Consider the following 70314-nt stretch of genomic DNA (forward strand, 5'->3'; position numbering starts at 1 on the left):
CTGGTGGTGAGTCTGATTTCGCTGAGGTAGAGTGGGTCTGGATATCAGAGTCCATTTACTTTTCATTTTATTTTTTGTTTTTATTTTGTTTTTAAGATTTTATTTATTTGGCAGAGATCACAAGTAGGCAGAGGCAGGCAGAGAGAAAGGGTGGGGGGGAAGCAGGCTCCCCACCGAGCAGAGAGCCCGATGCAGGGCTTGATCCCAGGACCCTGGGATCATGACATGAGCTGAAGGCAGAGGCTTAACCCACTGAGCCACCCAGGCACCCGTTTTTGTTTTTAAAGATTTTACTTATTTATTTATTTGAGAGAGAGAGAAAGTGTAAGCAAACCAGGGGAGGGACAAGCAGACTCTGTGCTGAATGTAGAGCCTGATGTGGGGCTCCATCTCGTGATCACAACCTGAGCAGAAACCAAGAGGCAGACGCTCAGCCGACTGAGCTACCCAGGCGCCCCTTGGCATCCATTTAAAACTCACTAGGTGGTTGTAGACGGCAGCCAGGGTCGCACTCAGACCTGTAGACACACTATCTATACCTCACATTTTAACAGTTTCTCTGAAAATTCATGGCAAAACCAGGATTGGTCCTAGGCGGCTAACCCCCAGCCCAGAGCTCCTGGCAAAAAGAAGGAAAAGTTACAAATAAGGGGTCACTTCTTCTGAGGTCTCAGTGTTTGCAGAAGTGACTGGGGGCAGCCCACAGTACTTGGGGTCAGGTTAGGGGTGGGGGGGCAACAAAGGTGCCCAGGAGCCCAGGGAATGGTGTACTCGTCCCAAAGAAATCCAGGCTCCCCGCATGGCTGTCCCAGCCTCTTCCCTTGGGGCACTACTTACAGGGGCTCAGGGAGAGCCCAGAGGGGCTGCTCCAGTTGGGCTTGTCACCAGGGAAAACTTGAAATAGAGGAGGAAGTGCAGCTAGCTAGATGCCAAAACAAAGGCCAAGGGCAACTGGAAAGAAAACCTCCTTGGCTAGGCTGTCTGCCAGGGAGAGGGAGATGGACGGCCCCCGGGGGAGTAGAGGGATGAGACCAGTACCTCAAAGAGAGGGTGTAAGGTGAGCTCTGCAGGGCTAGGAGAGGGAAGCTAGTCCCCCAAAGAAGGGTAAAGACTTGGTGTCCTCCTCTTCAAAGGACAACTTTTAACACATTAGTAGGATGTCTTTGTGGTCCTTGGCTACCCTTTTCAGTGTGCAGCGGTCCCTGGCTCTGCGTCCCTGCCCCACAAAAACACCTGTGCAGGATGCGCTCCATTTGTACCAGGAGACTGAATTCCGTTTACTTCTCTGGGCAAGGCATTGCCTTCCAGCGGCAGGGGCCAAGGGCAGGCTGCCCCAAGATGGGCCACTTTGGCACAAAGGTTATTTTGAACTGAGAACCATCAAAGCCCAGCAGATTCAGGAAAAGCTCTTTACCTCCCCTCTCAACCGCCTGAAAAAAATTTAGATGGAGAATCTGCTCCAGGAAGACACAGATAATCACATTATGATACAAAGTAGGCAAGGTAGCGGCGCCTGGGTGGCTCAGTCAGTTGAGACCCCGGCTCTTGACTTCAGCTTGGGTCATGATCTCAGGGTTGTGAGATCGAGTCCCCCATCAGGCTCCACGCTGGGCATGAAACCTGCTTAAGATTTACTCTTCTCTTCTCCCTCTGTCTCTTCCCCTCTCTCTAAATAATAATAATAATAATAATAATAGTAGTAATAATGATAAAATTAGGTCTGGTAAAAAGGGAGGAACCTAGCAAGACCTGTTTGAGCCAAGTCCTCTATGTTGCATCGTTCCCGCGGTGGGGACCCAGCAAATATCTGTTTATCAAACATTTACTCTTTCTCATCTTCTTGTGAATTGCATTTCTTCTTTGACGTCCCAGACCCCTAACCTTTTCTCCTTAGTTCAGAATGACACATGTACCTCATTTTGCCTGTCTTTGGAATTTTCACATCTATCTGGAGTCCTCATATGTCCTCATATGATTTCCTCCTGTAAATCTGTCTCATGTCACTTTGATTCTTAGTCTGGCTAGAAGGACCTTGAAGGGGACAGGACATTCTTGCTCTCCAACACTCCATATCCCAACTTTACTTTCTTCTAAGGCAGAGCCCTGGGGGCTGGAGTGGGCCTGGTCTGTCTGGAGATGTGTCTCACTCTGGGGGTGTGTGTATATATATGGGAGGCTCGGCAGTTCAGGGCAGGGGACTTTGACCGGGGTGCCATTCCTGCAGTCACCACCAGGGACCCCAATGCCTCCAGCATTGCCTTGATCTCGACCTCTGGGCCACACATTTATTTATTTATTTACTTTTAAAAAGATTTCATTTATTTATTTGACACAGAGAGTGAGATCACAAGTAGGCAGAGAGAGAGGAGGAAGCAGGCTCCCCGCTGAGCAGAGAGCCCGATGCGGGGCTCGATCCCCAGACCCTGAGATCATGACCTGAGCCCAAGGCAGAGGCTTTAATCCACTGAAGCACCTAGGCGCCCCATGGGCCACACATTTAATAACTGAATGCCACAAACGATTGCCGGACTCCCAAGCCCCAGGCTGAGCTCGGCCTGAAACAGCAGCTGAGTCAAGTTGGGCCAATGGAAGACAGACTCTGACCCTAGGCAGAGGAAACGCTCGGAGAGGAGAGGCTGGGTCAGACCTAGGCTGAGAGTGTGCAGCAAGGGCCAGGGCCACTGACCTGGCCTGAGGATGCGTGGCGGGAGGGCTTCCCAGAGGAGGAAGCCCTGTGGGGTGGGGGGTGGACAGGGTTGGGATCTCCACCGGCCTCAGAGAAGGGGGTTCCCGGAGACTTGGAAAAAGGTTAGTTGGGGGATCTGTGACAAAAGAAACTCGCGGCCCCAGCTCCAAGGAGACCCCTTAGCCCCATCCTGGTTTGTCACACCTTCCTAAAGAAAGTGGGTCCTCCACCCCCTCAGGCTGAGCAGCTCCACCTTTATTCCGTTCCGGGCTTGCACATTCATTTGCACACTTTTTAGCCCCTTAGCGGTTGTTAATTCCAGCCCCCTTCCCACAGTCTTCCCTCTTGCCAACAGTGGAAAGCACGCGTTTTTACGTACCCCCATTAGGTGAGCCGGCTTTCTCCCCGACGCGCCTTTGTGCACACTATCCCACGCCCCGCTCCGCTGCCGAAGCACAGGCGTCTCCAGAGCCGCTAAGGACTTCTTTTGCATAACCCTCGCCCCCTCCCCTCCCTACGCCTACAGCAGGTCCCGGACCACGGCTCCGCCCCCTGCCCGCCCTCTTCCAGAGGCTGGGCCGCGGCCTCGCGTTCATTGGCCGCTGGGCGGACTGGTCCCGGCCGGGGCTGTGATTGCCGCCAGCCCATGTCAGTCCCGGAGCGCGCGCGGGTGGTGGGGCGCGCGGCCCGGCTGGCAGCCGCAGGTGGGGCTGCTGTAGGCGAGGGACCTAGCCCGGGAGCCCCGGAGCCCCGGAGCCCCGCGGAGAGTGCCCAGGATGCCCCGCGGGGACTCCGAGCAGGTGCGCTACTGCGCGCGCCTCTCCTACCTCTGGCTCAAGTTCTCGCTGGTCGTCTACTCCACGGTGTTCTGGGTGAGTGACCGAGGGAGACCCTGAGATGGGGGGGTGTGGTGCTGACACTCCCTGGACCGCCCCCACGCCGTACCCGGGTAGGGTCTAGACTTGGCTGCTCCAAAGAGGGCGCGGGGAGTGCACGCCTGTTTCCTCGTCTCACTCTCCCTGGGAAGCAGGAAATTCTGGCGCCCAGGCTCAGCCGGAATTTCAGCAGCAGATGGGTCCGGAGCGTGGACTACGCGTTGACAACCACAAAGGAGGGCTCCGTGGCTCACCTGTGTGCACCTGCCCAGAGCGTTGGTTTTCCGCGTCTGTTGCGTATTGGCTGGTGCGCTAGGCCGTGGTTACCGTGGGGAGCGCGCCCGCCTGCCCACCCGCCCGCCGGGTGTTACAGAGTTTGCCTCCGCATCAGCTTGTGGGGAAGAAGTCGTCTGGCTTTGTGGTGCGGATTGGGCGGGGAAACCTGGACTCCCACTAGCTACTTGCGGACGTCTCGGAGGAGATGTTTCCCTACCATGCCTCGGTTTCCTCCACGGTGGAAGGAGGATGGGCGTACCTTGTCCGCGGAGTAGCTGGGAGGGGTCCACCAGGTCACGTCTGGGGAGATCTCCAGCAGCTCCTGGATGTCGGGTAGCTTCCGCAGCCGCTGAGCCTTACCTCTTCTTGTGTATTGCTGGGCGGCAGGGTGTTGGTGGTTGGTCATGAACTAGGCTTCGAATCCTGCCGCTACCACTTTCTAGCTGAGTGATCTTGAGGAAGTTATTTAAACTCTCTAGACCATAGTTTCTTCATTTGCAAATAGAAACAGTAATTATATTCAACTTTAAGGATGGGTGTGGAGATTGAATGAAGTAGGCCAAGTACAGTGCTCAGCACCGGGCGCGACCAGTGAGGACCTTAAGAAATGTGAGCCATTGTTGTTGTTGTTGTTATTATTATTACTGACTGGGAAGCTGAGCCCTCCTGGTAAGCTGTCACGAGACGTTGATTCCTTTATGAAGATTTCAGACGAGGCTGGACCCGCACCTAGAAATGAGAACATATTTCTATGGGTCAGCTCCAGACTTGCCACTCTAGAATCGTCTCCTGCCCCCACTAGCCACAGGCCAGGCTTGTCCGGGGACTGGAGGGGAGATCTCTGGCTCTCATCCCTCCTGAAACATATGCACACTGTATTCTCTTCAGACCATCGCTGGATCTATTCTGTTAGCAGGAATAGCTAGATCTGTCTGATAACAGCTTTCATTTTCCATTTGACCCCTCTATGGATACAACCTTGCCTGGTGGGTAAGGGATCCAGATTCTAGTCTTGTTCTGTTTTTGACTCACTGGGAGAATTTAGGCAAGTCACTTCCTTGTTTGGGACCTCAGGGCTGTTAAGTGACTTGCCAGTCTAGAGAAGTATGGTAAGCTCCCCAGGTGATTCTATTTTGTAGTCAGGATTATAAACTGCTGGGCCTAATGATCTCCCAGGCCCCTTGGTTCTGATTCTGGGATTCTTTGCCTGCCCCTTGAAGATAAGGGAAGGTCGAGAGTCAGAAGGCAGGGGCTGTGTTTCTGGCTTCACCCCTTCTCTCCATGTGTAATCCATGACCCATCTCTTAACCCCCTTGCACCTCCATTTTCCCATCTATAAAGTGGGTAACTGGTACCCTGCCGCACACCTCACTGGACTGTTTTTAGTGTTAGTGATATGGGAAGATAGTGACATGTGGATGAGACTAGTGCTGTACAAAAGGGAGTCCTACAGTTACAATTGAACTTGAGTGTCAGGGTCTTGTTCTGACACTGTCCCCTGTGGCCTGGAGGGGACAACTCACTAGCCCTTGCTTTGCTTCTCTTGGGGCTGGGTGGGACTCAGAACTTGGAATCTTTCCTCTCCAGCCAACTGAGCTTGCCTTACCAAATCCTGGACTTCCCATCCCTGGAAGTATTTCTGCTTAAAACCTCCCTACCCATGCCAAGAACTCAGCCACCTGCCAACCCTGCGAGGGCAGCTCTAGGGGCCAGATTTTCACTGCAGGGTAGAGGCCCAGCGTGAGGAAGTAATGGTTCCCTAGACTGGCCTGGCTCCTGATTGGAAACCCCTTATTGGAAGGCCCATTTTCTCTGGTACCATCCGTTGGGGGTGAGGAATGGGGCTGAGGGTTACTTGCTTTATAAACCCAAAGTACTAACACCTTCATCTCAGACTCCGGTTTGGACGGTGTCCTAAGTTTTACCATACCCTCATACCTTCTGTAAGACTTCCTGCTTTCAGTCTTATCAAATAGGAAATGCAAGGATTTTAAAGTCCCAAAGAGTCATCATCAGTGACAAACCTCCTGCCTGCTCCTCTCCCTTGGCCAGCCCTGCCCAGAGGGAACATCTATGATCAGTTTCTTATCATTTATTTCGAAGATAGCATCCAAGCAGTAGGGTGCCCTAGGTACAGACATGTGCCAGCATTATATAACCTCCCCCTCCCCTTAGAGAGGAGAACAAGATAACACAGCTCTGCCCTTACCTTTTGACTTACGTTTAAGTCCTTGTGAATTTCAGAGCTCTGGCAGTGGCCACCTCCTTCTGTCCAATGGCTACACAGAGCTCACTGTTGGTGCCTGAAGTCATTCAATCAGCCCCCCGCTGGGGAACTCAGGTTGTTTCCAATCTCTGGTGACTTCAAACAGCAGTGCAGCAAGGAGCTTTGAATGTGTTATTTTGCACATGTGTGTGTATATCTGCAGGGTACTTTCTTGAAGGAGAACCAGTGGGTTTAAAGGATACACGAATGTACAATATACACACAGAAATGCACCTGTCATAAGCGTATGCAGCCTGACGGATTTTTACGAAGTGAACACACATGTATAATCAGCCCCCAGGTCAACTACTAGAATGGAGCAGAAGCCAGAAGCCCCGCCCTTGTGCCCACTTCCGGTCACCTCCCCCTCCTTCCGGCGGTGATCACAGTCAGAATGTCTACTAGCATAGTACTAGCATAGTACTGCTTTGCCTGGTTTTGTATGCGTGTTGAAAATTTTGATTTTTTAAAAAATTGCCCTACATAGAGTTTATACAAATTATAGTTTTATTTGCTCCATTACTTTAAACTGACTCACTTTTTAATCTTAAATTATTTTTTAAAAGGATTTCTATCACCCCTGCCAACAGGAAACTGACATGCAGCACTGACACGAGCGTGTAACTATAACGGTAAATCGTGCAGGGAAAACAAAACGTTCTCAAATCCTGGCTGGATCCTGTGGGTGATGCAGGCTGTGGACCTGAGTTCTGTGTTCAAAAGGCAGGCTGGCAAATGTTTGCGAGGCTGGGAGACAGACTCACACCAAACAGATTTGCTCCTGGCTGCAATGGGGAGGATGGGAAGGGACGTGAGCAATGGAAACTTCTTCTCAGTCTGTGAGCCAGTATAACCATGACCTTGAGCCCCTCACATGATCTCCTGTCCCACACCTGGGGTTCCTCTCGTTTTCAGAGTATCTCCTCAGGCCTTCCTCAGGCCCTCCTCAGCCCCATTTCCGAGCTCCTTCTGGTAAGTCCACAAGGAATGAGCTCACCCAGTGGCACCGCAGCCTCCTCTTCCCCACATGGAGCGTGAATCATTCTGACACATGTGCCCTCAGCCCACTGGGGACACACCTCTAATTTTAGCACTGACCACAGGGTATCCTAGAGATCCATTTACATGACTGTTTTTCCTTGCTGGACTTTGGGCTCCTGGAGGTCAGGGGCGTAGCTCGTTCATATCCTCTTCCAAGTGCTGCTCTTGGGGCCGGCCACAGGGTGAAGTCTTGGGGAAGGCTTGCTGCGCTGGGGTGGTCAAGTTCCAACCTGTATCTTGTGAGCAAGGATCTGAGGTGGGGGCCCCGGGATGAGGGCACGAGCTGGGTGTGTGGCCAACCGTGGTTGGATTTGCTGAGGCCTTGAATTTACAGAGCAGCCTGGGCTGATCACGGAGGCACTGGCCCTCTAGAAAGCATCAGCCTGTTGCCTTGACAATGGGGTAGGATTTCTAGTCGGGTACAAAAGAGTGTCAGGGCTGGGGGATGTTGACTAATCAGGAAGAAAAGGACTTGGGGCGGGGGAGGTGAGTGGGAAGGAAGTAGGCACGGGTAGGTGGGGGAGGTCATAAGTACCAGAGGCGGTGTTAACTCTTCCTTGCCTTCTCCGAGTATGGACCCCGTGATCAGCGTGCCCTGTGCTTTATGTTTTCCTGTAGTTTAATGTTTAAGAGTGTGGGCCCTGTGCTAGGCTGCCTGGGTTCAAATCCCAGCTCTGGTATTTTGTCAGCTGAGTGACTTAGCCACTAGCTTCCATGAGCCTCCATTGCCTCATCTGTAAAGTGGGTGATCTGGAGAGTCACTGAGACCCGGAAATGGAGGAATATGCGGAAAGAACTCACAGCAGCGCCTGGCCCAGTAGCATAAACACTACATCAGCTACTTAAGGATTAGCCAATCTTTTCCTACCCTCCTCTCTGTTTTTTTAAGAACTCAAGACCCATAGACTGAGAATTCGAAGGGTCCTTAAAGTTCCCTCTAGAGTGACCTTTTCATTTTCCCCCGAGGAAAACAGGCCTGGAAAGAGGAAGGGAGTTGCTCTAGACCCCATAGCAAGTTTGGGACAGACGAAGAGCAGGACCCACACAGCCTGACCGCATTGGGTCTCAGTAGCCTTCAGCAGCCCTCCCCCTGCCCCCGTGGCCTTCCCCCTGCTGTGAGGGCCCAAGGTGTGGGTGGAGGATAACATTTCTGGAAGGAGCCCTGCCCCTGGCCTCTCAGTTAAGCACTGGAAGAAGCCAGACCAAAAAAAAAAAAAAAAAAAGTAGATTCAGTTTCTAGCAGGAATTTCTAACTTTCAAAAAGAGCCTTATTGTCTTTGTGAAAATAATATGTGTGCTTAGTTAAAAAGCCCCCGGGGTAATTCAGGTGAGTACATCGAAGACAGTGGATGTCACCTTTGTTCTGGCCCTGGGCGAGCTTCCCTGTTACACGCTGATAAACACACACCTGGGACATATCCTCATACCTATAGGTACACACTTTATTTCCCACATTTAAAAAATTATTATTGTGCTTGAATCCTCAGGTAGGTCCATTTTCCTCTTGTTCTAGGCAAGCATTGCAAAGAGAAAACCAGGAAATTCAAGCAAAAAGTGACTTCCTCCTGGAGAAGCAGCCACCAGGCCTAACGGGCTGTCAGAAAGGATCTGGAAGCACTGGGACTAGGGTCCCTTCTCCCAGCCTGCCTGAGGGGCCTTCCAAATCCAGAGAATCGAGAAGGCAGACTTGAAAGGCGCTTGGAGAACCTTCCAGTGCATTCATTTCACAGATGAGCAGACTAAGGTCTCAAGCACGTTTCTTTGCCCTTAGATCAGGGTTCTGAGCCTGGGCCCTTCTCTTCCTGCAAGAGAGGCATTGTTTGAAATTGTAGGAAGGGATTGGGACCTCCCTGTCTTTGACTGTTTGTTCCCAGGACGCAGGAGTAACAACCTGTCCTTCTTACCCAGGCTGGTGCCTCACCTCTCTGGTGACTCACAGTGCCAGCCTGGGCTGGGGCTCAGAGTAAACCAGATAAGAGACGGATAATGACATTTCTGTACCGGCTGGCTCCACGTACAGGGGGAAGGAGGTCTTCTGGGTCAGTCCAGAACACACGAGATTGAGATTAATCTCTTGCCCAGAGAGAACCTGTGGTTGTGAGAGGGTTTGAATTGCATCTTAATGGTAGTCGGGGAGTCCAGCCCTGACCTGCCGTGCCCTCTGGGGTGGAGGTGGTTCTTTGCTCATTCAGTCCACAAATAGTTATTTGATGCCTAGTGTGTAGGCCAGGAGCTGTGATGTTTCCTGGGAAAGAGCTATGAACAAGACAGACTTAGTCTGGACCTTAGAAGACAGACACACCAGTAAGGAAACGTAACTTGTCATCGGTGCTAAAGGTGAAATTCAGGAACAAGGGGAGGAGATGAATCTTCCTTCTTCCATGTTGTGGTCAAGGAAGGATTTTATGAGGAGCTGATATTTCAGCGGAGATCCACAGAATGAGAGGGAGCCAGCCATAAAAAAGGCCTGTAGAGAGCATCTCAGATAGAGGGAGTAGTCAGTACAAAGGCCCAGGGGTAGGCCAGCATGGTTGAAGCAGATGTGGAAGCCTAAGAAGGGCCAGGTTGTGGGTGGAGAGGGTGGCAGGGGCCTGGCCATATGAGGAGTCTGGGTCCGGGTTACTGAAACTGGAAGTTTCCTTGTCAGGACCTTAGAGACATAGACCAAGGGCTGCTTCTGCTCTGTGACCCTGGGTGAAGGACCACCTCTCTGAGCCTTCCACACTTCTCATCTCTGGACACACTAGAGGCCTTGGGGAGGCTTCTGCAAGAGGAGAGATGCAAAGGCACCCTGTAGGGCCTTGCAACCCTGTGGGGGGGTCTTGCAGAGCTCACGGGGGTGGGGGGTTGCTGGGGCTTAAGATGGGAGACCTTCTGGAGTCTGTCTTATTAGAGGAGGCTACTTTCTACTGGGAATGCTCTGTCTGCCTAGAACAGATGTCTGTGACTTAGCCTTGGGCTGAGAAGTCTGACCCAGTGGGCGCACATCTGGCCTTTCTCGGGGGTGGGTCCTTCCCACCCCTCAGTTCCCGGGCTTTAGCAGTGCACCAGCAGAAACTATCATGTCATGGGCATGCACGACCAGGCAGAAGCTGTCCCAGAAGTGTCCCACAAGGCTGAGCGCTGGTCCCAGCACCTGGGGCAGTGGGGCCAGGAGAGGTACTTCCAGGAGCCCCGGGGCAGTGTGTCCCCAGGGCAGGGAGTGGCAGACAGGTGGCAGACAGAACTCAGGGTCAAGGCCTACATCACCCACAGTACCTAGCTAGGATTTAATAAAGTTGTCCCTCCACAACTCCTGTCCTCCTCTTGTTTCTGCTCTGATCATGGGTCCCCCCCTTCTTGGGGATGGAAAGAGTCAAGTGGCCACTGCCATCCCTACGGGGAGCCCAGACCTAACTGTCTGGCCACTGTTGCCTCAGTATCCCCGCTAGAGCCTCCTGGGAGCTGCTGACCTGCCCCGCCCCCATCACAGAATGTCTGCAGCTTCCCTGAGCTCTCTGCCAGCAGTCAGTGAGTGACAGCCTCTCAGGGGACAGGGCTGGCTCCTCTCTCTAAGCCCCAGCCCAGCCCAGCCCAAGGCCAGGTAACCAGATCTTAGGGGCAAAGGTTGGGCAGAACCAAGCCGGAGGCTGAGTTCCAAGCTGCTGCCTGAGTTCTCTGTGGCCCTACAGGGGCCATCCCTCCCCGCTGCACAGACAGCTACACAGCAGGCCTCTGTTCCCGGGGAACGGTGGCAGTCCCATTTACAGGGTGGACCCCCATCCCCCAGATGGAAAGGCTAATGGGTGGGGGCGGGAATCCCTGAGTGGTGCTCATCGTCCTCTCTGAACGATAGGCATTGTTTGACTGGCCACCAAGTTTGAGAACCAGAGGCAGCTGCTGCGCGTGGGGTCTGGTGGCTTTCCTCCCTGCTGAAAGGAAGGGATTGCGCCAGGTGCCCTCCACCACCCTTGGGAGTCAACATGGGGCATTTGTCCAGCTCCAGTCTAGGCCTGGGCCGGGAGGGGGAAATGGAGACGACGAAGTTGTCATCTTCCCCACCTAGAGGGTCAGTCCATGAGGAGGATGGAGCTGAAGTGGGCAGCAGCAGCCAGAAGGCACGTACCATTGGTTTCCTGTCCCCCTGGGCAGCCTGGGTTATAGAGGAGCTTCGGGACGACTTGGAGGAGGAAGAAAGGGGGCTTGGAGGACAATGAGGAGCACAGAGAGGAGCACAGATGAGCCTCAGGAGAGGGAAGGCAGTCACAGCAGGGGGAGATGGCTGGGCCTGGACACGGAGGTCAGACCTACCCCGGGGGAGGCTGGGCCTGGAGGCCACAGAGACCCAGCTCCTCTGGTAGCAGATTAGGGTCTGGTGCCTGTCACCCACACTAGGGTGATGGGTGAGGAGCGAGAGTGATGGGCTGCCTGACCGTGGACAGGTCAGCCACCACTCTCTGGGCCTCAGTTCCCTCATCAGCGGGAAGGGGAGAACTTTGTACATCCCATGGGGGCCAGGCAGAAGGGGCCATGCCTGTGGGGCCCTTCGTGGAGTGTCTTTGCAGTAAGCATTCAGTGTGGGCGCTGGGTGCTGGCCTCAGTGGGCAGGAGCCCTGTGCTCCAGGGGTGCTGGTCAGGGGGTGCTGGAGGGCATGGAAGGGATGCCGTCTGCTGCCTGCCTCACCAACACTTCGTTTTCACCTTCTTGGATCCTCAGAACAACCATGGGAGCCAGACAGACAGGAGGACTAGTTGTGTTTTACTGCTGAGGAGACTGAGGCCCTCACCAGGGAAGGGACAGGCAGGAACCCCCATTTGCATCCATCCTCCAGACCAGAACTATTCACTGCGGCAAGTGCCTGCAATGTTCTATTTAATTTTTTCCCAAGGCGGCTTTCTCACCCAGGGAGGCATTTGCATTTTGGCCTGCAGGGAAGTAAACATTTACATGGAGGGGAAGAAGGGAAAGAGCTTTGGGCTGGTCAAGACTCAGGGGCTCAGAGCCCCCCTCCTTCCTGCTGGGAGAGCCTCCCAGGATACTGTGTGTGGCCTTGGACCAGTCACATAGGCTTTCTCTGCTGTTTCCGGTCCCTTACCAGAGGATGGGCTGTGCTGGGGGCAGCGTGGTGGGACCGTGGTGGAGCTTGGGGCCAGACACTCCATTCCTGTGTACCCCTAGCATGCTGGGTGCTGTGCTGGACTCTGCGTGCTTGGCTGAAGGCAGAGGCCAACCCCCAGGGTCACCCCATTACAGTCTGGGGCCAAGTCCTCCAGCTGGAGTGGAGTGGGATGCTGGCTTCCTGGGCTGCTGCCAAATTGTGAGTCTGGGTCACTTCCTGAGGTCGAAAGGACCTTCTAGATCAGTGGGCCTCGACTTGGCTTGAGGCTTCTGGCCCTGGAGGATTTTGCACATACCTACCAGGCCCCATCTTCGGTGTTGATACAGTGAGTATGGGGTGGGACCTAGGCACCTCTACCTTTTTTTTTTTTTTTTTTTAATAAAGATTCTATTTATTTGACACAGAGAGAGAAATCACAAGTAGGCAGAGAGGCAGGCAGAGAGGGGGGAAGCAGGCTCCCTGCTGAGCAGAGGAGATCATGACCTGAGCCTAAGGGAGAGGCTTAACCCACTGAACCACCCAGGCGCCCTGGCACCTCTACTTTTTAAACGTCTCCAGATGATTCTAATGTGCAGCTTGGAATGGAAGCCACAGCTCTGGTGGGGTGCCTGTGAGGGGACCCTGACCAGACTGGCTGGTTTCCAAGCCAGCTTTCTCTCCGTGTGAATCCTGAGTGATGTGCTGAAACTTCCCCAGCCTCCTGGACAATCTGGACAGCGTCTGTGCACTTGGAGTTAGTGCACTGTTTGGAAGAGGCTTGCTGCTGGTGCTGGTCCCAGGACGGGAGAGAAGGACTAGCTGGGGTCGGGGGAGGGGTATAGGGGAGTCCCCAGGCACAGCCTGGGTGAGAAGGGCCAGGGACACTGCCAGCTTGGGGAATCTGGAAGATCGCTCAAGAGGCTGGGCTTTTCCAGGGGACTGGCTTGTATCTGGGGAGTGGGGGTGGTCCCTGAGTTCTAGAATTTTGTTTTCCTTTTGGTTATCTTTACAACATTCTGTCACCTGTTCTAAAGGTAACACTTCTCTGTATTAATCTTGTAACTTAAGAAGTTTATATTCAACCAGAAGGGTATTTTTGTGAGTCGGGGATTCACACTTGGGAGTTGAGCTATGATGATTTCCAACCCCCTAAATTATGTCTTCAGTTTGAGAACTGCTGATGCATGGGCATGGTGTTTGAAATGCTGGTTGTGATCTGCTTGTTGATCTGCAGTTCTGACCCCTATAGGAGAGACATGGCCGGTAGTTGCCTATCCCCATTTCCCAGTTGGGAAAACAGTTCCAGATAGGTGAGATGTGTTTGTGTGGGGTCGTGGTGATGAACAAGTGACAAGTTAGTGGAAGGATGGGAATTCGATTTCTGACTCTGGCCACTAGGCTCTGCAGCGGACTGATGGTCCCTCACCCCCCCCCCCCCCCCCCTCCCCCCAAAAAAAAAAAAAAAAAAAGGTATGTTCATGTTTGTGAGTGTGAGCTTATTTGGAAAAGGGGTCTTGGCAGATATAATTAGGTTCTTAACTTTGAGATGAAATCATCCTGATCACCCAGGTGTGGCTTAAATCGAAGGCGAAGTGTCCTTGTAAGAAAAGGCAGGGGAAGCTTTGGGATAGACACAGAGGGAAGGACCACACGGAGGCGGAGGCAAGTGAGGCACCAGAAGGCGGCAGAGGCAGGGAAGGATTTCCCCCAGAACCCCTGGAGGTCGAGGAGCCTCAGACCTCCAGACTGGCTGTTGCTGGAAGGCACCCAGCTGTTCCGGGGTAGCCCCAGCAAACTCGGGGGCTCTAAAGGCAGCTTCAAGGAACACACACAAGCCCCCTGTGCTCCACGAGGCTGTCTCCGGGAGGCGGGGCCCCACTGAGCAGGGCTGCGCTGAAGGCTGCGGAGACCCGGATGGGGCTTGGGGGAGGAGCAGGGCAGGCGTGGGGCGAGGCCTACCGTCCTTCCCCGCCCCTTCTGCGCCCCCGGCCCCGCCCCTGCCGGCTGAGCCGGCGGGTGGTTGTGCTCTCCAAGGTTTCCTGCGAGGAAAGCCCAATGGAAGAAGTGTTAACACGGGAGGGGAATGTGAGCTAGCTCTCAGGAAGGACCTCCTGGTTCTACAAGCAGTTTCATCGAAAGTGCTTGCCAAGCGGGGCATAAAACCTTTGGGGGGGTTCTCCCCCCACTTCTGGCCTTTCAGAACCAGAGTGTCACCTATTACCTGGCACGGGGAGATTGTGACTTGGACTTCCAGCTGGGCCAAACTTCAAGGGCCACGGAGGGCACCTGGCACAACCCCTTCCTTTCAAGGGGGAGGAAATCGGCCAGACCCCGCGGGCAGCTGCCTCTGGTTCTCAAACTCGGTGGTCCGTGGAACAACGCCCATTGTTCGGAGGGGATGATGAGTACTGCTGGGTGATTTCCCCCTGGGTTAGCCTTTCCATCTGGGGGATGGGGGTCCACCCTGTAAATGGGACTGCCGCTGTTCCTGGGGACAGAGGCCTGCTGTGTGGCTATCTGTGCAGCGGGGAGGGATGGCCCGTGTAGGGCCACAGGGAACTCAGGCAGCAGCTTGGAACTCAGCCTCCAGCTTGGTTCTGCCCAACCTTTGCCCGAGGATCAGTGTTTGCCTGGCCTTGGGCTGGGCTGTGGGGAGAGAGGAGCCAGCCCTGTCCTCCGAGAGGCTGTCACTCACTGGGTGCTGGCAGAGAGCTCAGGGAAGCTGCAGACATTCTGTGATGGGGGCGGGGTGGGCCAGCGGCTCTCAGGAGGCTCTGGCGCGGACATTGAGGGAGCAGGGGACAGACAGTTGGGTTCTGGGCTCCCCATAGAGATGACAGTGGCCACTTGACTCTTTCCATCCCCAAGAAGGAGGGACCCATGATTAGAGTAGAAACGAGGAGGACAGGAGTTGTTCAGGGACCCACAAACAGGTAGGGCCTGTTTGTCCCTGTCTTCTTTCTCCCCTGTGGACTCCTCTGGGGCTGGCCTCTCTTAGAACAGAACTTTCTGCATTTGGGAAGCCTGCCATGCTGCCCTCTGTCCAGTCTGCTCGTGCCTTCTGGATCCTCCTGTTTTGTCCTTTTAAAGCTAACAATCAATGAGCCCTCCCTCTGTATGCTAGACATTCTCTCATTTACTTGGCCAGCCACAGAAAGAGGCCTCATTATTATTGTCCCATACTACACTGAAGTAAAGAGAGGCCCAGAGAGGTTAGGGAACTTGAAAGGAAAAGCCCAACGTCACTCTTCCTTGGTTCCTTTCTGTCTCAGGGGTCAGTTTCCCTTTTGGAGACTTGGGCTGTTTGGGGGGGTTGTTGGTTCATTGGCTTGGTTACTTAGGCAGCCATCTAATGTTTCTGAGGCACTTGGGGGCCCTCCGTTCTCCCTGAAGCTCTGCTAGAGGAGCAAGGCTCTGGGTGTGGGGATCAGCTTCCCAGGGCAGGGCCCCAGGCTCCTGCATGGAGGTGGGCTGACTGCCGCCCGGTGTGGGCAGGAGGGAGTAGGCTGGGAGTGGCACAAGGTGCCAGGACCCAGATCGACATCCGGCTTTCTGGAACTGCAGGAAGACAGATATGGAGCTGGCATCCTTGTCCTTCAGTGTCCATCAGTGTCCTTTTAAATTTTTCCATCAGGAGAGGGCATGCCAGGACGTGAGAACTCTCGTTCCTGATGAGGGAGGACAGCTTGTGGTGCAAGGAGCACTGGCCTGGGAGTCTGGAGACCCGGGTCACAGCTTCTATCCAATGGCTAGGATGCTGTGTGATCTCATGAGTGACAGCCTCAATCTGGGTCTCACATTCCCATCTGCCAAGCAAGGGGGTTGGGCCAGAGACCCATCCATCTGCTTATTCCTGGCGGTTCGCAAGAGGCTTTGAGGTGGTCCCTGGGGGGACATTTTATAATTTAACTGATATGCATGAAGTGTGATATGTGTGGAAGAAAATTATTACTCTCTCAAATCTATGATTTCATAGATATTGATGGTCAGGATTATGTTTATTTTACTAAGAAAAAGCCAATTTAAGAAATTTTAAAATTCTATTTTAAATAACTTTTATTTTATTTTATTATATATAATATATAATATGAAATATTATATATAATATATAATATGAAATATTATATATAATACATAAATATAAAATACTAACAAAATATTTTATTTTAAAATAAATTATTTCACTTAAGAAATAGCACCTCCTGGTCACATGTAGGCATTTAACTTGGTCTTTGTTGACTTTGAAAGAAAAAAGTGGGGATTCTCACTCCATGTTACAGTACCTTACAGATTACAAAGGAGTTTCCCCATCTCCCGGGGCCCTCTGAGGGACCATGGGGCAGGTGTTAGCGTTCCTGGTTAATGGCAGTGCAACCAACGCTCAGAGAGGGAAGTGGCCTATCTAAGGTCACACAGCTCCTCAGTGGTGCAGGGTCTCCAGCCAGCGTGAGCTCATGGCCACGTCACACCAGCCCAGCTTCGGTGAGTGGCAGTCAGGTGGCCTTCACCTCCTCCCACAGCTGACACTTGGCACCAAGGTGGCATCGTGTTGGTTTGGTGTGTGTGTGTGTGCTTTCGTGCTAATTTTCTGAAAGCAGAGGAGGATGGAATTCATCCCCTTTTGCCATCCCCAGGCCTCTCTCCCGTGCACGGGAAGGAGCGTGTCCGGAAGCCACAGGGTCCTGTTTCTAGTAGGCTTTCTTGGATGTATAATTGGTAGGTTCCTGTTATAACCTATATTTAGCCCCGGTTAGCAGTGAGTGAGACATCTGGTGAGGGCATTAATCCCAGGCCGCAGGAAACTCCCCGCCCCCCGGGCCTCTGGTGAGCAGGCCCCTGGCTGTGGCCACAGAGACTTCCCAGGCCAAAGGGAAACTCGGACCTGTAAACAGGCTTCTTCTTGGGAAAAATGGAACTTGGATCTTGCTGGTTTTCTCAACTTTTTATTGTATAAAATTAGAACAGAGAGAGAAGGTGAAGGAAAGACACAAGGACATCTCAGATGGCCATCGAGCAGAATCAAAACATTCGGCGTGCCAAAGGTGCAGACGTTAGGACAGTTCACTCCAAATATCCCAGGATGCATCTTCTGAAAGAGAACAAAAAGAACATCCTTGACTATAACTACCATTTTCATGCTTAGGGAAATACAAAGTCCATATTAAAATTTCTCCAATTGTCCCCCAAATATTTTTCACAGTGCATTTAAAAAAAAAAAAAATCAGAATCCAATCCACTGTTCCTGAATCTCATTTTGACAAAAAAGGTCCCAGTGCATCTGAAACGTGAGTGGAAATACCTCAGAGTCCCTGAATGTTATCTGTCCTGAAGGCCTGGGAGGACAGTTGTGTATCACCTGCCTTCCTTTGCCTGATCCACCAATCCCCCTGTTGGGACCTAGCCTTCTCCTTGCTTATTAGGGAAATTCACCAAGTGGATAGGGGAAGGCTGGCTGGGACTGGATATTGATGTGATCCAGGGGTGGTGGGGGCCCGCAGGAGCCTTCGTCCCATTGGAAGCCAGACTGGGGACTCCCCAAGTGTCCACCCCGGATCACCATCCATACATGGCTGGGCCACCTGCCAGGCCGTGGGGGAGGCGCTGGAGGTCGCTGCACAAGCCAGGGCTGGCTGCCCACATGCCCAGGCATTGCTAGGTCATGGACGCTCCACAAACAGCCCTGTGTACGAGCAGGTTTTGGGGAAGTGAGTGTGCCCACGGGTATGTGGGAAGCGGTCTTCAGATCCCTGGTTCTGATGCTCCCAGGGGGGTTGGCGTGGGGCGGGAGAGGCCCTTCTTTCTTGCAAGGCAGAGAACCCTGGTTGCCAAGAATCCTCAAATCAGTAGTTCCGAAATCAAGTTGCGAGAGGGGAAATGAGCTTGGAAAAAAAAAATTTTTTTTTTAACCCACAGAAAAGTTGGAAGAAGAGCTTAAAGAACACCTTGCATGCCTTGGTTACCAACTGTTAGCATCTCATTTTAACATCTCTCTCATTCCTCTCTCTCTCTCAATACAACACTTTTCTGCCAGCTGAGCCGAAGGAAAGCTGCAGGCACTATGACCTCACCCTTAGATACTCCAGCGCTCAGCTTTCCAAAAAAGGCGTTCTCCCACGCGCTGGCATTGTCTCTCTGAGGAAAAAAAAAAAAAATCTCCGTGAACTAAAACCTCATCTCCTATGTGGTTCCTATGCAGTTGTTTCCCAGATGTCCTTGGGGGTGGTTCTTTTACTCAACAGGATGCCCTTGAGGGTCACACACTGGCTTTGGCCGTGATGCGTCTCGGGAATCCCCCAGTCTAGTCCATCCGCACTGCCCGTGATTCCTTTGACAGCTCCGGGCTGGTGACCGGCAGAGGCCAGCACTCTGGACCTGCTTCTTGGTTTCCTCATCCCTGGGCTCCAGCCACACGATTCTGGTACAAGCGCCACCTGGGGCTGTGGCGGGAGGTCCAGGATGCCATGTTCGTTCAGAGGCAGATGATGTCCGGCCACCCCGCTGCTGGCTGGGGTGTCATCATGCATTTCCCCTGGATGACAAGTGTGGGATGACCCTGGATGACAAGTGTGGGAATATTCTCTTTGATGAAAGGACTTTTTTTTTTTTTTTAAGATTTTATTTATTTATTTGAAAGAGAGTGACAGAGAGAGGATGAGCGGGGGAAGGGGCCGTGGGAGAGGGAGAGGGACACTCCCCATGGAGCAGGCAGCCTGATGGGGGGCTTGATCCCAGGATCCCAAGATTATAACCTGAGCCAAGGCAGACACTTAACCCACTGAGCCACCCAGGTGCCCCACAAAAGATCTTTTGAAAGCAAATCTGAACGTGTGACTCCCTCCTTAAATTATTTCAGGTAGTTCCTTATTGCTACTTCAAAATATAGCTCGGGTCTTCCCTCCTCTCTCCCCCTCCCCATGCCCACCCTGGGTCAAGCCACTGCCACCTGGCATTGGGGTGACTGCAGATTCCTGACTGCTTTCCCTCTGCGCCTCCAACACCCGCCCCCAGTCTGTTCTCAGCACAACAGTCAGTCCCAGTAACTCTTTTAAATATCAGAGTCGGTCAGAGGTTCCTTTGTAAACCTGCCCGCCTTCCGTGCACTCAGAGCAAAAGTCCCAGTACTCTCAGTGGCTTCCCAGGCTCCACCTGACCTATTCTGCCCTGCCTCTGCTCTCTGACCTCATCTCCTACACGGTCCCCCTCTGCCGCCCCACAGATGCTCTTCTGTGAGCACAGGAGCACATTCCAAGGTCCTGGAAGCTGCTTGAACATTCGTCCATACATCACGTGGATGTTAGGGAGCCCTCCCCTACTTCAAGTTTTTGCTCAAATGTCACTTTCCCTGACTAAGCCATTTAAAATGACAGTCTCCTCCCCCCAGCCTTCCCAGCCTCCTTTCCTGTTTATTTCTTTCATAATACTTATAACCGTGACATACTGTGTCCTCCTTATTTGTCTCTCCCCAGCTAGAATTTGAACTCCCCCAAAGCTGGGACTTGTGTATTTGGTTCGCTGCTATAGCTGTGTCCCCCCCCTCAGCCCCCCCTGCCGCCTCTTGTTCCCCAAATAGCTGCTCTCAGAGTGTGCTCCAGCCATCCCTGGGGGGGATCCTTCCAAGGGGTTCCTGAAGTCAAAACCATTTGGAGGCCTCTTTTTATAGGGATACCAAGATGTTGCTTGCCTTCCCCACTGTCGTCCTGGCATGCTCAGTGGGGGTATTCCGGGGCATGGGGCGGTGATGATGGCCGCAGACCCAGCAAGGAGCAGCTAGGAGGGCGCAGACGTCTTCCTATCAGTCACACGCTGTTGCAAAACTGTAAAGTTCAGGGGCATCTGGGTGGCTCAGTTATTAAGCGTCTGCCTTTGGCTCAGGTCATGATCCCAGGGTCCTGGGATTGAGTCCTGCATTGAGCTCTGTGCTCAGCGGGAGGTCTGCTTTTCCCTCCCCCTCTCCCCACAACCCCTGCTCGTGTGCTCTCTCTGTCTCAAATAAGTAAAAAAAAAATCTTAAAAAAAAATGTAAACCTCCTGTCTGTCAAATAAATAAATAAAATCTTTAAAAAAAAAAGTAAACCTCATGCCACTGTTTTCACTCCATTTTTTTTTTTTTTTGTGAGGGGGAAGATATTTTATCAAAAGTATGCTATTTGTGTTAACATATAAGTCTATTGTTATTTCTAATGCGTTAATATTTAGAGTATGTTTGTTTTAATTTCTTATGTAGTTAATAATTAATAGATATCCATAAAAACAAAAACTCTAGGGTTCTCCAAATGTTTTAAGAGTTAAAAGGAGTCCTGAGATCAAAAACTTTGAGGACCACTGGCTTAAAAGTCCACTTAGTAAATCTCACTAAACATCTCAGTAAAGAGATGTTGAATGAATGAACATTTTGGTTTAACCTGAGAGCCTGGTCTTGGTGGTGTGGCCTCCTCCCCTCCTCCAGCCACCTGTGCTTGGCTCCAGCTGTGCGGACCTGCTGTCCCCCTGGCACCTTCATGGGCATCCGAAATTCAGAAATCTTTGCTTGTCTATCCCATGCATTAAACAAACTCTGTTAAGCATCACCTCCTCCAGGAAGCCTTCTCAGATTTCACCAGTCTGTCCTGTGAGTTAGCGTCTCCTCCTCTCCCGCCCTTCTGCACACTCTGCCCCAGGGTTTCCCTAACTCTGTTTCATTTCCTGGTGTGCAGGTGTGTCTTTACCAGATCGAGTTCCTTAGGGCGGGAACTAGGTCTTATCTCATTAGGCCCAGTGGTTGGTATATAATAGTTTTTAATAAATGTATGTTGAATTGGTGAAATCTACCTTGGAATTCAGAAGAGACACTCCCCTTTCCCTGAATTATACTTGGAGCAGAGTACTTTTAAAAGGGAACGTGGTTCCTGGCCTTGATTTGAAGATGTCAGTGTTAGAACAGTACTATATCTTTACTGGGTAAGGAGGAATAACATTTCTCGGACACCAGAAACTTCTGCATGGCATCCTGCTTCAGGGACACTGTGGTTCAACAGGTTACTGTGGTCCAGCCTGGGTCCCGAGCACTTTTCATATGGCTTCTGTGGGAAGAGTGTGGTCTGGGAATTAAGCCACCAAATGTCCCGTGAACTTGTGGAACTAAGACATTTGTAGACTTTGAAGTTGTCGAGGGCAAAGATGGGGTGTGTGTTGCTGGGTCCTGCCACCATGCCCTGCAGGCAGTTGGTAATAAACACTTGGCATTATTTGTTCAATGGGCATAATTAATACGATGAATAACGGTACCGGTGAGGGCTTCCCATTGTTGATTTCATAGGTGATCAGAAGTGGAGAGAGATCCCTGAAACTGGGGTGATCTAGAAAGCCTTCCCAGGGGAGGAGGGCTTTGAGCTGAGTTTTGGCAGATGGGTATCAGCCCCTTACACCTTTACTATTTCCAGAAAAACAGTTGGTGTCCTGCCCACTGTTGCTGTAGGAGACGGTACTGGGGGGGGGTGCGCCTTGGTGGAGGCTGGGTGGGAAGGGCACCTCTGTCCCCTGTAGGGCTTTTTATCATGCTGAAGTGTGACATTCTGCACCAGGTAGGAAAGTAAGGGGATCCCAGGAAAGGGGTGTTCGGGCCACCCTCCTTCTGCTGGTGGCCTGGATTCTAGGTGGGGCTGTCCTCCTAGGAATGTCCATGTACTTCCGGAACAGTGAAGGGATTTTAGGGCTTGTAGCCAACCCCCTCCCTTTTGGAGTGGGGAAACTGAGGGCTGAGAGTGAAAGGGGCTTGCCCAAGGTCACATGGGAGCTAGTGATAGACTAGGATTGCCCCCAGGGCTCCTTCCAATGTATGGTACTGCTCCTTTTCCCCTTTGTCCTTTGAGCTCTTTTGAGTCCTGAGCTCTAGGAGTGGAGGCAGTTTGCCTTCTGTAAGGCTCCGCACATGCCAGGCACTAACGCTGGCGGTCTGACTGCACCCTCTCGCTTCCAACTCCAGGTCAGGAGCAAAGGGGGAAAAGATGAAGCAAGGGCCACATATATATAAAAAGCAATTTGATTCATTTTTTTCTTAGATAAAAAACTACGTCTAACATTAAAAATAAGAACATTGAAACACTTGAGTGTAGAGACAGCCCTTGATTTACATATGGCCAACTCAGTGGGGTGACCCTTGGCAAGAGGGGACCATGGGGCCTCAGCGCCCTCTGCACCCATGCAGGACTGTCCTTCATCTTTCCTTCCCCTTCCCACTGCCCTTCCCTGCCCCACCCACTCCTGTTCAGGCAGCTGCCTCCCTTTTTCTTTTCTTTTCTTTTTTCTTTTCTTTTCTTTTCCTTTTCTTTTCTTTCTTTCTTTCATTTTTTTTTTTAAGATTTTATTTATTTGAGGGGCACCTGGGTGGCTCAGTGGGTTAAAGCCTCTGCCTTCAGCTCAGGTCATGGTCTGAGGGTCCTGGGATCGAGCCCCGCATCGTGCTCTCTGCTCAGCAGGGAGCCTGCTCCCCCCGCCCCCCGCCTGCCTCTCTGCCTACTTGTGATCTCTGTCTGTCAAATACATAAATAAAAGATCTTTTAAAAAAAAGATTTTATTTATTTGAGAGAGAGAGAGAGAGAACACAAGCAAGGGGAGCAGCAGGGGCAGGAGAGAAACGGGCTCCCCACTGAGCAGAGAGCCCGATGAAAGGCTCCATCCCAGGACCCCAGGATCATGACTGAACCGAAGGCAGATGCGTAACTGACTGAGCTACCCAGGTGCCTCGGCAGTGGCCTCCTTTACAGGTGCTCCTTTCAGCAGACCAGAGGGTCAGGGAGAAGTGAGACCACAGGAGGCCTCCACCTACCCGCAGCCCTGTCCCTGAAGTTCCTCTTGGCTTCACTTTGGGTTGTTTCTGGGAAGAACCCCAGACCAGTGGAAGAATCGGGGATGCCTGGCCCAGTACCTCATGAGCATATATATGTTCTGAAAGACTCCTGGGACCTGAACTGGAGGCCGATGTCTAGGACAAAGCCCCCTTGTCACCCCTGTGAGCCTGTGTCTCCTTTTAAAAGGTCTGAGAGGTGGGGATGCCCGGCCACCTTCCCCACTCCTGCCAGCAGCCCACAGCCCCGAGCGGGAGAGTGACAGCAGTCCCTGGACACTGTGTGCTGCAGGGAGAGGCACTCTTGAGCCAGAGGCAGAGGGTAACCAGTGGTGGTTTGACCCAGGGTATGCTCCCGAGTGGGCACCCGAGGAGGAAGCAACCGCAGACCCAGAGCTCTTCCTCCTGAGGAGCCCCAAGCCCAGATCCCAGTCTCCATTCCCCATTCCTCGCCTCTCAGCGGGAGCTCCATCCATAGGCCGGGGACACTGCCTGCTGTGACCAGAGCTGGGGGACTTCCTGTCCCCAGTGCCAGGCCCACCCACCCAGGATGCATTCCAGGCTTCTTGTGCTGATGAGCCTCTGTTAATGAGCCCACCCCTGGAGGAGATCTGGGAAGATAATCACTCAGATGTCATGGGAACACAGCCCTGGGGGGCGGCTTCTGGCTCTCTTGGTTCTGACATAGTGAAGGGGTCGGGGAGTGAGAGGTCTGGAGAAGGAGGCGAAAGAAAACCAGGGAGAGGGGTGTGCTGTGGGGAGGTGGCTGCTCTTGACTCTCCTCTTCCCCTTGGCTCTTTCCCTGTTTTCAGACGAACCACAAGTCACTGATCTGTAGGTCTTGGAACGCTCAGTTCTAGAAGGCCATCACCAGAGTTTCTTCTTTGGGCTTATGGACCTCTGAAGCAAGAGCCTGTCTCAGATTCACTCCTCCAGCAGGTTCTCTGGGCCAGTGGTCCCTACACTTGTGGAGGGCCCAGTGGTGGGAATTCAAACTCCCTTGCAGCCTTCTAGGCTTGGCTCTAGTGGGGGCATGCTCTGCTGTCCCAGGAGGAAGTAATTCTGCCTCTTGTCTCAGAATATCCTTATCGGTTATCTGTTTTACCACTTCCCACCTGTCTGCCCCCCAAGTTCATCAGGAGAGTCCCAGCTGGGTCAGCTCTTACCCACAGTGCTTGGTATGTGTGGGGAGTTCTTGATTAGAAATTCCACTCTCTGCCCTGCCTGGGGCTGCTGAACCTCCCAGCTCAGCTCTTGCATAGCCTGGAAAGTGCTGTGTGCGTTTAGAAGTCTTTGAAATCAAGCTTCTCTAACTGTTAGCAACAGAAGGGGAAGCAAAACAGACTGGTGTACCCACCTTGTTTCCTAGAGGTTTGTTTTCCAAAGGCCACATTTGCCACCCCTGGACCTAGCTGGGAGGCCCTTCGGCCTTCCTGAGGCCTTTCCCAATTTCTACCCAAAAAGCTTGAAGGGGACGGAGAGCACCGTTCATAAAGAAGTCATAATAAAGAAGACGCAAAGAAGGAATAAGGCTTGCTCACGGGCAGGAAGCCCTGATAGGGATGCCGGTCCGCCCCAAAGGGAGCTGCAGATTCAGTGTGACCCAGTCGAACTCAGCAGGTTTTTTTCTTGGAATTTGATTAGGTGACTCTAAAATGTATCCGTGAGACTCAAGGTCCAAGGATATGTAGCCACTTCAAAAGAAGACAGGAAGGGACGTGGCCTTCAGATGCCCAGACATGTTTTGAAGCTGTACTTCAGGGTGGGGAGGTTTGTTTGGGGATTGCGGGACTGATCGAGGGAGGGGTAAGGAGCCACAAACAGACCTAAGCATATGTGGGACCTTAGCGTGTGACAGTGGGGTCACGCCAGATCAGCGGGGACAGAACTGGGTAGTCAACGGTGCTTATGACATTATAAGCGAAAGCGGGCTGTGTCACAGAGCGTCATGGACAAAGGACTGCAATTAACCAGGTTCTTTGCACCTGATGTCCATATTTTGTTAAAAGAAGGAAGTCCTGTCCAGGGTCAGGGCAGAGTTGACAGCAAATTACCGGTGACAAAGGCCAGAGACTGGCTCCTTTGCTGGCAGCAGGTGACAGCAGCTCTGCTTTCCCAAGGGGCTGGCTTTGACTTGGAGTTGGGAGGAGCCCATTCTGCAAGCATGGGCTGCCCGTGGCAGTGGCTGGGGCCAGGGAGGGGGTGCTGGGTTCCAGGACCAGAGATCTTGGAACTGCCCTGTGGCCCTGGAGGTGGGTCTGGAGGAGACAGAGCAGACCCTCTATCAGTCTGGGTTGAGGGCACTGCCAGGGCCTTCTGCATCAGGCCGGACCTGTTTTCTTTGGGCACAAGAGGAGTGGGACAACATGAAATGAGCTTTCTTGGGCCAACTGGGAGAAGAGTCTTTTCTGCCAAATGAGGTCAGTGAAGATGAATTGAACCCTCTCCAGCTAGTGACCGGATGATTAGGGGCCATGGTTTCTAAATAAGGGTGGTCACTGTGACTTCAGAAAGGAGCATTGTGGAGAGTGGCGAGGGACAGCATCCAATGGGGGACATCTAGCACTGTGCTGTCCCACACAGTGGCCCACTAGCTACCTGTGGCCATGTTTAAATTAATCACAGTGAAATGAAATTAAAAATGTCATTCTTGGGGTGCCTGGGTGGCTCAGTCATCAAGTGTCCACCTTGGGCTCAGATCACGATCCCAGGGCCCTAGGTTCCAGCCCTGCATTGGGCTCCCTGCTCAGTGGGAAGCCTGCTTCTCCCTCTCCCACTCCCCCTGCTTGTGTGCCCTCTCTCGCTGTGTCAAATAAATAAACAAAAAACCTTTTAAAAAAACGTAGCTCCTTGGGCACACAAGTCACATTTCAAGAGCTGGCTTGCCGCACATGGCAGGTGGTTGCGGACGGGAGTCAGCGTCATTGCAGCACCTGCCCGAGCAGCACTGCTCTGCTCGTGATTACTTTGTATTTTGCCAGGACATTTTGGACCCCTTCTCTCCAGGTCTTCTCTGGAAGACCTCCTGTCTGGAGGCCTTAGCGGCGGGTCAGGCAGACAGGCTTTTGGTGGGGTATCCTGACTCTGCCTCTCCTACACTCTGGGTCCCTTGGTTTAGATGAGCGCCTGGCCTGGAACATGAGACCAGTCCTTTCTTGGGTGTGGGAGGGGTGCGAAGGGGGGTGATGCGGGTCTAGCATTCGCTGGCTCCTGTGCGACATCATCACTCGGTAAATGGCAGCGGCTTTATTATTTCACAGATGACAAATGAGCCCCAAAGGGGACATGGCCAGGAGCACTGAGCTGATAATGGAGGCCCAGAATGCCAGCTCCCATCTCTTGTCTCATCTCTGCTTCTCCTTCTTGCAGGAGACAAGCTGGTATGGGCATGCCAAGGAGGGGGTGGCCATCTGCCCAGGCACAGGCAGGATGGATCTGGGGCAGAAGGGCTGATGGATATGAGGTCCAGATGTAGGAGCCCTGTCAACCCCATCTGATTTAGAGTCTCTCTGGGGCCCTGGAGTTTAGCGAGTTCCTACATCTTTTAAAAGCTAGAAACTCAGGAAGGTGTTTTTTTGGGGCCCGACAGAGAACTCTGGAGCCTCAAGTGCCTCATGAACTCGTTCCAGAATGAAGCAGTTCCTGGGACCTTCCAGGAAACACTGACTCCTCCAGGAAGCCCACCCTGATTTCCTTCCATTCCCTGTCTCCCCCTTACCTTTTTTTGACTCCCCAGCTCCCTCTGCCCCTCTCTGTGGTAGGAACTGCAGCTTGCTTCCCCACACAGACTAGGGAATCTTCACATTTTTGGTGTCAGAAACATTTCAGCTGGAGGCTAGCAAAAGTAAAGATATGACTTTTTTCTCCATCCCCAGTTTAAAGACCTGCTGAATTCCATCCATCGGACTGTAGAGGTCATTTCCAGCCTCTCTGACCCTATCTTATGCCAGTCTTACCCCTATCTAGTCTTGTGACTCCTGTGACCTCCAGGCCTGGAACATAATCGGTGACTAGTGTGTGCCTTTTAGGGTGAAAATGTTGTGAGATTTGCCCCAGCTGGGGATGAGCCAGTGGACCGGTGGCCAGATGCTTCCGGGAGGAGGAGACACAGGTGCTGGAATGCCTCCCAGGGCCTCCTGCTTCCAGCATCCCTATGAAGCTGGGCCTTTCCCTGTAGGGGAAGAAAGGCTGCTTCCTAGCTGGAGGGCTCCACAGGATCCTTCAGGCTGGTTTATGCTGGGCCACAGGGCTCCTGAGCAGCTTGTTGAAGATGCCACAGGGTTTGCAAACCCTGGAGCTTTGGGCCTGGGCTGGGGGCTGCCAGGGGCATCCCCTGCTTGGCCCCAGATGGGCATGGCCATGTGCCCTCCCATCCCTCCCTCCCAGCCCTGTCTAGCTGAAGTTGCAAGACAAATGGGCCATTTGCTATTGGCTGGGGCTGGAGTGGTCTCCCGCAGCTTTGGGGAAAGGCTATAATTAGCAGAGAGTTCTGGATGGGATTGCATGCTTACCCTGACAGTTAATTTTATGCTCAAATACAAACATAAACTGAGGTCATCGGAGATGTAAATGTCATTGGAAATGTTGAAGTTCCTGGGAGGGGTACAGCTGCCTCTCCCCATGCTCATGGCCCCCTGAGCTCTTGAGGGAGGAGCCCAGAGCAGTGTGTGCTGTGTCCCTCCGGGCTTGTTGGGCTGGACCAGGAGAAACACGTGTGTGACGGTTCAGTTTTCACAGTGCGGGGGGAGTCGGGATGCTTTTGCCACAGGAGTATTTCCTATGGCTTTAGTGGTCTGGGAATGTTGCAAGGCTGACGAGCAAGGAAAATGCAATGCTTTGCACCAGGAAGGAGAGCACACCAAAGGAAGTATCGTTTCCTGTGGGCAAGGCCATCCTGGAGTGGGTCCCGGGGCTCTAGGGAGCTTGTAAAAATAGAAGAAGCCACTTTATGCCTTTATGGAGAGGGCTGGGGTCAATTCTGCTCTGGTGTTTTGGAGGTGATTTCCAAAGCAGGCTATCTTAGCCCAGAAGCATAGCCTTAGGCAGGCATGAGCAAGGGACACAGGCTAAGGGCTCTCCTGCCCAGAAGACTTTTTTTTTTTCTTTAAAACGGGAAACACAGAATTCTCAGAAGTATATGGAATCAGTTTTGAAAATTTATGATGTAATCTCGTTGGGTTAGTGACAGCGTAAGAATGACACTTCACCCAGAGGATCAGCCCCTCCTCTGTCGCCCGCATGTACGCTGTGTCCTTACATATTTAATTCAGTCCCTGCCTGCGCTCTCAAGACTTCCATCTGTCCGTCTGTGTGGGGTCCTTTTTAACCATGATCTTCAGCTTTGGGGTGGAGGGATTCTGGGCTCCGCGTCTGGTTCAGGGTTAGGGTTGAGCGAGCGATTCCTTAGAAGTCCGGTAATTCAGAAAGGCCAGAAGGGACTGTTTTTCAGCTGCTTAGTCTTGTTCTAGGGTACGCACAGGGCTTAGGCCGGCCTTGAAAATGATCTCACCTTGTTCTGGGTTTTGGAGCTTGAACTGACCAGATAGCCTCTGATCAATCTAGCTCAGTCAAAGGTAGACTTTACTTTCTGGGGTCACCATTTTCCTGTAGAAAGTTTCATGTGAGAGAGAGAGAGAGAGAGAGAGAGAGAGTGTGTGTGTGTGTGTGTGTGTGTGTTTCTTCTGGCTTATAAATTTAAACATTCACCCAAGTGGGTACTTTTTTTTTTTTTTTCCAAGTGGGTACTTTCGATGACATCATTTCTTGCATGGTTTTCCTGATATAGTCAACTTGTCCCCGGGGGGACAGCTTCCTGGCCATCCTGTTACCGGTGTTTCTAAGTAAGCTCATTCTGTTTGACTTTTGGCATCCTGGCCACTTGTCAAAGCTTCGGAAAAAGAAGGCACTTCCCTTTCCCCAGGATGGTCTTAGTGCTCTTCAGAAGGAAGTCAAGGGCATCTGTTTGGAGAGCACATTAGAACCAATTTAAGGCCATTAAGGAACTGGAGAGGCAGCCTCCTTGGTGTTCTGGCTGTTGACTCTAGTGTATCTCACCAACATCCTGTCAGTATTACCCCTCACTTCCTTTGCTCGGACCTTAGCTGGCTCTGGTTATTGTCCCACATCACCATCTCCTGGTGGGGAAGCCCAGCGTATCTAGTGATGTGTCCTTGCCCTCAGGAAGTGTGGCGGGGAAACTCAGAATCCTTGGACAGGCAGGAGAAGGGGTACACAGCGTCAGACTCAAACCCAAGGGGGTTGACTGGGAAGTCTGGCTCACATCCACTCAGTACACATGGATTGTAAGCCCTGACTATTCTTCCTAAATGTCAAGACTGTCCTGATGCTGGAGATACCCCAAACAGTTGGAAAATCCCTCCTGACATGGAGCTTAGAGTCTCATGGGGAAAGACAAACAATTACAAAGCAGAAGAAAAAAGCTGCCTGTTAAATACTGGTCAGGGCAGAAGAGAAAAATAAAGTGGGGAATGGGATCAGCAGTTTCAGGGGGAAGGATTTTCTACTTTCAAATAAGATGGCCCCAGGGAAAGCCTCACAAAGCAGCTGACAACTGAGCAAAGACAAGAGGGAGCTGAGGGAGTGAACCCTGTGGATGTCAGGAAGAAGAGCAGTCTAGGCAGTGGGAGCAGCCTGTGCAAAGGCCCTGGAGTGGTGCCTTTAGTGTGTTCCACCAGCAGTAAGGAGCCCAGTGCTGCAAAAGCTGAGTAAGGGAGGGAAGGCAGGGAGAGGTGAGCTCAGATAGGTCCTGTGGGACTGTCGTCTGTGCTTAGGGTTGTGGCTTTCATTCTTAGCACACAGAGAACCAGCCTGCTCTGTAAGGGTTTGCCTGGTCCCTCAGTGTGGAGAATGGGCAAAGGGGCCAGTCGGGACACTACAGTGGGATCCCAGGGCGGCAGTGTAGCCCCAGACTCATCTCAGGCTCAGGAGTGGTGTCAGCTGATAAAATTCCCTGAAAATTTAGTACAAGACTTTTAGGCTGAGAGACAAGAGGGGCCCTCCAAAGAGCGTTGTGACCTGGTTTTTCCTGCAACTCGGTCATCTTTCCACTGTTGGGAAAGTTGATCGACAAGGAATTAGACTTCAAAATCCCCTCAAAATTCCTCCCTCGCCAGCCCTCTGCCTTCCTGAGGGTCCTCGTGTAAATACATTCCACATTTGGGGGGGGTGCATGCTGCAGCTCTGAAATGTCCCCGGGGTGGGGGGTGGGGAGGAACCTGCCTGTGTCACAGGCATCCCAGGGGCCCCAAGCTCCTGGGTACTTTCCTCTGAAGAGGGTCTGTGCCAGTTTGCTCGGGCTGCCTGTGTGCTTCAACCACAGAAATTCATTTCCTCATGGCTCTGGAGGCTAGAAGGCCAAGTTCAAGGTCTGACAGGGTCTGTTTCTCCTGAGGCCTCTCTCTTCGGTGTGCAAATGGCCTCCTTCTCCCTGGGTCCTCACATGCTTACCCCTCCGTGTGTGTCTGTGGCCTGATCTCTTCTTCTTATAAGGACACCAGTCCTACGGGATTAAGGCCCACCCATATGAGCTCATTTTAACTTAATTACCACTTTAAAGGCTCTATCTCCAAATATAGTCACATTCTGAGATACTTGGGTTCGGGGTGGGGTGAGGAGTGCAGCGTCTGAACTTTGCGGGGGGCACAGTTCAGACCATAGCAGGTTCCCTCATGTATGGTCATCTGGGGTGAGCCCCCATGGCGGGCACCAGAGCCCCCCATGAACTCTTTGTAGGATAATCAAGTGACTGCCAGTCCCTCTTCTCTCTCACTCCCTGCTTTCTTGCTGCAGCTGATTGGAGCCCTGGTCCTGTCGGTGGGCATCTATGCGGAGGTGGAGAGGCAGAAATATAAAACCCTTGAAAGTGCCTTTCTGGCCCCAGCCATCATCCTCATCCTCCTGGGGGTCATCATGTTCATCGTCTCCTTCATTGGCGTGCTGGCTTCCCTCCGTGACAACCTGTGCCTTCTCCAAGCGGTGAGTGGGCCCTGGGTGCCCCTCAGCGGATGGGTGGGTGGGGGAGTGTCCTTGGAGTTCCCTGGAGAGCTGGCGAGACTGCCTCCGGGCCCCTGGGCAGCCTGTTTTTTCCAGTCCTTGCCTTAAACCAGACTTTCTAGAGGGTTTTCTGGATCAGCCTACCTGTTCACATTGGCCCAAGAGAGACCAGCCACTTTGGTAGGTCAAGGCTGGTCTGGATACTCTTGTCCTATTTAAACTGTGTTGCTCCCGCCTCTCCAGTGCAAGTAGGAGAAACCACACTGGAATGGGAGCCAGCAAACCCCAAAAACATTGGTGGTGAGTCAGTCACTGGCTCACGTAATCAGCAAACCCATGCTAGCGCCATGGCTTAGACCTTGGGCTCTCTCTCTCTTGCCGCCTCCCCGTCCTCAGGCTGTCTTTGCAAGGGTCACCCGCAGCCTCAGACCCATCCGCTCTGGATTGAGGGGATCTTTCCTGGTAACCCTGGGATGGGGTTACCCCTGCTTGGGCCAAGTCCTTGCCCTGGGGTCAGCCCCACCGAGCTGCCTTTCTCTGAAGTGAGGAATGGCTCCCCAAAGCTGGGGGGACTGGGTTGGCAGATCTGTTCATTCTGCACCCACATGTGTGTTTGACCTCAGTGTCACCCCTCACGTGGGAAGCTGCTCAGAGCCCGAACAAGCAGGCTACTGGGGCTGCCTGAGGCCGGAAGTTGCTGACATCAGTTTGGACAACGGCTGCCCTGTGATTAGGGGCCAGGGGTGGGGGTATGTGTCCCTCAAGCCTCAGACATCACGTCATCCACTCTGAGGGGGTCTGGGGAAGTGGCTTCTGAGGGGCTCTGCAGGCAGAGCTGGAGATGCTGCCCCTGCCTTCCCTTCAGGCCAGGCCTGCATCTGGGGCAGCTGCAGTGAGGACCCGCTGTCCTCACGGCAGTGCTGGTGATGGCAAAAGGGTGTTTTTCCACCCAAAGTCTGCTGAGGACTCCTGAGACAACCCTCCATGGCCATCTGGCCCAGACAGCTGAGTCACCCTTCCTGACTGCGGACTGGCTCTAGAGATGGGTTTTCCTGGGGAATATCTGTCCACATCCTGTGTCTTCACAGGAAGAAGGAGCAAAAGGCCCAGGAGCCAATTAGAGCTCCTGCGGACTTGACCTTGGAGCAAATGGCCCTTTGCTTTCCCCTCTCAGTGAATCTCTGAATTTTGTTTTTCAGTTCATGTACATCCTTGGGATTTGCCTCATAATTGAGCTCATTGGTGGCGTGGTAGCCTTGATCTTCCGGAACCAGGTGGGTCTCTGATGCAGGTGTCAGCCACGTGTGTATGCTGGGCACCCACGTGCGTGTCCTGGGCTATAAACTGGGGTGTGCGGAGAACAGGGCAGATAATTCCTTGTGGAACGTCCATTCCACTGGGGAGATGGGCACTGAACGAGTAAACCAGAGAACAGGAACACAGAAAAGGTGACAGGTATGTGCCTGGGGCAGATGAGGGAATGAGGTGAGGCACAGGGGTAACGGAGGTCCAGGCAGGGGGAACCACCGAGACAGAAAGGAGCTTGGCAGATCTGTGGACCAGCGCACAGACCGCTGGGCTGAAGCAGGTGAGTGACAGGGAGGGACAGAAGGCAGAGTCGGAAAGGGTCACCAGGGCAGATCTTGTAGGTCCTCATAGGCCATGGTTTTGGGGGCTCAGAATTTTTTCTAAAGGTAGTAGGAAGCCTTTGGAGAGTTTTGCCAGAAAGTGGTGTGATCTGCTTTACAGTTTACTCGATACTGAGTGGAGAAGGGACAATAGGGAGGCAGTGGGGCTGTGGGGGGACCAGCTGGAGGCTGTGGCTGTCGTCCAGGGAGGAGGGGATGATGGCTTGGTCCTGGAAGAGTTGGCAGAACCAGGGACCCTTCGAGGTGAGGTTCTTGGGGCTTCTGGTCTCCAACTCCTTCTGTTGCTGGCTGTGTGTGCCTCATACTGGCTGTGTGACCTTGGGCAAGTCATTTAGCCCCTCAGATCCTCAGGTTCCCAGGGGATTATGATTCCTCCCTCACAGCGCTTTGGGTGAGGATTTGAGGAGAGAATGCTTGCGAAAGACCCGGTGTGGTTATGGCCCTTGGCAGACCCTTGTTACATAACAAATCCTCTGTCCCGGAGCCTGGAGAGAGAAGAAACTTGCCCAAGGTCCCACAAGAACCTAGTGGCTGTGTGGGGTTGACTTCAACCCAAGGCTCTGTCATTTCTCTCATAATCTCATTCCTTTGCCTCCATCCTGGCTTTGATGTTGGAGGTGGGACGTGGGGAGCATGGTGAGTTTGCGTAAGTTCTGTTCCGTCTGTCCACTCCCCTGCCTCCAGCTCGCCCCATCCAGGCAGCGTGGTTCCTGGCACCCTTGGGCATTCTGCTGAGCAGGTGCTGGAGTGCTGTGGCCGCGTTGTCCCTCTTGTTGGAGGCTGAGCCCAGGGTAGCCATCGCTATCCTAGACACAGGGGTGTACAGAGACCTCCAATGACCTGGTCTTTGACTCCTGCCAAACTCCCCGTGGGTGCAGCTGCATCCCAGCCCGGGAGCGGGGAGCAGGGGAGCACCTAAAACACAGGCCTGTCTACACCCCTGGAGTCCAGCGGTCTTCTTCCCATTTTATGAACTGCAGGAGATAGGTAGGGAGAGTCCCATCATATCAATAGAGTCAGTGAGGCACAGAGTGGTTAGGAAGCCCTCCCCAGGGCACACAGCAAGACAGAGGCAGCTCAGTCTTTGGTTTCAGTTCTTTTTTCCTTCCTGCCAGCTTTATTGAGGTGTAATTGACAAGTAAACTTGCAGCATGTTTAAACTGTACAAGCTGATGATTCGGTATACATTTACATTGTGAAATGATCTCCACAATCAAGTTAAATAACATGTCCATCACCTCATGTGGGAACTTTCCTTTTAGTGAGAATGTTCCAGATCTATCCTCAGCAAATTTCAAGTGTACTATACAGTATTAGCTAGAGTCACTCTGTGTACAACAGAACTTATTCACTGTATAACTGAGAGTCTTATACCCTTGGCCAACATCTCCCTATTTCCCACCCCTAGCCCCTGCTAGTCACCACTCTACTCTCTGGCTTTATGGGTTTGGCTCCCCCCCACCTCTTTTTTTTAAGATTCCACATTACAAGTGTTACCCTGTGGTATTTGTCTTTTCTGTCTAGCTTATTTCGCTCAGCGTAATGGCGTCACGGTTGATCCATGTTGTCACAAATGGCAGGATTTCCTTCCTTTTTTATGCCTAAATAATATTCCAGCATGTGTGTATGCAATGGACAGATATACAATACAGTATAAAAATAAAAATATATAAATATGTTAAACGAGTAAGTATATACATTTTTTCATTTCTTTATCCATTCATCTGTCAATAGACACTCAAGTTATTTCCATTCCTTGGCTATGGTGAGTAATGCTGCATCATACCATTTAGATATATTCCCACAAGTGGGATTGCTGGGTCATATGGTATAGTTCCATTTTGAAATTTTGGAGGAAACTTCATAGTGTTTTCCATAACGGTTGTACCAATTTATAGCCCCACCAAAGGTGTACAAAGCTTTCTTTTTTTCCCCTCTAATATTTGTTATCTCTTGTCTTTTTGGTAATAGCCATTCAAATTGGCATTAGGTGATATCTCATTGTGGTTTGATTGGCATTTCCCTGATGATGAATGATATTGAGTATCTTTTCATATACCTGTTGGCCATCTCTGCCTCATCGGGAAAAATATCTATTTAGTTCCTCACCCTATTTTTAATCAGATTATTTGTTTTTGTCATTGTCTTTTGACATTCAGTTGTAAGGTTTCCTTATACATTTTTTTTCCTTATACATTTTGGATATTAACTTCTTCTTTTTTTTTTTTTTTTAAAGATTTTATTTATTTATTTGACAGAGAGATCACAAGCAGTGGATATTAACTTCTTAAAAGATAACATGGTTTACAAATACTTTCTCTCATTCTGTAGGTTGCCTTTTCATTTTTTTGTTTCTTTCCTTTGCTGTGCAGAAACTTTTTAGTTTAATGTAGTCCCACTTGTTTATTTTTGCCTTTGTTGCCTGTGCTTTTGGTGTCAGATCCAAGAAATCATTGCCATGACCAATGTCTGGGATTTTTTTCCTCTATGCTTTCTTGGAAGAGTTTTATGGTTCCAGGTCTTGTCTTTAAGTCTTTTATCCATTTTGAGTTTATTTTTTTGTATGATAAAAGATAACGGTCCAATTTATTCTAATGCATGTCAATATCCAGTTTCCCTAGCACCATTTAAGAGACTATCCTTTTCCCATTGTGTATTCTTGGCATTTTTGTAGAAAATTAGTGGGTATGACTGGGTTTATTTCTAGGCTCTCTATCCTGTTCTATTGATTTCTATGTCTATATATTCTATTGATCTATATGTTTTGGGCCAATACCATATGATATTGATAACTATAGCTTTATAATATAGTTTGAAATCAGAAAGTATGATGCCTCCAGCTTTGCTTTTTGTGCTCAAGATTGCTTTAGCTTTTTGGGGTCTATTGTGGTTCCATACAAATTTTCAGATTTTTTTTCTATGCCTGTGAAAAAAAATGCTATTGGAATTTTGATAGGTATTGCATTAAATCTGTAGATCACTGTGGGTAGTATGAATAGTTCAGTAATATTAATTCTTCCAATCCATAAACAAGGGATAACTTTCCATTATTTGTGTTGTCTTCAATTTCTTTCATCAGTGTTTTATGATTTTCAGTATATAGATCTTTCACTTCTTTGATTAAATTTATCCCTAAATAATTTATTCTTCTGATGCTATTGTCAATGAGTTTGTTAATTTATTTTTTGGATAGTTCATTGTTCGTGTTTAGAAATGCAGCGGATTTTTGTATGGCGATTTTTGTATTCTGCAACTTTACAGAATTTGCTTATTGGTTTTAATAGATTTTTGCTGGAATCTTTAAGATTTCTTCTTCTTCTTCTTCGTCTTCGTCTTCTTCGTCGTCGTCTTCTTCTTCTCCTTCCTCTTCTTCGTCTTCTTCGTCGTCTTCTTCTTCTTCTTCTTCTTCTAATTCTTCTTCTTCTTTCTTCCTTTTTTTTAAAGTACTGTCCATGCCCAGTACCCAACATGGGGCTTGAATTTACAACCCTGAGATCAAGACCTGAGCTGAGATCAAGAATTGGACGCTCAGCTGACTGAACCAGCCAGGCGCCCCTGTGGTCTTTAAGATTTCTCTATATAAGATCCTGTCATATGTAAATAGAAAATTTTACTTCCTTTCTGATTTGGATGACTTTTATTTCTTTTTCTTGCCCAAGTTCCTTGCTCTGGCTTAGGATTTCTAGGACTATGTTGAATAGAAGTAGTGAGACTGGACACTTGTCTCTTCCTGATCTTAAAGGAAAAGCTTTCACTTCTTCACTGCTGGGTATGTCAGCTGCAGATTTATGAATGGCCTTTGTTACGTTGAGGTACATTCTTTCTATATGTAATTTGCTGAGCATTTTTGTCAGAAAAGGATATCGAATTTTGTCAAATGCTTTTTCTGCATCTATTGAAATGATCGTATTTTTATCCTTCAGTGTAATTGTGGTGTATCACATAGGCTGATTTGCTGCTGTTGAACCATCCTTGCATCCCAGGGATAAATCCCACTTGATCATGGCTATGATCCTTTTGATGTGCTGTTGAATTTGGTTTGTTAGTATTTTGCTGAGGATTTTTACAGCTATATTCATCAGAGATATTAGCCTATAATTTTCTTTCTTTCTATAGTGTCCTCACTCGGCTTTGGTATCAGAGGAATGCTGGCCTTATAATGACTTTGGAAGCGTTTCCTCCTCTTCAATATCTTGGAAGAATTTGAGAAAGATTAGTATCAATTATTCCTTAAATGTTTGGTAGAATTCACCAGTGAAGCCATCTGGCCCTAGAGTTTTACTAGTTTATTAGTTCCTGACTTGTTATTGGTCTGTTCAGATTTTCTGTTTCTTCATGACTCAGCCTTGGTAGGCTGTGTGCTCTAGGAATTTATCCATTTCTTTTCAGTTACCCAGTTTTCAGTGGGTAATTGTTCATTGTAGTCTCTTATGATTCTTTGTATTTCTGTGGTATCAGTTGTGACATCTCCTCTTTCATATCTGCTTTTATATTGGAATTGTCTCTTTTTTCCTGGTCTAGCTGAAGGTTGTCAATTTTATTTATCTTTTAAAAAATCATCCCTTAATTTTATAGATATTTTCTATTGTCTTTATAGTCTCTATTTCACTTATTTCTGTTCAGATCTTTGTTATTACCTTCCTTCTACTAACTTTGGGCTTCGTTCTTTCTTTTCTTTCTGTTTTCTTGAGGTGAAAAGTGAGATTTTTCATTCAAGGTCTTTCTCTTTTTTTTCTCAAGGTAGATGTTCACCGCTACACACTTCCTTCTGAGAACTAAGCTTTTTGCTTTTGCTCTTGCTTTTGCTGCATCCCCAAAGTGTGGTATGTTGTGTTTCCATTTTTGTTTGTCTCAAAACATTCTTTTACTTCCCTTTTTTCTTTGCCCCCTAGTTACCTTTCCAGTCTGGTGTCACTACCTGCTCCTCCCTTTTCCCCTTTCCCGCCTTTCGGACCATCCTCTCTGAGCTGGAAGATCGGGGTGTTGGTTCCTGTCTCTGTAGCCTGAGGGGAGAGAGGCGTTTATTCCGTTTGTCCATGGGGATGTGTTTCTGTGCAGTCACTGGGCTCCAGCACGGATCCAGAAGATTTGGATCAGTGCTTTCCTAGCTGGAGCCCAGGTCCAAGTTGTGGTCAGCAGCATTGATTGTTTTTGTAAGCCATCCCCTAAATGAGCAGCCATTTTGGTTTCCAGCGTGCTCTCACAAACGCGGGCTGATTTATCATCTTCCAGTGCCCCGTAGGTCAGTAGGTGCCATGACACCCACCACTCCTTCTTCCTGAGCCCTCTAGTCCTCATGGCTGAGGACGCCATGGGCCGAGGTCAGCGCCGAGAGTTTCTCATTATCTCATTATCCCTAAAGCCTGAGGATTGGATGGCATGTCCCCTCATGGGGTCCTGTCAGGAGAGGATCTCTGTGTGTAGCCCAGTAAGGACCCCCACCATCAGGGCTCTCAGCTCCTTGGAGGCTCAGGATGAGCCGTGTTCTCATCTGCTTATGATACGTAATTCAAAATAACTGAAAAACGAGATACAAAACTGCAAATGCAGTCAGATCTTTGCCATAAAAAAATAGGCCTGGGGGGCACCTGGGTGGCTCAGTCGGTTAAGCCTCTGCCTTCAGCTCAGGTATGATCTCAGGGTCCTGGGATCGAGCCCCACATTGGGCTTTCTGCTCAGTGGGGAGCCTGCTTCCCCTTCTTGCTCTGCCTGCCTCTTTGCCTACTTGTGATCTCTGTCTGTCAAATAAATAAATAAAATCTTAAAAAAAAAATAGGAGCAATCTGGAGCAATCTGGAAGAAAATAGAATTATTTGCATATTAACTCTTATTTCCTTTGAGGGGTGGGGCTAGGGTGATTTTTATTTTCTCTTTGACATTTTTTCCCATTTCTTCCCAAAAGAAGATTCCCAAATCCTCTTTTTCTTATAATCATGGGGGGGAAATACCATATAAAGGAAAATAATGTCTCTTCCAACTGTAACATAAAACATGAGACTGGCCACTGCTAAGGGTGGGCTGTTGACAGCAGCAGGAAGGGGCTGTGTGAGGTGGAGAGAGGAGATGGGGAGCAATGCAGGTCAGCTGCCAGGAGGAAGTGAGCCCCCAATTCCATTTTCTCCTGGCCAAGAGAAGAAACATTTCTCTGAGCCATACTCTGACAAGTCTGGCCACACAGGCTACCTATTAAATCCAAGAATCCACTCGTGGTGCCAGATGGAGGACAAAGTAGGCCAATGGCCTCACGCTTGGTTGTCAGGAAGGGAACAGGCCATGGCTGTCCTGGCAGCCAAACACCAACAGACACAGGACTCCATCCCTGACCTTGGGTGGGGTTTCCGCTGTCGGGCACGACCTGATGGTCAGACTCAAGTGGCTTCTCTGTTGTGCCCTGAGGAGCTGGACATCGAACCCCAAGGGCCTGGGCATCAGCAGGGCCACGCCCTGACCCCAACCAGTGCGAGGAGAATCTACGTGACCCCCATGACTGTCGGGGTCTCACCTTGACCTACCAGTACTCCAGCGTGTTCCAGGGGTGTCGGAGAGGGCAGCCGCTGCCCATGTGTCCCCGGTCAGGCAGAGCTGCGTGGGACACCCAGAGGGTGCTGGGTTGTGGCTGGTACATCTGTACCCCCAACCCAGACCTTCTGGACTCTACCTTCCCTCCACTGCCAAGGCAGGGGTGAGGAGTGGCCGGCCTCTCCTGGCCTTGACCAGAGGGTGCTGGGGTCACAGCCAAGCCCGGGAACCCCCTTCACATTGTGAGAACTGGGCTGGTACTGGTGTCAGCGGGGACCTCTGTAGCCTTGGGTTTCAGGGTGAGAGCCGCGGAAGGTCCATCTCTGGAGGCCAGGAGGGAGGCTCCCAGGGCCCTCCTTCCACTCCTCCCTCCTCCCCCTGCTCCTCAGCCTGGGGAGGGGGGGGGGCTGCATGCCTCACCCCCTTGATTCCTCATTCACCTAAAAACACTAAGCACCTCTCCTGGAAGCTATGCCCCGAGGCTTTGGAGAGCTTTAGAATTAGATTTAGAAGAAAGAACTAGAAAGGACAGTTCTTTGCAGCTTGCCTCCGGTGGTTTAAACAGTGTACTCTGAAAATCCTGTGGCCTTTAATGTTTGCTTACCCTTTGCTGAGTTTAGTTTTAGCCCAGGCCATGTGGACCCTGAAACTATGCCAGCCTTGGAGGAGGGTGGGCGGGAGGGGGCTGTTGTGGGGGGAGTTGGTTTTCCTGCTCTAGTTGGAGCTGGCCCTGCTGCTGTGAGCTGGTTTCGAGCAGGGCAGGGATGGCCCTGGGAGTTTGGTCTCGGGGTAGGGGAGGAACAGAGGAATGAGGATTCCCTACTGCATCCCACGGTCCCGAAGAATGTAGCTGAGCACAGCCGAGCACTTCACAGTTAAATTCATGAGCTGGGCAGCTTGCTTGTCTCACTGGAGTTTCTCATCCCTCCCCAGCCCTGTCACGGCACAAGGACCACCTAAGTTTCCTCGCATCTCTGGTGTGAGAGCACACAAGAGCAAGCCTGATCCAGAGAGGTCCCTGAGGGGGCTGGGGCAGCTGCTGCCCTCGGAGCCTGGGGCCATCTGTCCCTCCTGCCCATTTAGAGGGGCCTCCAGCAGGGCCTCCCATCCCTGTAGGGGCCCAGCTCAGCTTACCAGATGGGAGGCCTGATTTTCACAAAGGCCCTTTTGGCGTCAGCAGGTTTGGAAAGTACCCAGTGACTGAGCTGGTTTAGGGAGGATGGTCAGAGCTGCTTACTGAAGAGGGAGCGAGAACCTTTCCTCATTGGGCCACTGGGCATTCCCTGTGCTGACCCTGCCCTGGGCCTTCTGTCCACATCCCCAGGCACCTCAGCCCCCGCCCTGGGGGGAGTCCAGATAATCTGTGATGCAGGGGAGGGGCCGGGAGGTGGCCACTGGGCTGGGGTGCGTGCAGAGGGACATGGAGGACCAGGACTGTGTCTGCAATGCCCTGACAGTTGGCCACAACAAGCTGACACACCCCTATGCACGTGACCCTGACCTTGGCGCACCCCCCCCCACACCTCTGTACAGCCATGGGCCCCCTCCCACGTGCCATTCAATGCAATGAATTTGTTCTCTTGCCCTACCCTGGGTGGTGGACTGACCCCCCAATCCTCATGTCCTGTTTCTTAGATGCCCCAACTGTGCCCCTGCTGGCTGGCCTGTCCCCTCATCCCCTAGAGGAGTGGACACCCCAGATTGGAAAGCCTTCATAACCTGAGGGTCTCTGAGTAGGGTGGGCCTGAGGCCGTGGGGTCCCCAACCTGCCCAGGTTGTGCAACCGGCAGGTTCCTGCCCTGGGATCAGTGCGGGACTGAGGGCTGGCAAGTTAGCGGTCTTTCACGCGAGAGAGGGCCTGCCCCTGTCCCCGGTGCCCCCCGACACTGGATGCTGATGTCAGGTTTTGGGCTCCCCAGTCTATTTCTGAGCGGCTGATCTTCATCAGCAGAGGGTTGTCCTTCTGGCCACAGAGATAGGTCTCTCCAAGCCCGTCTCCTTTGTTGCCTTGACTCCGAGCAGGGTGAGTGTCAGGAAGGAGGTGGCTGAGGTACCCTTTGTTCCTCTCCCTTCCTGATACTGGAGATGGTTTGGGGAGAGGACCCCGCACTGGGGGTTTGCCACCTTGCTGCTAGCATCTCTCTGCCAACGACTGGCGGGGCGACCTTGGTCAGCTCACCTCTCCGGGCTGCAGGTGTTTGTGAAGGGTCCGAGGCCAGGGGCTGATTCTTCCTTGGGAGGCCGCTTCCACCTCAGGAAGCCTTTTGGACAAGACCTGAGGCCTTGGTTTCCCTTGGGATTAGCCATCTTCCAGTGATGATATGACAGTTATGGAGCAGTACTAGAGGGTATGTGTCTCCTGGAAGGAGAGGAAGATCTATAATATCGTGGCCTACCATGTGCCTGGCCCCTTGCTAAGCACATTTGTAGCTTTCCTTTATCTAAACTGAAATCTCTCCCAGGCAGAGGCTGTGCTCTGCATTTGGCAGGGAAGGAAGTGGAGGCTTGGTGGCTAAATGAGGTGTCTGAGGCCTGGGTGGCTGCTGGAACTGTTCTTGACCGTGGGCCTTGACGGCCCCTCTCAGCCTCGTCTCTGACCCTCAGAGCTGGCAGTTATCGCAAAGATAGGTCTGCAGGTTTGGTTCACAAGTGGGAAACTGAGTCTCAGAGAGGGCAGGTGGTGGTGGGGCCTGCAGCGGCAGGACCAGGCCTGGAACCCAGGGCCCTGTTTCCCCAGTGGCGCCTGCAGGCGCCTCCCCCAGGGATCGTCTGGCTCCAGAGCCAAGAATGCCCCCTTTGTACCAGCACAATCTCTGGTGATCTGTGGGCCTCCCTGTGCTGAAAGCCCTGATTGTCGCTGGGAGCATGGGGCTGGGCTGCCCCCCCTCCCACCCCCACCCCTCCCCGCTGTGGGGCCTTTTGTGCTCCTGGATTTCAGCACAACAGCCGGGCTGTTGATCCAGAAGGCCCAGCGTGACCGGGAGGAGGCGATGTGCCAGCGCCCCTCTCGGTGGGGAGCGTCCCCACCCGAGGCGGGAGCTGGGCCTTGTCGTTCAGCACCGAGCCCTGCCGCATGAAGAGTGGCCCACTGGGGAAGTCAGGAGAGCTGATTTCCAGTCCCGGCCAGGGCCCTAACCAGCCTGCCATGCCCTGGGAGAGTCAGGCCCCCTCTCTGGGCCTCGGTTTCCTTATCCATGACACAAGAGTTTGGATAGCTGAGAAGAGCGGAGAGGAGGTCTGGAGGACAAAGACCCAGCTCGGGCCTGTCTTTGGGCAGTGGAAAGGGCACCAGCCGGGGACCCGGGCCAGCCAAGTCCCAGCTGGGTGTGGCTCCTTCCCCAGGCAGAGTCCCATCTCTTGGGGCCTGAGCTCTCTGATCTCTGTAGGAAAGGGGGTGAATCACTCCTGCTCAGACATGGCAAAGGGACCCAGGCATCAGATGGGCACCGGGGTGTGGAGGGGGTGTGTGGGCAGGAAGGTAGTGCAGGTGGGGTGGGGGCTACTTGGGCTTGTGAGCACTCTCTTCTAGTCCTGAATTCTGGGAGCTCTTGGTTGGACCTTGAGGGGGTGGGGGGTTGTCTGTTTCTTTCATAATGTCTCCATCGAAATAGACCATCGACTTTCTGAATGACAACATTCGAAGAGGAATTGAGAACTACTATGACGATCTGGACTTCAAAAACATCATGGACTTCGTTCAGAAGAAGGTGAGCCAGATGCCCTGGGTCAGAGATGTGCCTGCCATGCCCTTTGCCCCAGGCTCGGGACCTCACTCAGGAGGGCAGGGGATAGGGAGCAGTGGCTTATCCATTCCCAGAGCAGGGGCTGGCCAAGTTGGGAGGCAATGGCGGGGGCATGGATGGGCACCAAGGGTGGGGCCTGACCTTCTCAACCAGTCCTCTACCCACGTGCCTGGCCCAGAATGTCCTTACGCTCCCTGCCTCCCTTTAGACACATAGATATCCCCCCACCCCATCAAAATAAATAAATATATAAATAATAAGGTCCACTCTAACTACAAGCCACCTTGCATGGTCCCAGGGTATACTTCTCCAGTGGCCTAAGATCCTCCTTCCTTGAGGGGGCGGAGAAAGACCTCCAAGCTGCCCAGTTCAGAGACCTTTTTGCTGAGTCCCTTCAGTGATGGGGAGCTTACTCCCTGCACATCAGGGACAGCCCTGAGCTAGAGAGCACTCTTTCCTGATTCCACTTCCCCCTGCATTGGGGAACAGAACATGACTTCCCCTTTTCCTCCATAACACTTCTTTCAATGCAATGATCATCTTTTGGGGACATTGTCCCCCCCCCAAGATCCCCCGCATCTGTGGCGTTATAATAACAGCAGTGGCAGGCCGGCACTGCCCTTGATGGCTTCTGCATATCAGTCTCACTTGGTTCTGAGCCTCAGGTTCTCATCGGAAGCAGGGGTGGGGTGGGTACCTTCCCCTAGACTGTGGTGAGCACCGCTGCTGTGTTCTCCTAGGCAAGACTCAGCGCTGGTGGCGCTTCCTGGGACACAGTCTAGGGGGCTGCAGTGGACCTGGTTCCCGGGCCTCGTCCCCAGGGGGAACCACATCTCCCCATGCCCACGGCCACCCGCAGTGGCCACTCCCTTGGCTCAGGCCTTCACTGTAGTCACAACAGGTGCAGCTGCTGGGAAGCCCCGCTCTGCCAAGGGTGTGTCGGCCAGCTCCGGCCGCTGGATGAAGTGTGATGTTTTTATTGGAACCAGCGTTCCCCTGGCTTGGGGATTTCATTTCTCCCAGGGTGGGATGGGGGGGTGACTCATGCTCGGTGCCAGGCCCCAGGCTGCATGCTTCACGCATAGCCTGACGTCAGTATCCTCAGCTCAGCTGTGCAAGGCCGGCAGGGCTCTTCCTGCTTGGTAGATGAGAATCTGAGGCCCAGAGAGGCCAGTCAGCTTGCCCAAAGTCAAACAGCTAAGAATGGGAGGATGAGAATTTGATCTCTGGTCTCTTGACTCTTGAACTCAAAGCAAATGCCCTTTGAACCACACCTTGGGGAGGCACTGCTAGGTCCTAAGAGCTGACAGCCAGAGGGCACTGTGGGGACTCTGGAAGGGTGTCTTGTCTGGTTTGTGTTTCTCTGGGACCTGTGACCCTATCACTCCCCTAACTAACCTGCCATGACTCCCTATCACTCTGAATGCAATCCTGGCTTCCTACTTATCCTGGCTGACTGGGCTCCGCGTGGTATGGCCAGGGCCAGCCTCTCTACCTCATCCCTCCCCTCTTGCTCGCCCTGCTCCCAACGCATGAGCCTCTACATGCTACCTACCATGCTACAGCTCAGCCCGCATGTGCGGGGCCCGTGCACTATTGACTGGCTATTTCCTGCTGTTCCAGTTTCAGATTAAATGTCATCTCTTCAGAGGGGCCTCTCCTGACCTCGCAACACACAGCCGCCCCCCAGCTCCCTTCTCCTTTCCCATGCCCCTGGTGCATGGCGCTACCACTGACCTTTCCATGTAGCAGTTACTCCGTCTCCCCAACGGAGCCTGTCCCCCACGGCCGTGTCACTTTGGCTCACCCTATCACTCCAGTGCCCACCATCATGCCTACCCTATCACTCCAGTGCCCACCATCATGCCTGGCGCCCATCAGCCCCTCAGTGGAGTCACCACTTCCCAGGGCACTGGCACCAGTGCGGGGGGGAGAAGCTAAGCTAAGGGGAAAATGAGGGCCTCCTTGCCACCCCTTCGGTCCCAAGCCCGTGGCAGGACGTGAAGTGTGTGTTCCCCTGTGCTAAGAGCTGATGGGTGGCTGTGACATAGGGGCCACAGGGCTATGGGCATCCATAGAGTCCTAGTCTCTGGGACCTTCAAGGGTTGAGCAGGTGCCATGGGACATGAAGATGGGGACGTCAAGGGAGGAATTTCCCTCCAATATCTAGTCCCCCTTGCCCAGTTAATCTCCGAGAGGCTGCCCAGCCTTGGCTTGCATGCCTCTCCAGTGACGGGGTGCTCCCTACCTTTCGGGCAGCTGGCTGACAACTACCGCCTCCGGTCCCCCCCCCCCCAGGTGACCCGATCAGAAACCACAGGGTCTCCTGGTAGGGCCCCTTCCTGGTGTGCGCCCGGGGCCTCGGCGGTGACGGCAGCCCCCTTCCCTGCTTGCTTTCCCCTCAGTTCAAGTGCTGTGGCGGGGAAGACTACCGGGATTGGAGCAAAAACCAGTACCATGACTGCAACGCCCCGGGACCCCTGGCCTGTGGGGTTCCCTACACCTGCTGCGTCAGAAACACGGTAGCCACCCCCTCCCGTCAGACCCCTCTCTCCCTTCAGAAAGCGGGGAGGGCAGGAGGCGGTGGTCATTGCCAAGGCGTCCAGAGTCTCCAGGGCCACGAGAAGGGGTACATCTGGGGGTGGGGGCGGGGAAGGCCATCTTTGCTAGCCGCGGTCATTACTAGCTACTGAACATTTGCCACGTGCAGGTCTGTTTTAGGCTCTCTAGGCATGGGAACTCACTTAGCTCCTTCCACAGCACTGTGGGGTCGATCCTTTTGTTTTATCCACCGCACAGATGAGGAAGTTGGGACACCAAAGCTTTAGGTGCCTGCCCGGCCCAGGGTTGGCGGGGCTGGAATGAGATGCAGGCCGCCATCGTGGGAACTATGCTCCAGACCACTACGTGGAGGCGGGGAGATGGGTCCCCACCGGGGAGGCCTCGTGGGGCGGCGGGCTCTGCAGCCCTCTCTGGGAGGCACCTGGGAAGGGGTATGGGATGTTATGCCAGCCACAACCCCCTCCCCAGCAGGACGCCCCCGCTCAGTGCTGTCACCTCCATGGCCACTTGGGAGCCTGTTCCTCTGTAGTCACCACTTACAAAGGACGGGCTTCGTCGGTCCTCTGTGTTTAACTAACGTCTATCGAAACCGCCTGGTTTCTGGACTGGAATGAGGTGGCGAGCTTCGCAATTACTCATGCCCTGAACAGTCATGGAAAATTTCTTTTTGAACATCTCTATCATTCTGTGCCCACTCCTGGATTCTGTAAACCAAGCAGCTGTCCGTGAGGGTGGGGGGACCTCCCACATGAGTCAGGGAGCCAGGGCCAAGTGCACCAGCCCTAAAAAAGCCTGGGCCTTGGAGGGAAGGTTTGTTTGGGAATTTTAGCTGCCATTTTAGGGTAGCTTTCTGGGAAGGGGGGAATGCTGGGGAAGGGCCCAGCCTTTTCAGAGAAGCCCATGGGGGGGTGATTCTGAACTTCATCACCGAGGGCAGTGACACCTGAGTGCCAAAGGCAAGCTGTCCAGGTCAAGCCCTATGTGTATTCCTTCATTCAACGGATGTTTGTTGAGCACCTACTATATGCCATGTGATTCTAGGCTCTGGGGGTGCAGAAAATACATGGAGGACCCTCTGCCTGCATGGAACTGATGTTCTAGTCAGGAAGACTGACGAAATCAAGCAATAAGGGACAGATAGGATGCTTGAAGGTAGTAAAGGCTAAGGAGAAAAAGCAGGGGTGTGGAAGACTGCAACTTCAGACACTGAGAACATAGGTTTTCAGTAAAACCCTGAAGGAAGTAAAGGGAGAGGCCAGGTATATCTGGAGGATGGGCATTCCTGGCAAAGAGAACAGCAAGTGCAAAGGCCCTGAGGTAGGAATTGCCCTGGTGTGTTGGAGAAACAGCATAGCTCCAGCTGGAGCAGAAAAGTAGCAGATTAAGTCAGGGAGGACCCAGGTATCCTGAAGGCATGATCAGGACTTCAGTATTCCTGCGAGTGCCTGGGAGTCAAATGAAGGGCTTTGGTAGCTGAGTGACAGATCTGACTGAAGCCTTACCTCAGGGTCACTCTGACTGCTGGGAGGGGCAGAAGTAGACATGGGGAGTCTGGTTAGGAGCTGGCACAGTGGTCCATGTCAGGTCAGACTGTCAGGGAAGTAGGCTCTGAGATTCTGGGTAGCAAGCAGGGTTTGTAGGAGGAATCAGCCAGCTGGGCATCCAGGAGAGCCAGTGGTGTGGCTCCAGTCTGGGTCCCACAGCCTGAGAAGCAGGGGAACTGATGGTGTATTTCCTGTCCAAAGGCTGGGAGGCTCAAGAGCCAGGAGGGGCCAGTGCTTCAGCTCAGGTCTGCAGTTAGGCAGGCAGGAAGAACTCCCTGTTACTTGGGGGAGGGGCAGAAGAATTCCCTGTTACCTGGCCTTCAACTGATTGGTTGAAGCCCACCATTGTAGGGAGAGTAATCTGCCTTACTCAGTCTACTGATTTAATGTTAATCTCATTGAAAGGCATCTTCACAGAAACACCCAGAATAATGTTTGACTAAGAATCTGGGCACCCCAAGGCCCAGCTAAGTTGACACCTAAAACAACAACCACATGTGACAATCACCACAAGGGACTGACAGCTAGGGCTCTTCCCAATTGTGCTTTCACACTTTCGGGGTTTCTGGGAAAGAGAAATTAAGGAGAACACCCAGGTTTTGGCCCAAGCCACAAGAAAAGATGGGGCTGCCGTTGCCTGAGAGGGGACAGCAGGGAGGCAGGTCTACGGAGCCTCTGTGATTTTCCAGCAGGGAGGTCAAAAAGGCACTTGGATATAGGGGGCTGGAGTTTGGGGGAGAAGTCCAGGCCGGGAGTATAAGCACGGATTCCCCCTGCAGAGAAGTGGACCGTGAAGCTGGCGTCTGGATGGGACCATGAGGTGGGTTATCTCTGGTTCTCTAAAAATCCCACCATCATTTTGTCTAAATAGAAAAGAGGGTGTTTCCTGCCTTCATAGAATCTGTGTCTCCTGCCTTCATAGAATGTGTGTACAAATGTATTTACTGTCCACTATTTCAGTTAGCCACAGATCTGAATGAACACACAGGAAATACATAGGAGAACAAAAAGTAAATTTAAAAAAATCAGAAGCTAGAATCTTGTGCTTGGTGGTTTAGAGCTTCCTGGCAGCCAGAGGAAAAAGGGAGATGTGCTCTGACCATTCAACAGAAGAAGGCAAACCAGTCCCTCTGGGAAAGTCACCCTTACCCCTAGCTCTCAGCTTTAAGGGGAATGTCTTCTACCTGGCCTCCCACAGAGGATTTGAAGCAACAGAGTTCATACAGGGTTATGAAACTTGTTTACACTGACTGATGTCCCCAAGACTTGGTATGGAAGGCAGTTTGCTGCTCCATTAAACGGTCTCCAACAGCTTGCCTCTGAGCTCTTGTGTCCAATTTGTAGAGCTCTCCACTCGCTCATTTTCGGCAACCCTTTGGGGGCCTGTCCCTCCAGGGCTCTCTCTTCCCCTTCCCACTCACATCCCAGACCTCCAGTAACCCAGCTCATCAGCCCTCGGCCAGAGCGAGAGGAAGCACGCATGAAGAGCCCTCGTGAACTTTGCTGTGTCCGTCTTTGGGCTGCTCAGGAGTCCCCTTCTTGACTTTGACGCTGTGCCAGATGGACGAGGCCGCAGAGGAGCCTCAGAGCAGAGCTGGTGTCGGGGCCTGGGAAGCTTCAGCAGAGACTCTGGAGAGTTCGGTTCTGGGCACATCCAGGCAGGCTTTACCTTTGGAAAGACCATGGATGCCTCTTATCGCCCTCCTTGGAGGGGGCTTTCCTGGCAGGGGAGGTGATTTCGGAGGAGGGGTCTGGGCCTGAGGACAGGGACCCTGCCTCGAGGGCTGGGAAGCACAGTGCCAAGTGGTTACTCCTCTACCCATATCATCTACGTACTTATTATGCTCATTGCGAGTCTCCCTTTCTAGAATATAAGTTCTGTGAAGGCAAAGACTTTCCTTGGTTCTCATACATTCCCAACACCTAAGAACAGTGATTGGTACATAACGGGTGCCCAATTAATATTTGTTCAGTCGATGAATGGAAGAGCAGACACGTAGGGTAGAAAACACAGTTCCCATCATTCTGTCATGCACTTGCTTCCCAGGCCTGACCCTCTCCATGGGGTTTGCATGCACCGCCTAGAGGAACCACACAAACCTGAGCAGTGTTAAGTGGACCCTGGGTGGATTTGGGTCTGAGGGCACCTGGGGTATAGTCTAGGCGGAGGGAGGTTATTTTGCCCGCAGACCAGGTCCTGGGAAAAGGGGAGAACAACAGTCCTTCGCAGTAAGCACGATGTAAGTGGCAGCTAATACCCATTTCTGTTTCAGACAGAAGTGGTCAACACCATGTGCGGCTACAAAACCATTGACAAAGAGGTAATGTCTTTGCAGTCTCTTTCCTTGAGAAAGGTTGCTCTTCCTGTCCCATCCCCAGAGGGATGCGAAGGGTCCCTGGGCAGGGGGGAGGGGGGCGGGCTCCTGGCTTGGAGTCTGGGACTGCCAGAGTTTTCCACCTGTGCCCAGACACAGAAGGACTCGGGGAGCCAAGAAGCCCCCAGGCTGGGAGAGCCTGCCTGGCTGTGTTTGCTGAGCACCTACTGTGGCCTGCCTGTGGGAGGTCACCGAGCCCTTGCCCATACCATCGCCCTACCCTGCATCCCCATGTGCCTAGTCCTGCCCAGCCCAGCCTGCCTTAGCCCAGCACCCCGCTGGGCTGAGTGACACTGGCGTGGTGCTGAGAAGGGAGCTAAAAATCACGTCGACTTGAGATGCCTGTGAGTAGTGGTTCTCGAGGTGAGGTCCCCAAACCAGCAGTGACAGTAGCCCGGGGGACTTGTTAGGAACACGTGTTTAGAAATGCAGGTGCTTCTGATCCCCATTACTGTTGGAGAGTCGTGGACTAGCAGAGGTTCTCAAGCTAACAGACCCGAAGGCCAGATTTTATAATAATCATCTGGTAATGCCCTAGTTAATTATCTCGAAATTCACAGATAACATAATCTGCCTACACACCTAATTTCAGAACAAGTGACAGATCTGACATAAAAGGAGAAATAGAACAATTTGCAATTAGATAGCATATTACACATAGAAATGCTCAGGCATTAGATACAACGGAGGACACCACAAAGCACGGAAGGGTTTGCCCCACAGGGGCAGCTGGCTCGTGGGAGGGGGAGCCGTGCTGGTAAGGCCAACACCACGGGCATTATTTTTGCCAAGTTGGGGTCTTTAAAATGGCAGACAATTCTTGATAAAATTCCAAACACAATAATTCTTGAATGTATATCCTTTGGTAGTATTTCTGCAGAATTACATACAGTGTATATACGTGTGTGTGCTGTGTATCTGCACGTGGCAAAACCACACAGAAAACACTTTGGTGTTTATGAGTCCCTGGAGTTGTCCTTTTGGCTCAGGTAATTCTGGATGGGTTTTCAGCCATCTGGATGCCCCGGCCGACTTCTGAGAGGCAGGGGGCAGGGCAGTTGTTTGTGGAGTACAACTGTCCTTAGCTCCGCATCCCCCAAGTCCCCAAACCCAGCTGCCGTGCCAGCCACAAGTGCCACCACCATGTCCTCAGTGCTCTCTAGGGGACGCTACAGCCACGGAGACCCAGTGGTCTGGAGCCATCTGCTCCTATTGCGTGTGAGAAACCGAGGCTCAGACAGGTTGAGGGACTTGCGTGGACGAGGAGCGAGCCGTGGGGCTGGGGCTGGGGCTCTGCCAGGCGAGGGGGTCAGCCAGGCTCCTCCTCCCTGAGCAGCGGCTCAGTGTGCAGGACGTCATCTACGTGAGGGGCTGCACCAACGCCGTGCTCATCTGGTTCATGGACAACTACACCATCATGGCGGGCCTCCTGCTGGGCATCCTGCTCCCCCAGGTGGGCTGCCCCCCCCCGCCCTGCCCCCCCCGTCCCCCCCCCGGGAAGGGAGCTGGAAGTGGAATGGTGGGCAAGGTGTTGGTTCAGAGAGGGCGGGGTGACGAAGGCTCTCCTACCATCAGTCTGGGCTGGAGGGCCAGAAGGAGAGCACCAATGGCAAGAGTTTGCTTATAAATCTCTTCCAAGTGCTTTGTAGGCACCACCGTCTTCAATCCAGTGAGGTAGGTACTATTATCATGTCCATTTCACAGCGGAGGAAACTGAGGCTTGGCAAGGTTAAGAGACTTGCCCAAGGTCCCCTTGATAATGAGTGGCAGAGCCGGGGTGGAGACAGGAGTCCCAGAATGGTGGGGCCTCTGTTGATGGGGCACAGGGAGGGTCTCTGGGATTTCCTGGGAGGATAGAGAAGGGACCGGGCTGGGGGCTGCCAGAGCCACCCAGATCCCCAGCAGGCTCTCACCCACCCTGCCCTTGCTCCTCAGTTCCTGGGGGTGCTGCTGACATTCCTGTACATCACCCGGGTGGAGGACATCATCATGGAGCACTCTGTCACCGACGGACTCCTGGGGCCAGGTGCCAAGCCCAGCGTGGAGGCGGCAGGCACCGGGTGCTGCATGTGCTACCCCAATTAGCGGCCCTGTCTGGATGGTGCCGGGACCGCACCGCTCGGGCCTCTGCGCGGCGGCCGGAAGGGACTGTGGTTATTCTCCCTACACTTGGCATTGGCCGGAAGCATGGATGTGTTGGCTCTGGTGGCCTGTTCAGGCCTCCCACAGCCACTGCCTCTCTGGGGAGTGGAGCCCCTCCCCAGCTCTGAGGTCCTGCGCCTGCCCACCCTCCTTGGCGTGGGGATCAAGGGCACCCCTTTTCAGGCCAGGCCTCTGGGGAAGGGGGTGCTCATTGCTCAGCTCAGGGCCCGTTTCATTTCTGGCAATGCCATGGCCTGTGGTGTTTATACCCCTTTGAGGGTAATTTTGTAGTAATGCATAAGCGAGGACGGAAGAGACCATATGTGCTGTGTAGGGAAGGGGGTGTGTGTGGCCCCTCCAGGGCCCTGGAGTCCCTCAGCCACACCCCAGAGGCCAAGTTGGGCCCATCTCACAGCCTCCCAGGGACCTTGAGCCCTCCCCAAGACTGCTGCTTTGCTGACCCTGTTTTCTACCTGATTTTTGTAACATTCATTTTGTACACAGTTAACAGGAGTTTCTGACTAATCAAAGCTGGGTGGTTTGCCACACACCCCACTCTTGCCTCTCCAAGTCAGTTTATTAATCAAGCAATAAAGATGTGATTTTTTATTATGGTGTTTGATTTGTGCTGTTTGGGTCCGGAGGGGGTGGGGAAGTCCTCCATTTGGGCTGGGAAGCCCCTCATTGGTGCAAAGATTGAAGGGGGCACCCTGGGACCAAGATCTTGGATGGCTTGGGACCCTGCGGCCCAGGGGGGTGGGCAGCTGGCTGGAGGCTGCCTGCTCCGGGTTTGGAATGGCCTCTCCCATTCTTGGTGTTGCTTTTGACAGCCTCTCCTTCCTGCTAGGGATTCACCTGTGGGAAATCTCTGGAGGGGGCAAAGATGGCCACATCTATTTTATACACTGGGAAACTGAGGCAAAGCCACCAATGGTAAGAGGCTCCTCTTCTGGGAAGTGGGGCTGATGGGAACTAGGAAAGTCAGGGGTGTGGGAAGGAGCTGTGCCCACAAAGCCACCCACAGCTTTGGAACCTGAGAGGCTCTCTCTCTGACAGTACATAGTGTTGGGGGTGGGGTGGTTCTTGGTTCTGGGGAATGGGAGGAAGAACGCACAATGCCCAGCAAAGCTTGGTGCCCATCGCCCCCTGCTGGAGATGGCAGGACCTGCATAGGTCTGCCCACCAAAGCTTTCCTGCCCCAAGACTTGGGTCCCAGATTTCCTGGGAGGTTCTTAGTAGTCAGAACAATAGAAATAAACAGCAGGAGCCCCCAGACCTGAAGAACTCATCCGAGGGTATTAGGGAGCTGCCCATCACCCCCAGAAGCTAAGTGGTCGGATGTTTGGTTGGCATTGTGTAGGGACCTGAGTTGTCTGATGGGTGTGGGAAAGGACAGGAGAGGGGTTTGTCAAAGCACAGATTGATGTAACCACAGCAAACACATCCACGAGTGATCTCTGTGCTGGGAGCTCGTGTAAACATCTCACCGGCTCCTTTGAGTCTCACGACCATGTGCGGTTATCACTCTCGTTATGTCCATTTTATTGATGGAGAGACTGAGGCATGTTAAGGGACTTGCCCAAAGCACCTGGATGGCCGGTGACAAAGCCATGATGGGAACCCAGGTGGACTCTCCCTGGCGTTCGGTCCCTCTGTTCTACTGCCTCTGTCACCCGGTGTGGACACAGGTGTGCCACTGGGTGTGCAAAGCCCCGATGGTTGCTAATGCAGCTGTCCCTGTGCACGGGGTAGCCCCTGCAGCTGTTCCTGGAACCTCCGCCTGGTCCCCATTTTGACCTATGCACACAAGGCCAGGTTGCACTCCGTGTCGGGCTGGTGGCCTCCCAGCTGTCTGGCTCTGGCTACTTCTCTGAGGATTCTTTCTGGGCACAGAGTGGGGAGGCAGCTGCTTTTGGGGTGACAAGATGGCAGAGGCACTGAACAGCTTTGGGACTGCCCTGAGTGTGTTTATCTGATGTCATGTGACCCTGGAACCCAAACACCACTGGTCACCTTGTCCTCCCTCTTTCCTCCACCTTGTGCAGACACGCCCCTACCCAACACAGCTGCCGACGTGGGGCAGGGGTCATGGGTGGGTGGCCACAGATGGCTGAGCTCCATCCGACACTTCACTCAGCCACTTACCTCTCTAGAAAGCAAAACGGGAAACACAGAGAGGACTTTTTCCGTCCTGTGGTTGGGATGATTCTATTGCACTTTCGGTGCTCACGGCCAACACCATCCTCCTGACCCCTCATCTCACAAGAATGGAAGACTGACCTTCTAGAGGAATCCTTTTCCCTCACTTCGGTGCCTACAGAAAATGGCCACATTATTGCAGCCCACAACAGTCCTGGAACTGGTGGAGATGTGTAGGCTTTAATTTCGGACTTTTTTGTTGTTATATAACTAGAAGAAAAACAAAACAATCAACTGCATTTGGGAAGACTGGCTTTGAATAAAAATTCCAAGTACGATATTCCCCAGACTTATTTTCTTAACAGTTTATTGAGGTGTACTCAACAGAAAATAAACCACAGTTGGTTAAAGCGACAAACACAGCATGAAGGAAACCATCACCACAATCAAGATAATGAACATGGCCATCACACTAAAAACATTTCCTCTTGCCCCCTGGGGATGCCTTCTTTACAGCCTTCCCCACCACACCCCTGAGGCAATCATGGGTCTCCTTTCCGTTTCTGTACAGTATTCTGTATAACATTTTATATCGGTGGATTTATACAGTGTGGGGTTTCTTCCACATGACGTAATTATTTTGAGGTTTGCTCACTTTGGAGCACGTATCCATGGTACATTCCTTTTATCACTCATCGATAGTCCATTGAATGGGTGTGCCACAGTTTATTTAACCATTCACCTACTGATGGGCATTTGTGTTGCTTTCAGGGTTTTGTTGTTGTTATTACAGATAAAGCTGCTGGGAACGTTCAGGTACAAGTCTTCATATAGACATACCCTTTCATTTCTCTTGGGTAAATATCTGGGAGTAGACTAGCCAAATTGTTCAGTTTACAAGAAGCTGCCGAAGTATTTTCCCAAGTGGTTGCATGATTTTCTATCTCCACCAGCCATGCTGGAGTCCCAGTTCCTCCATGTCCCGGCCAGTATTTGGTGTGAGTGTGTGATGATATCTCCTGGTGGTTTTAGTTGACATTTCCTCAATAATTGACCATGTTGAATATCTTTTCATGGGTGTATTCACCATCCACTAATTTCCTTGAAGTATCTGTTCAAATCTTTCTTTCAAAATTGTATTGTTAGTTTTCTTATTGAGGTTTGAGAATTCTTTCTCTAGACTAGATACAAGTTCTTTAGCAGATAGATGATTTGCAAGTATTTTCTCCCCATCTATGGCTTATCTTTGAATTCTCTAAACAGTGTTTTTCAAAAAGCAGAAGTTTTCAACTCGAGAAAATCCAATTTATCATTTTTTTTCTTTTGTGCATTGTATTTTTGGTATCACATCTAAGAAATCTTTTTTTAAAAAGATTTTATTTATTTGACAGACAGAGATCACAAGTAGGCAGAGAGGCAGGCAGGGAGAGGGGGGGAGGAAGCAGGCTCCCCCCTGAGCAGAGAGCCCGATGCAGGGCTCGATCCCAGAACCCTGGGATCATGACCCTAGCTGAATACAGAAGCCTCAACCCACTGAGCCACCCAGGTGCCCCTCACATCTAAGAAATCTTTGCCATAAATAAAAATCTTAAAAAAAAAAAAGAAAGAAATCTTTGCCAAACATAGGGTCACAAAGATTTTCTCTTATATTTTCTTTTAGAGGTTTTGTAATTATGTAAAACACTTCCATTTTGGTCAATGGCCCATTTTTTAGTTACATTTTTATATGGTGTGAGGTATGGATCAAAATTCATTTATTTGGGGGGCTGCCTGGGTGGCTCAGTGGGTTAAGCCTCTGCCTTCAGCTCAGGTCCTGATCTCAGGGTTCTGGGATCAAGTCCCACATCGGGCTCTCTGCTAGGCAGGGAGCCTGCCTCCTCCTCTCTCTCTCTCTTTCTCTACTTGTGATCTCTCTGTCAAATAAATAAAATCTTTAAAAAAAATTCATTTATTTGGTAGATGAATATCCATGTGTTGAGAGACAGTCCTTTCTCTACCAACTTGCCTTTGCTGAAAGTCAGCTGTCCACAGATGTGTAAGTTTGTTCTGGATTCTCTATTCTGTTTTATTCACTGCTGAATAGAAAGTGTGGGAATAGATGTCCTTATCTTACTCCTGATCTTATGGTGAAAGTGTTCAGTCCTTCATTATTAAATATAACATTAGATGTGGGTTTTTCATGGATGTTCTTGATCAGATTGAGGAAGCTCTGTTGTATTTCTAGTTTACTGAGACTTTTTTTTTTCCTTAATCAAGAATGGATATTGGACTTTGTTAAATGCTTTTTCTGCATCTTTTAAAATATGCATGGTGAATTACATGGTGAATTACATCAATTGATTTTCAAATGTTAAATCAACCTTGCATTCCTCAAATAATTTCCACTCACTTTTTAATTGTTGGGTTTGATTGGCTAGCATTTTGTTTACGATTTTTGCATCAACGTTCAGGGGGGATGTTGGGCTGTAATTTGCTTGTAATATCTTTGTCTGGTTTTGGAATCAAAGGAATGCTGGTTTCATAGAATTCACAGCAAAGTATTCTTTCCTTTTCAATTTTCTGGGAGGTTTTTGTAGAGTTGGTGTTATTTCTTTCTTAGAAGTTTGATGGGATTCACCAGTGAAGCTACTTGGACTTGGAGCCTTCTTTGTAGGAAGATTTTACAATTATTTACAATAATTTCAATTTCTTGGGGTGTCTGGCTGGCTCAGTCTGCAGAGCATGCCACTCTTGATCTTGAGGTTGTAAGTTTGAGCCCCATGTAGAGATTACTTAAAAATGAAATCTTCAAAAAAATTTTCAATTTCTTTAATGGATATCAGGCTATTTAGGTTCTTTTCTTCCTTCCTTTCTCTATTTCTTTCTTTCTTTCTTTATCTCTTTCTTTCTTTCTTTCTTTCTTTCTAGAACTTGACAGTTTAGTCCTTCAAGGAATTTGTCCATTTCATGTAGGATATAAAATTCATTGGCATAACGTTTTTCAGAATTTTCCCTTATTACCCTTTTAATATCTGCAGAATATATACTGATCACATTTTTCTTATTCCTGATATTGGTAATTTGACGTTTCTCTCTTTTCTCTAATGAGTCAGGCCAGGGATCTATCAATTTTATCGATCTTCTCAAAGAACCAGCTGGATCATTCTCATGAGTGTATAAACAAGCTATGCTATTCCTATCTGGAAACAAACAAGCAAACCTCTTGATCTCACTTCCCTTCATTCACCCTCAATTTTTGGCCTTCCCTCCACCACAACCACTTGGAAAGAGTGTCCATACTCTGTCCAATTCCTCACCTCTCATTCACCTTTTTTTTTCAGCTTCGCTTATTAATTTCTTCATTCTATTAATAACTATTTTCCAACTGTATTGAAGTATAATTGATAAAATTCTAACATGTTTGAAGTGTACCATGTGATGATTTGATTCACACTATGAAAGGATCCCCACCATTGAGTTAATGAACACATCCATCACCTCACTTACTATTTTTTTTAAAAATTGAGATATAACTGACATATAACATTATAATAGCATTATATCCATATATGTAGCAATACATAACATTATCTTTGGAGGTACAAGATGATGCGCTATTTGTATATATCACAAAATGATCAACTCAATGAATCTAGTTAACATCCATCACAACACGTAATTAATTTTTTCTTGTAATGAGAACTTTTAAGATCTATTTTCTTAACACCTTCCAAATACACAATATGGTATTATTAACTATAGTCTCTGTGCCATACCGTACATTGCCCAGGACTTATTTAACTGGAGTTTGTACCTTTTGGTCCCTTTCACTCCTTTTACCCACTCCCGCCCTCACCTCTGCCCACCACCAATCTGTTCTCTGTTTCTATAAATTGGGTTTTTTTTATATTCCACATATGAAATCAGTAGTTGTCTTTCTCTGCTTTATTTCACTTAGCATAATGTCCTCAAGATCCGTCTATGTTTTTGCAAGTGGCAAGCTTTCCTTCTTTTTTTTTTTTTTAATATTTTATTTAATCTTTTTAAAGTCATCTGTACACCCAACGTGGGGCTGGAACTCACAACCCTGAGATCAAGAGTCACATGCTCTTCAGAGGGAGCCAGGCACCCCTCCTTTTTTTAAGGTTGATAATGTTTCATTGACTCTGTGTGTGTGTGTGTATACACATACAAACACACATAACCCCCCACAATACATATATACACACTCACAACACACACACACGTGCACACACATAATACACACACACACATACAAACACACACACTCACAAAACACACACACACGTGCACACACATAATACACACACACACACACACACATACAAACACACACAAGCACCCGCATGCGCACACACATGCATTTACATACCTGTAGCTGTCCTTGTGCATCTCAGGGAATGACCACTCCATCTTTCTGGTTGCTTAGGCCAATGACCTTGGAGCCAGACTTGACTGCTGTTGGAATACACCCGATCTCTGCATTTGCTATTTCCTCTGCCTGGACGGCTCTGCCCTCAGATGTCTGCATGGCTGGCTCTCAATTTCATCTGGTCAAATGTCGACTGCTTGGTGAGAGATCCTTGGCCACCCTTAATAAAATGGCTGTCTCCTTCCTTAATTCTCTGCCCACCGTCCCCTCCCCCCCGCCCCCCACCGCCTGGCTTTGTCTTTCTCCCAGCCCTTATCACTAGGGAGCTGCTCTGTGCGTGTTGGCTTTGCTTATTTCCTGTCTCTGAGCAGAGTGAATGCTCCGTGAAGGTGGGAATGTTTGTGTGTTTTGTTCACTGCTTGTCTGAGCTTGGGTTCTCCTGAAAGCTGAACCCAAGACCAGTGCCTCATACATGTAATTTATTTGGGAGCAGGAGTGAGGAACAAGGGGGAAAAAGAGACAAGGAAGAAGAGAAAGCTAATACAAGAATGTGTTATTGCTTCCCACTGCAGTGGGGCTGATCACTCCCCTGAGACCCCATCAAAAGGCTTGGGAATGAACTCTCCCCACCCCAGGATGAAAGCAGGAAACATTTCTCCATCAGCTCCCAATAAGAGCGGCCCCAAAGGCCTAACTCCTCTGCATGTTAAATTGTGCGTGCTTGAGTTCCAAGCAGGCATTTCAGACCCTCGGCCCCAGAAGAGCCCCAGGGCAGGCTGGAGGCAAGGCAGTCCTGGACAGAATGCAACAGAGAGGTGTCGGTCCCCACGGTATTCCCCGCAACCCAGCCCAGTGCCTGACACACAGTAGCAGCTCAGAGTGGCTGAATGAGGGGAAAGGATGAGCTGAGAAGATACACCGCGCAGGGGGATAAACCCCAGGCAGGCCCTGCTCCCACACATTATGCCAGTCTGAAGGAAACCGAGACCAGACTAGTAAATTGTATGCCAAGAGGCTTTGCCGGCAACCCCAGAGCCTGGCTCCTTCCAAGCCCCTGCTCTGCCTACCATCCTCTTGGGGCCTGGGAAGCGCCCATAAATAATATGGGATCGCTGGCTCTCGCACCGGCTCCTGGCTCCCCACATTCCGTGAGCCTCTAAAGGGAGCCAGATTTGCAGTCCTGAGAGCCCAGAAAGACAGAAGGCACAAGTCTTCAGGCATGGCTGCATGTTGCCACTAGGTGGCGCCGCCGGCCGCGACTTGGAGCCCGGCACTCGCACTCCCTCCATCCTCTCCTCCTCTCAGAGCCTGGGCGCACCGCCGCCGGAGGTCGCGACAGCAGCTGGAGTGCGCTTCCTATCCCGTCCCAAGGACTGAGCTGCAGGGTGAGGGAGCCTAAAATACCTAAAACACTGTATGCCTGCATACAGTAGGCGCTCAATAAATAGTCGTTAAATGTGTGACCATTCTGTGAAGTTGGCATAGACGAGACTTTCCAACCCTACTTTATAGGCTAGGAAATTGAGGCCAGATGCCAACACTAGTAAGTGGCATCCTGTCCAGTTGACACAGCAAAGGGGCGGGTGCTTCATTATTCCGATTTGCAGGTGAGGACACTAGGGCTTAGAGAGGCCAGTTTAGTGGAACAAAGGGAGGAGCCGGGGTTTGAATCGCTCTGTGTTCTGCCTGCGTCTGAGCAAGGTCACCTGTTGGTTCCAGTGCCCCCCTCCCCACCCCAAACAGGACCCCACAGAATGACCCCTCCCTTGCTCAGGCAGCACAGCCTGCAACCTTCCAGAGGGCAACCTCCGGCTTTAGAGGGCCACGAAAAGGCCTGGAATGAGCCTGGGGAGGGAGGCAGGGACTTAACTCTCAGAATGAGCCAGTGAGGCCACTCCAGAGGGCAGTTCCTTTGTCTGGAAAAGAAGTAAAATTACTCCCACCTGGCCAGGTCCGTGAGGTGTGACAGGAGACCGTGTGTGTAGATTGCTAGAGGCCAGAGGGTGTCCCCTATTTTACTGATTTATTTTGCTGTTGGCTGTTGTCTCCTCTGCTGGCAGACAGGGCTCAGCTCTGCCCCATGCAATGCCGTCTCCCCCATTGCTTAGTAAATGTTGCCTCGTGCACGGTGGGTGTTCACTGAGGGAATGGAAATGGCCAGGAGGGTGTGGCACCTGTGCTGGGCAAGCCACCAGGCCCCAGTGGGCCCCAGGACCTTCCATCTGTAAACCCCAGAGGGTCAAGGGCTGTCCACCTGGTCAAATCTATGTCCCTCTTAGGGCTTCTCCCTCCTCTCTGGAGGGAACATCTAATGGTTTCCAGATGTGATGGCTCAGGGAGTAATCATGCCAGATGTGAGGATGCTCTTTAACCCCACCTGCTCCCCCTTCAGATGGCCACAGTGTCCCCTCCCATTCCCCGCAACTGTGTCCTTCCTCTGTCTCCAACTGTGTCCCTCCTCCTCATGGCTGCCTCTCCCCTTTCCAATACATAATGAAAAGCCTGAGTGGCTACAAATAAAAACAGTATCTGTATCAACTTAAGAAACTGGGTCTGTGCTGGGGGCAGATCTTGTAGAAGCTTCTGGCAAGGACCCAGACTAAGATGCCATTCATGAGGGGCTGAGCCACCTGGATGGGGTTTTATGACTGGCTTTGCTGTCCTCCTGATGCTGACCTGGGGGATGCTGGGCAGTCTCCAGAACGGGACCTCCAGCAGAGATCCCTTCCGACCCATGTGGACCCTGTGGCAGCAAACGTAGGTCTCAGCGCCAATTTCAATGGGAAAACCTGGCCAATCAGAGAGCGGGCAGTGGGAGCAGAAGACAGATCCCATCCAAAGGCTCACAGCTGACGCTGTCTGGAAGATTAGTGCAACGTCTCACACCTGGAGGGGGAACCAGTATGTGGAGAATACTGGCTCGGGGCATGGCTGAGTACCACATAGCCCAACATTTCCCGCCTTAGATCTGTGAGGAAGATTCCCTCAGAGTCTGAGGGTCCCATGTGGAAGCAGGGGCAATCCACGCATTTGACAAAGGATGGGAAAAGAACTTAATTGGAGGAAAAGTCCTCAAGAGAAATATATGGGGCCATGTAAAAAGGTGCAGCAAAGAGGAAAGGAGGACCAGAGGGTTTGGGCTGGGTTGTATGATCACTGTCACTCTAGCATCTCACAAACACATAGCAGGTGCTCAATGAAGACGGCAAATGAGTACATAACCCAGAGAATAATCTTCCTCAGCAATAGATTTTACTGGCAAAATTAGAATATTTGTACTTCAGGCTCTATAAGTTGCAAGAGAATACTGCTTCTATGAAGGAAGGGCAGTTTATGATGAGAGACCGTGATGAACAAAAATACGGTGACTTGCTTAAATTTGTACTGGATGCAATTGGGAGTCGAATGGAAAGTGTAAAATTCCAATGAAAGATACAAGGGACCAGATGGAGAAACATTTCCAGGATGCAAAGGAAAAGCCTAAGGACAGAGAAGTACCGAGAACAGACAAGGATGAGGGCCACGGGACACTCACCTGAGAGACACGCATCTCTGCCTTCCACCAGACATGCGCACATGCACACACATGCACACACATGCGCGTGCACACACACGGAGGGGCGGGAGAAGGGAATAAAGGAAACAGGCAATAAAGTTATAAAAGCAGTAAACTCTTGACTGAAAAGAGAGAATCCAGTAGAGTTGAAAATGTGTAAGCCTTATGGCAATTCTTACTAACTTTCCTCAATGCTTATAGAGAGAGTGATAATATTTATGAATTTCAGAATAAAGGGTAAAGGTACCCAGGCGCTGGGCTTCAGACACCAGAATCTCAACTGCCTGTGACACCCCCCTGGGTACACACACGGGCGGGCGAGCCCTGGAGATGCTCACATAGGTGCCCTTGGAGTGCTTACAAGGAGTTCCCTTACAACACTGTAATGTGAAAAATGGGGAAACTCCTAAGTGTTTACAAAAGAGAGTGAGAAGACACCTGATGATATGTTCCTGCAGTGGAATATTGCACAGCACTTAAAATTAAGGAACCAAAGCTCATGTATCAGCGCTCAGGAGGGCTTCATTCCATAGTCCAGAGTTAGGAGATTTAGTTACAGTGTGTCAATAGATCAATTTCAATACCGTTTCTAGAAAACTCCTTCCCCATGAATAACATTAGACGGTTGTAAACCTTTATGTGCTGAACTACACAGCAGTTCAGTAAGCAGAGTAAAGACTTCCAGAACTACAGAGCTGAAAAACAAGGAACTGAAACAAGCCCACCGTCATGTTGGTGACCCAAATACAAAGCTTTCAGAATCTGACAATTCAGTAGACGAAACTATGCAAGGAAGCGGAGGATCTGAATAATTAAAATAACAAAATCGTACCTAAATGCATCTTATATACATACATAAATGCAACTTATATGTACCTATATATGCATCTGACATTGTTTTGTCTCATGTAAAACTATATGAGACACTAACAAAAATGTATTCTTTACTTGGTCACAAAGAATAAATTTCAAAAAATTTCAAAAAGCAGAGATTTTATAGGCTGTATTCGCTTAATCTTAATTCATTGGCTTAATTCAATGATGAAAAGATCATTTTTATTTAAAATTTTTTTAAGTTTTTATTTTTATTTATTTTTTTTTAAGATTTTATTTATTTATTTGACAGAGAGAGATCACAAGTAGACGGAGAGGCAGGCAGAGAGAGAGAGAGAGAGAGAGAGAGGGAAGCAGGCTCCCTGCTGAGCAGAGAGCCCGACGCGGGACTCGATCCCAGGACCCTGAGATCATGACCCGAGCCGAAGGCAGCGGCTTAACCCACTGAGCCACCCAGGCGCCCCTTAAGTTTTTATTTTTAAGTAATCTCCATACCCAACGTGGGGCTGGAACTCATGACCGTAAGACCAAGAGTTGCACACTCTCCTGACTCAGCCAGCCAGGTTGAGTCAGTTTAGCTTTTAGCTTTTTTTTTTTTTTTTAATTTAATTAATTTATTTGACAGACAGAGATCACAAGTCGGCAGAGAGAGAGGGGGAGGCAGGCTCCCCGCCGAGCTTTTAACTAGCTAAAATTCTAGTTGGTTACAGTATTAAGAAGGCGATACTACCTGCTGTAGCCTCCCTCCTTAATCTCAGGGGCTTCACACAATACAACTTTATTTCTCACTCATATAAAGATCCAAACAGACGTTCCTCATTGGTGGACGGCTGATTCCCTCTGGTCTCATGTTTCTTCCACCATCTGCAACAGATCATGGGGGCAGCAAAAGACTGTGGGAGCATATGCAAAGATAGTTTAAACCATTTTCAGTAATCACATTAGTTGTGGTAATAATAGGATTGCTCTTCTGATACTGTTGTGTACGCCGAGTGTGGTACAGCAAATCTTTATTCACTATTCTAATCCTTCATTGCTTGTTGGGAACTAGGAATCCTGATATGGACCAAAGAGATACTGGTGTAATACAGGAGAGGTTAAATAACGACTCTGTAACATTGGATTTGAATCGGAAGAGCCAGTATGAAACTGTTGGAAGTATTTCATCTTAAAATATTTATATATTTTTGGGGTGCCTTGGTGGCTCAGTTGGTTGAGTCGCTGCCTTCTGCTCAGGTCATGATTCCGGGGTCCTGGGATTGAGCCCCACTTCCGGCTCCCTGCTCAGCGGAGATCCTGCTTCTCTCTCTCTCCCTCTGCCCTCTGCTCTGTCTCCTTGTGCTCTCTCTCTAACTCTCTGTCAATTAAATAAATAAAACCTTTAAAAAAATTTTATGTATTTTTAATTTACATTTCCTATCGCTGTCCACAGAAAACATCTAGAAACAATGACCAACTCAGCAGCAGTGAGTATTCCTAGGACCAGAATTACAATGTTTCCCACTTCCCCTGAAAGGAAATCAGGGTTTTCGAGAAACAGAAGATTCCTAGTTTGGGATAGGAAACATCTAAGATGAATCGGGAGCATCTTGTTATACTAGATAGAGATAAGTTTATCAAACTGTTAAAGTTATGTCAAAGGGACCCAGGAGCCAACTAAAAGAGGTCTCCACTGGCCAAAATGGGACAATTTGAGTTTCAATGACGACAATAATGATAATGGATTGAAATCAATCAGATATTTGACTCATGAGTTCATAATGATACTGAAAAGAAAAAAAAACCCACAAAATTAATGTGTTTCTTTTGAAGGATGACAGAAAAGCAATTCTTTGTCTAAAAACCTGATAAATAAATGGAAATCATCAAGCATTTATACTGATTTTCTTATATGAATAGTACTACGGAATAACCAAACAATAAATGAAAGGAACTATTGCTTTCTAAACTTATTATAGAATATCTAGTGTGATTTAAGGGCTTCTACCCACCTCCTCCCCGCCGAAACATTTTCCCCGTTAGCCAACTCAGTGTCTGAAGTGCCTCCCTCAGAAACCAGCCCTGGATCCAAGGCCTCGGAGCACTTAACGGGGGCTGGTTCCTGCCCCACAGGACCCATAGGCTTAGAGATACTCCGGAGAATAAGTCTTGACCTTATGTGGGTATGGAGGACTGGGGTCGGTAAGGAAGATATGGGAGGCTCAGGGCATCATGGTCACCAGTGATGGTGGGAGTGACCTTGAAACCAACCTCCACACCATTTTGGAAGAAGGGAACTCCAACTGGTGTGTTTGCCTCTAGCAGCAAGCCAGGCATCAGCTCTCCAACCAAACCCATACCAAGAACTGCCTTCCCCAGGGGGCCTGTCCTGATTGTGCCTTTCTCCTCCTTTGGCCTCTTGCCCCGGTCTCTAAGAGCTGGGTATAGATGACAGCCTTATGGATTCTAGGGCAAGTGGCAATGAGCCAACTCCTTCAGCACTTACTGTAAGCCAGACAGAGTTCCTAGCCTATTACCTGCTTAACTCTGCTTTGGTTATTTTCTGCTGTGTCACAAACCATCTGAAAATTCAGTGGCTTAATTATCCCTCAGAGTTCCGTGGAATGCCTGGGTTCAGCTGGACAGTTCTTCTGCGTGTCTTCCTTGGAGTGTCTCATGCAGGTGCAATCAAGTAACAGCTGGGCCTGAGGTCATTTGGAGGCTCGACTGCAATTCTCGAATGTCGGCCTGGCTGGTCCTCGCTCCTTCTCCGTGTAGTCTCAGGCCTCCTCCTCAATGACCTGTTATGGTGGCTCCCCCTCCAGCAGGAGAGCTAGACCTCTTCTGTGGCAACTCAAGGCCACGCCATCCAAGAGGGAAGGAGCACGAGCTGCTAGTCATCTTGAAGACGAGGCTCAGAACTGACATAGAAACACTCTTTCCATGTCCTGTTAGTCCCAGGCCAGCTCAGGTTCAATGTTGGAGGAGACTACCTAGAACCAGCTTTCATGCAGCTATCTTGGGAGATCAGCTACCAACAACTCATTCGATCCTCTAGCAATCCCTTTGAGATAATAGCTATTATTAGCCCCCCTCTACAGATGAGGAGACTGTGACGAAGAGGGAAAATAAATTGCCCAAGCCACCGTTAGCAAGCATCTGAGCTGGGATTTGCAATGAGGCATTCTGACTCCAGGTACCTTCCAACCAAGGTCATTGCCCAGAAAGGGAAGTCTTGGAAAGTTTCACTAGACCATGGAGCAGGCATCTTTCAAGAGAACGAGTGGGATGGGCAAAGGAGGAACATTCCAGCACTGCAGACAGTGAGAAACACCAGGGCACATTCAGACTTTGCACGTGGCAGAGGACTAGGGTGTAAGGAAGAAGCGACAGTGTTCTGGGCTGGAGCCGTAAAGCGGGGCTAGGTCAGACCTTGGAATCTGCCCTTGAAGTTGGTGGGAACCACTGATGACTTTTGAAGCAGGAGGGTGACAGGTCAGGTCTCGACTGTCTACCCCTCCAGCAGCTTCGAGGAGATGGACCAAGGCCAGCAAGGAGCCAGTTAGGGAGCATAGCAGTTTGCCAGGTTGACGTGATTAAACACCAAACACAGGGTGCCTTAGCGTGACAGATATCTCACAATTCTGGAGGCTAGAGGTCTGAGATCCAGGCATGGGCGGGCCAGGCTCCTTCCGCAGGCACGAGGGGAGGATGTATTCCCAGCCCCTCTCCCTGCTAGTAGCTGCTGGCTGGTGGCATGAACTCTCATGTCTGTGCTTGTCCTGTTTATAGCAACACTAGTCATGCTGCATTAGGGGCCCACCCTGCTCCCGTATGACCTCATCTTCACTAATTACATCTACAGTGACCCCATTTCCAAATTAGGACATATTTTGGGGTACTTGGATTAGGACTTCAACATATGAGTTTTGGGCAGTCACATCACAGGAAGTTCTGGCCATAGTCCCGGCATGATCTCACCAAACGGTGAGATCTTGGGGAAGGACTGGTGGTTGTCTGGATACATCCTGAGCCCTTTTCTCCTGCTATGTTTCCAGCCAGGAGCGCTGAGGGTGAGGAGTGAGCACCGTATCCACCCTGTGTCTGGCTGAGGAAACATAGCTCCCCCGTGGCATCTGGACTGTCACAATCTCCCAAGGGTAGTCACAGTGTCCTCCCTTCTGCCCCAGCACCTGCCCAGTGGCGTTTCCCCATCTGCCTGACAGGTGCCCTAACTTCTTAGAACTTAGCGCATTTTCTCCCTCTGGGAAGCCTAGCCCCTCCCCTCGGTCTCACCCCTTCCAAGTACCCACACTCAGGGGTGGGGGATACTCGGAAAATCAAGTACTTCCAATACCCGCCTGCTGGCGGTGGGTGGGTGGTGGTGACCTCGGGGATCTCAGACTCTAGACCCCCAAGCCCTTGGCGGGAAAGGCTGGGCACACAGAGAGGGGTGGGGGTGCAGGGGGGAGGGGGAAGCAGCCAGCTGCCAAACAGGGAGGCAGGGAGGCCGGACAGCTTCAGCTTCACAGCTCTTCCAGCCTTGCTGAATGGGGCCCTGCCCCTCCCTGGCGGTGGCCCGAATAGATGACATTTTCATTGCAAACTAACAAGGGGAGAAATCCAATTACCTTACAAAGGGGCTCCCGAAGGGGCCTCCCAGCCTAGGGAGAGAAGGGGAGGGGGAGATCTCGATCTCGGGAGAGGCAGGAGAGCGTGTGTGTGTGTGTGTGTGTGTGTGTGTGTGTGTGTGTGTGTGTGTTTGTAGGGAGGCTCCCATCTAAGCCAGGAAGAAACAAAGCCCTCAGCCCTAGGAGACCTGGGGGATAGGCAAGCAGGCAGGAGAGTGGGATTGGGGGTTTTTAATTCATTCCAGTCGGCCAGAGGCTCTGCCTGGGAAGCTCTAGGTCCTGGGAGTATCTGGGCAGCCAGGCCTCCACCTCAGAGCTGCGGGACTGGTCCCGGAGATGCCCCAGCTCCTTCCAGACAAACCCCAGCCTCTCCGAACCCCACTCTCCGCCCATCACACCAGGGTCTCCCAGACTTGAGTTATCTGGTGCCCACTGCACACTTTTGGTCTTCATCGAATCCACCTAAGCTATTAATCCTTTTTCTTTAAATTTATTTATTTTTTAAAAGATTTTACTTATTTATTTATTACAGAGAGGGAGAGGGAGAGAGCCAGCCCCTGAGGGAAAGAGAATCTTGAGCATGCTCGGTGTTGAGCTCAGGACTCCATCTCCCTACCCTGAGATCATGACCTTCACCGAAATCAAGAGTTGGACGCTTAACCAACTGAGCCACCCAGGTGCCCCTCTTTAATCTTATTTAAAGTGTATTACTGAAGCTTAATGTTTAAGTGGAAAAGTTTATATCCTAACTGCAAAGAGAGGAAGTAGAAGTTAATTCTAATAACAAATGTAGTTCAAACACCCCAATGTTGTTAAACCTCAGCTAGTTAGTGGAGCGGCCAAGGGCTTTGGAACTGGAAGCCCAAAGCTCGTTGGGGCTCATTGGGGCTCGTTGGGGCTCGTTGGGGCTCGTTGGGGGTGGGCGTTAGCCAGTGTCTGCAACAATCCCAGACTTTCCTCATCCTGAATCCCAGAGGATGAAGAGGATTTAAAAAATGAACACCTCCCTCCCCCTCCTTTTCAACAGTGGCACAAGCAGGGCTAGGCCCTCCCAGCCCTGGCTCCCTGAGGCAGTGACTGTGGCGACTTCAGTCCTCTGTCCTTATACTTGGTATGCCCCCCTGCTGAGTGGGAAATAGGGGCAAAGTGAGGACCTACTGCGTTATTGGCTGGAACTGCCCTCTGTGCTCACTGGGGTCCCAGAAGGTGTGAGGAGCCTGGGGGTCGTGGGGAAGGATCTTGGTCCCAGGGCAAGCAGAAGGTCCTGTCTCCCCCTCTCCCTCCCTTTTGGACTTGGGAGAAAGGAAAGCAGACTCCCTTCTGGAAGAAGTAAGCATTTCCTTCCTCCAGCCTTGCCACAGCAGCAAATCATCTTGCGACACTGTGCATCGCTTGGCGGCTCCCTCCCCGTCCCCTTCCCCCCACCCCATTCCCAGCTAACTGAGCTCTCTTCTCCAGAACACGTGGATGGGAGTCTCCTGAGGCACAGGGACCTGGAGGTATGGGGGATTCAGGATTTTAGAGGTGTCCTTGCCCATGCCTTCTCCAAACAGGAAACACTGCTCCCTTCTAATTTATGGGGCATTGTGGAGCGCTTTGGCCCCAGAAGAGTTCACAACAGAAGGGTGGGACAACACATCCCCATTTCCCAGACCCCGGAAATCTGGGCAAACTGGGAAGGTTAGGGGAAGGGCAGTGCATTCTAGGGGTGTGGCTCAGAATAAGCCCCGCCCAGCAACCACGGACCAATCAGGGACCCCTCTGGGCTTTGAGGACTTCCTGCTCCCTCCTGCTCTTCCAGGATGCCTGTACCTTCAGAGTGGTGGGCCAGCAGAGATTTGGGTGATACAGGTTTGAAAGATAGACCCAGGGACACCCCCAAAGCTTCAGGGGCTCTCCAGTTGGTTCAATGCTTGAGAAAGGAGGCAGAGAGGGCAGGGCGGTCCAAAGAAAGTGGGGGTCGTCTGCACAGGCTGGAGCAGGCAAGGAGGCTTAGAGAAGGTGAAAAGAGAATAATCATAATCAGTAAAGCAGGAGCCTGCATTTCCCAGACATTCACTCAGCACGTGCCAGGCGCTTCGGGGGCCCTGCTCTAGGAGGTAGTTGAGGCTGGTGACCAGCTCAAGAACACCAGCCAGTCAGGACGGAGCTCGCCCTGTATTTCCTTGCCATCCACCCATTTCCAGTCCCTATTCTTCCTTGTGGCGTTCCATCCAGTTGAAGCCTTGCCTTTCTACACTCAGTCTTTCTTGGCTCCGGACACCACCGTCTCCTTGGTCTCCTCCTACTGTTCTGAGCACACCATGGGCGTGTTCTTCTGGGCTCTGCCCAGGTATCTGCTGTCAGGGCTGTGTATGTGCGTGTGTGTACGTGTGCATGTGTATGTGTGTGTGTGTATTGAATATGTCTCTGCGTGTATTAAATATGTGTACTGAATATGTCTCTAGACAGCAGGTGCCTTCTGGAGTGATGTAATTTTGCAGTGTTGGTCCCATGCATTGAATGTGCCTCAGGTTCATTCCTTAGGCTCCTCATCTATAACTAGTCTCGTTGTTGTTGTTGTTTTTCAGTCTCATTGTTTTAATATTATTTCTTCCCTGACAACCTCCAAACTTACTTCCATCCCTGATAAGCCATGGCCTCTAGGACACATCCCCCTGGATGTCTCAACTCAAAAACACCAGAGACCATTGATGGAAGTCATGTTGCCTCCAAACTGTCTTCTCACCATGAAACTTTCTGTCCCAAGATCCCCAAATGGAAACTCCTGGGTCTTCATTGATCCACTTCTACCCTGACACCTCTGATCCCCCTCTCTGACCCAGACCTACCCCCAGCCCGTTGTCATACTACCCCAACACCCAGTCGCTGGGGTGGGTCTTCCTCTTAAATCTCTCTGATGTCAGCTCCCTGTTCCTGACATGTACATTGTTTCACACCTGACTGAGGGGGTCCCTAACAAGTGTCACTGCTTGGTCATTCTCCTGCAAAGAGAGCCCTCTACCCCCAAATTTTACTATAGAAATCTCCCTACTAGAGAGAAGGTGGTACCAGAAGCAGTCCTTTGGGGGGGCTGATATGGGGGCCACAGACCAAGGAATGGGGACAGCCTCTAGAAGCTGGAAGAACCAAGGAAACCCCTAGAGGTTCCATAAGGAACACAGTCCCGCCAATACATTTTGGGTTCCTGACCGCCAGAGCAAGGTGGACCT

General features: G+C 51.1%; 1 protein-coding gene across 2 annotated transcripts; it reads left to right on the forward strand.

Moving 5' to 3' along the window:
• The first annotated feature begins 3357 nt into the window (after positions 1–3357).
• On the forward strand, positions 3358–52200 carry LOC111145398 (tetraspanin 15). Of its 2 annotated transcripts, XM_022500274.1 has the most exons (8): positions 3358–3558; positions 30854–31039; positions 32257–32331; positions 42837–42932; positions 45374–45490; positions 49348–49395; positions 50786–50902; positions 51385–52200. In XM_022500274.1, the coding sequence occupies exons 1-8, from the start codon at positions 3463–3465 to the stop codon at positions 51532–51534; spliced, it is 885 nt and encodes a 294-aa protein (XP_022355982.1). In that variant the 5' UTR covers positions 3358–3462; the 3' UTR covers positions 51535–52200. The 2 variants fall into 2 exon arrangements, with proteins under 2 accessions (XP_022355982.1, XP_022355983.1); XM_022500275.1 differs by lacking the exons at positions 30854–31039; positions 32257–32331 and having other exon boundaries at positions 51385–52199.
• Positions 52201–70314: the final 18114 nt, after the last annotated feature.

This window comes from Enhydra lutris, unplaced genomic scaffold, assembly GCF_002288905.1.
Source record: "Enhydra lutris kenyoni isolate GAN:26980312 unplaced genomic scaffold, ASM228890v2 scaffoldscaffold12, whole genome shotgun sequence".
Classification (NCBI taxonomy): domain Eukaryota; kingdom Metazoa; phylum Chordata; class Mammalia; order Carnivora; family Mustelidae; genus Enhydra; species Enhydra lutris.

Bases quoted from the DNA above. Each gene is read 5' to 3' on its own strand.
- LOC111145398 (XM_022500274.1), top strand. From the start codon at position 3,463: ATGCCCCGCGGGGACTCCGAGCAGGTGCGCTACTGCGCGCGCCTCTCC. The intron at 3,559-30,853 runs GTGAGTGACCGA...TTCTTGCTGCAG, and splicing joins TCTACTCCACGGTGTTCTGG to CTGATTGGAGCCCTGGTCCT. The intron at 31,040-32,256 runs GTGAGTGGGCCC...TTTGTTTTTCAG, and splicing joins ACCTGTGCCTTCTCCAAGCG to TTCATGTACATCCTTGGGAT.